This window comes from Cupressus sempervirens, chromosome 5 (genome assembly GCF_028749045.1).
Source record: "Cupressus sempervirens isolate cs-2001-9-10 chromosome 5, ASM2874904v1, whole genome shotgun sequence".
NCBI lineage: Eukaryota > Viridiplantae > Streptophyta > Pinopsida > Cupressales > Cupressaceae > Cupressus > Cupressus sempervirens.
In genome coordinates, this window is record NC_143122.1 from 96,617,109 (window position 1) to 96,689,197 (window position 72,089).

Consider the following 72,089-nt stretch of genomic DNA (forward strand, 5'->3'; position numbering starts at 1 on the left):
AAAACAATGAATGAAAACAACAATATTCTTTCTTTTATCTTCAACAATGAGCTTTTCAATTAGATTTCCAACAAATAATACATAATTACCCTCCTTGCTGAAATGGTCAACATTCCTTATAATAAAACATCATTTTGTAACTAATATTTCAAGTTCTACATATAACTAGGTTTAAAATGATTAGTGTACTTGTGACATCATTTTTCTTAGTTCATAATGGTTATAGATCAAAGTTTTGATATCTTAGTTCTATTTTTTTGTGGTCCATCGAGTCATGTCAAGTAATCTATGAAAATAAAAAAATAGCTAGACACTTTCTAGATTCTGGTCTAGCTTCAAATGAAGAGGTGATGGAAAATGTTAAGACTTTCTAGATTGCGGTCTAACTTGCAAACATTTCAAGGGCCTTAAGACTACAAGAGTTGACATCAAAACAACTAAGAGACATTGTAATGATCATGGCCACTTTGTAGTATACATATTGTATAATTTTTAGCTAACATAAGTGTTGAAAATAATTATTCAATTATATATTGTCATTGATGTTACACAAAATATCAAGTCTTTACTAGTCAATGTTTGTCAAGTTCACTTGGGTGATGAAGACAATTTCCAAAGTTTGCAAAGCATTCTAGAGTTAATCAAGTTTAGATTCAATGTCTGCAAAGTTCACTTGGGCACCAAAGGGAGTTTGTAGTAAGATAGTGTCTACCAAGTTCACTCAGGCACCAAAGAGAAGTTGGCACAAAACTAGTGTTAACTGAGCTGACCTGGTTGCCAAAGGGAATTCAGTTCAAGATGCATTATTAACCAAGTTCACTTAGTTACCAAAGGAAGTCTGAAGAAAGTCTTTTCTAAGTTAGTGTTGACCAAACTAGGTTAGCTAATGAAGGATTTTCTTAAGTCAGCATATTAAGTTTCATGAATTTGTTAGAAATAGTAGACCACCAATATAACTGGCAGGGGCGGGGGGTTAAATTAGTTATATATTAATGTTGAACAATTCTTAAATATTCAACCAAGTAAACAACAATCATAAAGAAATGTGCATACACAATAACACTAGATATGTTGACTAGGGAGACCCATGATCAGAGGGAAAACTTCAATGGGAATGATGCCCACAAAATAATGTACTAATATGAATATTCCTTGTTAGAGGATGGACCTTGTTAGGAGTCTATTACAACACTTAGTACAAAGAGTCCCTATTAGGAGACTTTGAATCCCTATTAGGAGATTCCAACCCTATTAGGAGTTGTAGAAGGTAGCTAAACCCACTATCCAAAAAGCTTCAGGATTAGATCAATGAACCCACTATCCAATTGATCTCAGTATTGTTCCTTTTAAAATAATAGATGTACAATAATATTCCACTTCTTCCTCTATCCAATATCTCAGAATTCTTCACCTTTAGATCATGCAATTAGATCTGGAACTCTAAACAAATCAATAGTAACCCTTGAGGTCACACATTAGTAGATTACTCTACACCTCTACTTTGCAATTCATAATACTTCTCTACTTCTTTATCTCCAAAATGATGTCTAAAACTCGAAAAACATCTTTCCTTTAAACCAAACTCAATATCAATTCCTTGAGTTAGCTCCATACTTTATTATAAGTTAATTAAATGAAATACAGATTTAATTAATTTTGTCGGTTCATACTTATACACAACCTTTCACATGTATGAATTTCACACCTATGCACTTTCTGATGTCATTAGTGGTTAGTGTACTACCTCTAGTTAATCGTGCAACCATCCATTCCAAATAAAATGTGCTATATTGATCATACGATAGAAAATGTTTTCCCAATGCTCTATTTCCCTATGGTTCTCTATAAATCACTAATAACTTTTGTATGTAGTTGTTTCATGTTCTATGCACTTTTCCACATGTCACATACATGCTATAGTATATGCTAGTAATTGCACATGAGTAGATACACAATGTATTGTCCTTAATACAAAAATCATAGTCTGCTACTGTGCCAAAATTTTAATAACTTATTACTATGTTGTCATCAATGAAAAAAATAGTTATACATCATATCAATGTTTTGTAATACTCCCTTATAGCATTAGCATACATGCTAACAATCTCCCCTTTGGCATTGATGGAAACATAGATGAAAACCATCTAGTTCCAAGAATACCAACAAGTTTCTTCATCAATCAAATTTCTCCATGCAAATATTTTATTACAAAACTTATCCCCCATAGTACAAGCTTTCTCTAATTTTTTTCATGTCACTCTCTCTCCAATTGAAATCGATGTCAAAGATTATACATACAACATTCTATCATTATAACCACAAACCAGTTTGTTGCTTTACAACTTTATCATATAGTTCTATAAACAAAATAAGTGTCTAAAGATAATGTTGCACACTAATTACCTATTTCTAAGAGTCCTTGACTGACTTTGTTCATCATAGATACTCTCCCATTGAGGAAACATCAGCATACAATCTAGTCTAACAATGGTGCTATATACCCTAGATTGATGCACTTTTGCATCTTCTATTTTGAGCTAGGTAGGGGCATGACCCCAAGCATACATCTTAGGTATTCAAATGTATCCTTTGGTAAGGTCTTTGTGAAAATGTCTACAATCTATTCCTTAGTATTAATGTAGTCTAGTATAATTTCTTTCTTAGAAACTTTCTCTCTCAACACGTGATATTTTATGGCAATGTGTTTAATCTTAGAATGAAAAACAAGATTCTTATACATGTTAATAGTATTGTGTTATAACAATAAATGATAACAGGTTTTGTGAATATGATTCCAATATCTTTCATCATTTGTTTCATCCATATGACTTGATTACAGTTGTTTGTTGCTGCAACATACTCTGCCTCTGTAGTACTTTGTGAGGTACAATTTTTCTTCTTGTTGAGCCAAGATTCTAGTCTTCTTCCAAGGAAAAATCCTCCTCTACTAGTGTTTTTTGTGTCATCCCTATCTCCAACCCAATCAGCATCTATATAAATACAAAGAGTAAAGTCATTTCTTTTTTCATACCAAATTCCATAATCTGATGTTCCCTTCATATATCTGAATAACCTTTTTATTTCTACATAGTGATATTCTTTAGGATCAACTTGAAATTTGGCCACAATTCTAACTGCATTAGCTGTATCTAGTCTACTATGAGTTAGATACTACAATCCTCAAATCATAGATATATACTTCTTTTGTTCAATAGTAGGTGTCTCATCCTTGATAACTTATGACCAGTTACCATAGGAGTTCTAGCAAGTTTACAATTTTCTAGACCAAATATTTTCAGCAAATCCTTTAAGTACTTGGTCTGAGAGATAAAGATACCTTCTTTGTTATGAACAATCTACAATCCTAAGAAGAATTTTATTTCTCCTATCATGCTCATCTCAAACTCATTCTTCATTTCTTCTAGGAATTTGTTATTGGCTTCATCATTTCCACCAAAAATGATGTCATCAACAAATACAATGATTATTAGCGAATCATCTCCTATTTTCTTCAAGTATAAGTTATTGTCTACTATTCCTTTAGCAAATCCAAACTTTTCTAAGTATTTGTCCAACCTTGCATACTAGGTTCTTGGTGTTTGCTTTAATCCATACAAGTCTTTCTTTAGTTTGCAAACCATATCCTTCTCTTCTATTAAAGGAAAATTCTCTGGTTGTTAAATGTAAACCTCTTCTTCAAGTTCTCCATTCAAGAATGTTGATTTAACATCCATCTGATATATCTTAAAATTCTTGTTTTCTACATATGCTAGGAACATTATGACTACTTCCATCCTTGCTACAGGTGCATATGTTTCCTCATAATCAATTTCTTCTTGTTGAGAGTAGCCTTTCCATACAAGTCTTACATTATTCCTTATTACTTCTCCTTCTTCATTCATTTTATTTTTGAATACCCATTTTATGCCAATCAAATTTTTGTCCTTAGGTCTAGGAACTAATTCCCATGTGTCATTTATTATTATTTTTTGGAGTTCTTCCTCCATTGCTCTTATCTAATGATCATTTTGATTTCTTTATCTATGCTTCTTGGTTCTACTTGAGATATCAGACATAGTTCTTCACTAATTTTTCTCCTTGTCATGGCTCCTTTTTATTTACTTCATATTATTTGGTCAGTAGGATGATGTCTTATCATGTTCCTATTTGGAGTAGGAGTTGCTACTTCAACTCTTATTTCAGGCACTATGCTCTGTTCTTCTCTTACATCTTCAATTTGCACATTATTCTGCAAGTTGTTTTTAGTCTTGAGAAATAATTCATTACTTTTGTTAGTCATTCCAAAATAATCATCTCCATCAAAGTTATAATCAATTATCCTTTCATTGCTGCAAAAAATTTCATCAATTTTGACATTTGCGCACTCTACTATAGTTGATTGATAGTGAGTGACCAAACCATAATTTACCAAATTTGCCAATATCAAATTTACCAATATCATCATCTCTTCTAATGTAAAATTTTCTTCCAAATATGTTTAAGTAATTGATTGATGGTGAGTGACCAAACCATAATTCATAAAGTGTTTTGTCCATACCTTTCCTTATATACACTCTATTTAGTGTGTATACTGTTGTATTGACTGCTTCTCTGTAGAGGGTCTTTGGTACATCATTCTCAAATAACATAGCCTTTGCTACTTTAGCAATTGATTTGTTTCTCCTTTCAGCAATCCCATTCTGCTTAGGTGTACAGGGTGCAGATAGTTGTCTCCTGATACCATGTTCTTCACAATAGATATTGAATTCTCTAGAGGTGAATTCTCCTTCTCTATCTGACCTTAAGCTCTTGATTTTGACTCTAGATTCATTCTCAAATTTTTTCTTAAATATCTTGAATTTATCAAATGCTTATGATTTTTCTTTAAGAAAATCTACCCACATCATTCTAGTGAAATTATCAACAAAAATCATAAAGTACCTTTCTTCATAGTATCCTCTTGTTCTTGTAGACCACTTAGATCGGTATGAATCTATTCCAACTTTTGTGTGGTACAAAACTGCTTGCTAGAAAATGAGACTCTCTTGTGCTTAGCAAAAATACATTCCTTACAAATAGTATCAGTGGGCTTAGTGATATTAGGTAAATCTCTGACAAGTGTATTACTGGCTTTTACAATGTTATCAAAGTTCATGTGACAAAATCTTCTATGCCATAGCCAACTATTGTCAATCTTAGCTACCAAACATGTTATTTTAGTGGAGTTTAATATTACCTCTAGTTCTTGTGCTAGTACCAAGTAGTTTTCTTCTTTGTTTTTGATAATGCATGTGTTATTACCAAACTACAATTGGTAACCTTTGTCCATAAGCTATCAAACACTCAACAAGTTATGCTTTAGTCCATCAACAAAGTAAACATCATTAGTATATATTTTACCATCAAGTGTGATAGATCCAATTCTTGTAATATGATAAGTTGCATTGTTCCCTACTTTGACAATTCCTTCATCATGACTTCTAAATTTCACAAACTTGCTCATATCACCAGTCATGTGATGTGAACAATCACTATCAATGATCCAATCTTTCTTTTCAACTTGTGAGATCAGTGCACTTTCTTCTCTGATCTCTTTGTCAATATCATCCTCCTTTATAGCTACAAACTCTAATTCATCTTCACTCATGTTTTGATCAGATTCCTCTTCTTCTTCTTTATTAGCATATAAAAAATTTATGTGTCTTCTACACTTGAACCTTCCCTTATACTTTCTTTCTCTTTTAGGACACTTACATGCATAATGACCATATTCATTACATGTCCAACATTTGAAGATATTCTTACCATCTTTTTCTCTTTCCACAAGAAGAACTACTCCTTCTTGGATCTTTTCTTCAATGGACTTGCTACTATTGACAATGTCTCCTTGTAATTTTATGCTCCTTGCTAAACCATGTTTGATATTTAATGCATTGAATTCTATCTCAACTTTTTCCAATTCTCTAGACTATTTTAGATAAAATTCTATAGCTTCCAATCTACCAAGCAATGTATCTTGAAAAGTGCAATGCAAATTTTGCAATCTAACCCTTTTTGCATGTGTATCACCCTTATAATTAGCCTCTAAAATTTTCCAAATTTTATGAGATGTTTTAAGTAGTTTTACCTTACTGTACTCACTTTAAGGTAACATTCATAATATTACTTCTCGTGCCCTTATGTTGCACATAAATACTTCTCTTTGTTCCTTGGTATTGTAGGAGTTGAGAATCCAACTCTGATAATGCACCAAGATCACCTGTAGTGCAAATAACTTGCTGAAGAGAAACCTAGGGAGCAAAGAGCTTGAAGCAAAAATTGCACAAGAGTGTTTCACAATAGGAAATTAGAATTGCTATGTGAAAAATGGAATGAATTTACAAAGAGTGAGAGATCGCTTATAAAGGCCTCATAGAAGCTTGTAGAAAAAGCTAGAAGGAGGTAGAAGATAAAGATGACAACTCAGCACATATCCACAAAAAAGGTGGAACATGCTAGAAGGGAACAAACTCCCATGTTGTCAACAACTAACCTCAACATGCATTAAATTTATCAGTATTAAATAAATGCATGACTCTAAGTAAGCTTAAGTAAATAGAATAAATAATTAACAATTAATTAATTATTTACTCTAACACCCCCCTTAAGTGCAACTTAGGGGAATGCCTTAAGCTCACAAAATAAAGGAAAAAATACAAAATGGGTCGTGGCAACTAGGCCATTTTAGGTACCCAAGTACAATGCAACTAAATACAACCTCTATAAAATGGAGAAAGAGGGAAAACCCTATGGGAAAAAGCCTCCTCCAAAAAGAGGTAAAAACAACATGCTGAAAAAAAACATGAAGTGAAGGAAGGAAGGCCTCAACCAATCCCCCCAAGGACAACTTCCGTAACCCCAAGCATTGACCATAGTTGAAGAAAGCATGGTGATGCAAAAGGCTTAGTGAAGATGTCTGCAACCTGACCGGCAGTAGGAATGTACTCCAATGCAATAACAACATCCTAGATCAACTGATGAATGAAATGCATATGCAACTCAATGTTCTTGGTATGCTGATGTTCCACCAGGTTGCGAGAAATGTGGATGGCACTCTGATTATCACACCACAAAAGAGTAGGGTGATCAGGAAGAAATCCAAACTCAGTCATCAACTAACGAAGCCATAAAACCTCCTGACTAGCAAGAACTGTGGCCCTATACTCAGCCTCTGTAGATGAAAGTTCTTGAGCATGTTGCTTCTTGCACGACCATGTGATGGGACTAGAGCCAAGGCAAAACACAAAGCCAGAAGTAGACTTCCGATCATCAACATCACCAGCCTAGTTTGAGTTAGTGTAGCCAACAATGTGTGAAGTCCTCGTAGTGTAGTGAATGCCATACATAAGGGTGCCCTGAATGTAGCATAGAATATGCCTGGCAGCTTGCCAATGACTCTCATGAGGGTCCTGAGAAAATCGAGAGACTAGGCCAACCACAAAAGAAAGATCAAGGTGGGTGTGTGTCAGGTACAAAAGGCTGCCAACCAACTACCTATACAAAGTAGCATCCATTGTAGGTGAAGAGCAGGAGGTAGACAAAGTGACACCCAACTGAAATGGTGTAGGAGCAGCCTTACAATCAAACATGTGAAAGCGACGAAGCATGTCAAGAGAATACTTCAGCTGATACACAAAAATGCCAGTAGGAGACTGATGAATCTGAAGACCAAGAAAGTAGTGTAGCAAACCAAGATCGGTCATCTCGAACTAGTCCATCAGTGCACGCTTAACATCCTGGAGCATGGATGACGAACTACCTGTAAGGATAAGATCATCAACATACAAAAAAAGTATCAGAATCTCATCAGCAAGACGCTGAATGTACACTGTGGGATCAGAATGGCAGTGTGTAAAGCCTGTAGATAGTAGAAATGAGTCCATCTTCTCATACCAAGCCCTGGGGGCTTTTTTGAGACCATACAATGAATGTCGAAGCTTGAAAACCAAGGTGGGATCCTGCAAAAAACCTGGAGGCTGCTCCATATAAATCTCCTCTATGATATCACCGTGCAAGAAGGTACTCTTCACATCCATCTGATAAAATTACCATCCCTGTGAAGCTATGAGGGATAATACAAGGCAAATAGAATTCATCTTGGTGATAGGGGAAAATGTCTCAGAGTAATCAACACCCTTGACTTGCAAAAAAACCTTCGCAACAAGACGAGCCTTATACTTATCAATGGAACCATCAACAGCATACTCAGTGTGATAAATCCACTTACAACACACTAGCTTTCTCCCCTTGGGAAGAGAACAAAGATCCCATGTGTGGTTCTTCATCAAAGAAGAATATTCCTCCTCCATTGCACTATCCCATTCTGAATGTCCTGTCGCCTCTGCAAAAGTCTGACAATCAGTACTAATAGCATGACTGAGTAGACTAGAGCCTGCAGTGTGAGAACGAGTGTGACGAGATGTGGATGGGTCACCAGCTAGAGATCCTGCAGCATCAATAGTAGCTCGAGCCCATTTAGGTAACTAGGGAGGATCCTGTGGTGGAGGGATATCGAGATCACCATGATCATCATCCTCATCATCTGTGAAATAAAGTGGAGATGAAGAGGGAGTAGTGGGAGTTGGAGGAGGCACTGGAGGTGAGGAATGAACTACAGGAGGGCTCTCATCAAACTGGACATCCCATCGAAATAGGACCTCTCTGGAATCCGGATCAAATAACCTGTAAGCCTTAACATCCTCGTAGTAGCCAACAAAAATCAATGGTCGACTCTTCAGTTCCATTGCTTTCCTCTAAGCAACACGTACAAATGCATATGTTGTACTCCCAAAAACTCTGAATGATGACACATCAGGCTTGACACGGGACCAAGCCTCCTCAGGAGTCATATGTCAAAGTGCCTTGTGAGGCATCAGATTCTGAATGTAGTTGGCACAATTGACTGCCTCTGCCCAAAAACATGAATCCATGGACCTAGACTAGATCATACAATTTGCCATCTCCTGAAGGGTTCTATTCTTCCTCTCAGCCACACCATTCTACTAAGGAGTGTAGGGCACTGAAAGCTGATGCTGAAGACCATGCTCAGAATAGAAATATCTAAAAGCCTGGTTCATATACTCCCCCCCATTATTCGTGCATATGCACCAAATAGAAAGTCCAGACTACTTCTCTACAAATGCCTTAAAAAGTCGAAATGAGTTGAAGGCATCAGACTTGTACTTAGGAAAGTACACCCATGTGCGTTTGGAGAAGTCATCAATGAATGTAAGCACGTATCTAGCACCTGAAAAAGAAGGAGTAGGAAATGACATAAGGTCACTATGAATCAGCTCCAAAGGTGTTAAAGCACGAGTGGCTCATCCATGTGGAAAGGAATCCCTATGTTGCTTGCCAAGTGCACATCCTTGACAAACACCATCTGGACAGGAAATCTGGGGAAGCCCAAGAACAAGTGCCTGTGTGCTCATCTGCTGTAGATATCTGTAATTGACATGTCCAAAATGTTCATGCCAAAGTCTGCTTACTGAATCTACATGTGCAACTAAACATAAACCTATGTCATCAGAAGACTCAAATCTATCAAATCTATAGAGGCGTGATGCAGAGTCAACACTCCCAGTGGCCACAATCATGTCCGAATCATGCAAGTCCCAAATAACCACATCATGTGGTGAGAACTCGACTGTCTTCCCAGAGCCAGAGTGGCAAATCTGATAGACAGACAGAAGGTTCATCAAAATATCAAGAATACAAAGTACATCCTATAGAGAACCCCCAGCCAAAGCAACAGTGCCAGAACCCAAAACTGAAAGTTTTGAAGAGTTCCCAACTACAATCTATGTGGTGGCACAAGGAGCAAGTGAAGTAAGCAACTTAGGAGTGTTTTTTAAGTGGTGAGAAGCCCCAGAATCAAGAATCCATAAAGGCACTAAAGGTGTAGCTCGTGTAGAAAGAGCACGACCTTTCCCTACAGATGGAGATGAAGACTGAGGAGTAGAAATGTTATGCTCCTTCATGGCTTCCTCTAAAGCCTCTAATCATTTCCAACACCTAGAAACTGAATGTCCATCTTTCCCACAAAAGCTGCAGTTCTCACTAGATTTCTTATTGGTCTTGGAGGTAGACTCACCCGACTTTGAAGAATCTTTACCCTTGGGAGGGTTTTCTGGAGGATTAGCTAGAGGATTAGGTTTCGACGTGTCTTTCTTCTTGGATTTCCCCTTAGAATTTTGAGCAACCAAGGTTTGGCTAGAAGAGCCAGAGCCATCCACCTGCTGGATCTTTGCCTATTCCCTAGTCAACCTATCACAGAATGTCTCAAATGTAGGCATCCTATGTCGGTCTCCAAGGGCATCCATGGTGGAGTAGAAAGTAGAAGAAAAGACCTAATACTTCCCCTTCAACTTTGAGAGTATCAAAAATATGCACTCATTATTCGTTTTGTTCTTCCCACATCCCTGTAAAACTACACATAGGGATTTGAACTTCATCAGAAAGTTTTCAATGGTGGGAAAGTTGCTTGGTGACAAAGAAGTCAATTCTGCATCCAATTGAAGTGATCAAAACTCATTCACCTGTCCAAACAAAGTCTGAAATCTCTGCCAATAAGCCCGTGGAGTAGTCAAACCATCAAGGTGAAACAATAGACTATCTGAAATGTTGATTACAATCAGCCCCATGCCTTCATCCATATTGTTCTTGTGCTATAGAACCTCATAAGGTCATGTGAGATTAGGCTAATTCTCATCCAGACAAGACCATAGACCTCTTGACATTAGAAGCCTAGTCATTTGTGCTTTCCAGGTGTGGTAGTTGTGTGGTGTGAGACAGGATATAGATGGATCCACCATTGAAAGAAAGAAGAAGATGAAAGTAGAAGGGTCTTAAATGAAGTAAATTATAGAAAAGAAAGACACCCTACCCACAAACATACAAGAATATCTCCCAAATACTACAAAAAAAACTACGGAAAGCAAAAAATTGGAAAAGAACCTGGATTTGTTAATGCAGAATAGGAGGAAACAGAAGCCTCTACTTTGACACCAAAAATGGAAGCTTAAAAAAACTCAAAATCTGAAAAAACCAGCACCAATGTCTCCATCTCTAAGTCATCTTTTTGACACTTCTTTCGGATCGAAAAAAGACCTTCGTATGCTCAAGTTATAGCCAAAAAACAAACTGCTACTCCAAAAAAGCACCTTGCTGGAAAATTACAGACACCGGCTTAAATTTGATGGCCATATGCTCATCACGAGACCATCACCAGAAAAAAATTGGTTGCCAAAAAAGTGACGTTAGGTCACCGAAAAGTGACATCAGCACATCAAAATATGACGTCAGTAGGATGCCACGTGTCAATAGGTGAATGGTCCAACTGTGTAGGTTAGATCGCTGATAGAGCAGCTGACTGGGTCCATGTGGAGGCTGAGCTATTTAGGGGAGGCAAATAACCAATTTCCACCTGTCAGAGGAGTGGAGCAGAGAGGCCGCTGCTAGTGGTCTACCGAACAAGCGACGCAGAGGAGGCCCGACCGGGAGGAGTAGCGGGTGTCGTCGGCGGTGCGGCACGTCGAAGGCGTACGAGTGGCCCCGCAATGGCGCGTGAGTGCTACTATGGTGGTGCCCAAATTTATATATATATTTTAATTTTTTTGACTGTCACGCATCTGTACGACGGTACGGTAAGACCCTGGAAATTTTTTTTTTTGCCTCCTAGAGCTCTATCTCCAAAAATGAAAAGTTTTATATGAATTCTGACTGTAAACAGGCTTTTGGATCCAATGGCGGTGTCTGTTTGGGCTGAAAATGCTCCAAAAAATTTCTCTACCCCTAATTTGAAGAAAAATTGCACAAACAAACTAGGGTTTATGACTTAAAATCACGGCTTCAAAAATCCTTCGAACAAAAAGTAGCAGGGAGGCTCTGATACCATGTAGGAGTTGAGAATTTGACTCCGATAATGCACCAAGATCACCTGTAGTGCAAATAACTTGCTGAAGAGAAACCTAGGGAGCAAAGAGCTTGAAGTAAAAACCGCACAAGAGTGTTTCACAATAGGAAATTAGAATTGCTATGTGAAAAATGGAATGAATTTACAATGAGTGAGAGACTGCTTATAAAGGCCTCATAGAAGCTTGTAGAACAAGCTGGAAGGAGGTAGAAGATAAAGATGACAACTCAACAGATATCTACAAAAAAGGTGGAACATGCTAGAAGGGAGCAAACTCCTGTGTTGTCAACAACTAGCCTCAACATGCATTAAATACAAAGTATTAAATAAATGCATGACCCTAAGTAAGCTTAAGTAAATAGAATAAATAATTAACAATTAATTAATTATTTACTCTAACAGGTACAAGTTTCAAGATTGTCTTCTTTTGCAATATTTTTAGATGTCTTGGTTACAAGCCAATATCCTGAACCCATGCAAAAGAGATGAGTCTTCATTTATTCTTCTAGCTGTCATAGTTTGTGCCATCGAATCTAGGACTTTCTTTTATGAATAGATTCACCATGGACCTCTCGAAGTTGTTAAACTTCCCTTCAAGGACTTGATGCTTTGATATCAATTGTTAGAAATAGTAGACCACTAATATAATTGAGAGGTTGGGGGGGGGAGGGGCTGAATTAGTTATATATTAATCTTGAGAAATTCTCAAATATTCAACCAAGTAAACAACAATCATAAAGAGATGCACATACACAATAACACTAGATACGTTGACTAGGGAAACCCTTGATCAGAGGGAAAACCCCGGTGGGGATGATGCCCACAAAATAATGTACTAATCTAAATATTCCTTGTTAGAGGATGGACCTTGATATGAGTCTATTACAACACTTATTACAAAGAGTCCCTGTTAGGAGACTTTGAATCCCTGTTAGGAGATTCCAACCCTATTAGGAGTTGTAAAAAGTAGTTGAACCCACTGTCCAAACAAATTCAGGATCAAATCAATGAACCCACTATCCAATTGATCTTGGTACTATTTCTTTCAAAATAATAGATGTGTAATAATCTTCCACTTCTTCCTCTATCCAGTACATTAAACTTCTTCACCTTCAGATCATGCAATCAGATTTGGAACTCTAAACTCATCAATAATAACCCTTGAGGTCACACATTAGTAGATTACTCTACTCCTCTACTTCACAATTCATAATTCTTCTCTACTTGATCTCCAAAAATGATGTCTAAAACTAAAAAATATCTTTCCTTTATACCAAAATCAATATTAATTCCTTGAGTTGGATCCATACTTTATTATAAGTTAATTAAATGAAATACACATTTAATTAATGTTGTCGGCTCATAGTTATACACAATCTTTGACATGTGTGACTTCTATACCTACACACTTTTTGATGTCATCAATGGTTAGTGTACTACCTCTGGTTAACTGCATAATCCTTCATTCCAAATATAATGTGCTCTATTGATCATACAATAGAAATCATTTTCCCAATGCTCTATTTACTTGCGATTCTCTATAAATCATTAATAACTTCCATATGCAGTTGTTTTAGGTTCTATGCACTTTCCCACATGTCACATACATGTTGTAGTATATGCTAGTAACTACACATGAGCAGATATGTAATGTAGTCTCCTTAATACAAAAATTAGTCTACTACTCTGCCAATTTTTTACTAACTCACTACTACGTTGTCATCAATGAAAAACATAGTTATACATCATATCAATGTTTTGCAATACTCCCCCATAGCATCAACATATATGCTAACAAAATTTATTTGTTAAGTCTAGCTGACTTAAGGGATGAATATTGAATATTTGAAAGTGTATTCAAGCTGACTTGACAAGGTAAATGATATAAGTATAAGGTCAAGTTGTGGGATTGAAAGAGGATCAAGGAGGATCAAGTATTCAAGCTAGAATCAAGGACTAAAAGAGGACCAAGCTACAAAGTTTTATCTAATCAAGGAGGATCAATTATTCAAGCTAGAATAGAGATCTAAAATAAAAAAATATAGTTGCATCAACAATAAGTTCATATCATTGTTACTCTATAATAATTGTAGCAATGAATCAAATCTCTTAACAGAGTTATCTTAACAACTATTTTCTAAATCCTCTAATAAAGAGGCATTTCTAGATTAAAGTGTCTAAAGACCTCTAATAAGGTCACTCTTAATAGTGTTATTTAAATATTTTAATTGGGTCACACCTAATAGTGTGTTTTGTAACCTTTAACAAGGTTGGCTCCTAACAGGGCTCAGTTCAGAAGAGTTAAAAATAGTAACTAGTTACAATTGGTGGTTTTTTCCCAAATTGTGTTTCCATGTTAAATCTTAGTGTAACACATGTTTATTATATTTTATTTATATTTATATAACTAAGTTAATTAATTTTAATCACATTTAATATCATAAGATCTGCATGTTTAGTGTTAACCAAGTAACAATGCATATATTCAGTACTGATCGAGTTGCAACAGTATTTTAGTTTTAGTAGAGTTTGATTTTGAATTATATTGACATCTTTCTTATCTTGGATTTTTTTGTGGTAACTAATTCACCCCTCCCCTCTTAGTTACTCCTCTTATGTTTCCAACAATTGGTATCAGAGCTTTTGGTGCTTGTAGAGAAGGTTTGAAGGACCTAAGTTAAAGATCAAGATGTCTTACAGAAGGGAGATTCCTAAGTTGAATAGAGGTAACTCCAAGACTTGGTGGGAAATCATGAGACTACATTTGGCAACCATTGGAGACTCAAGCCTAAAGTACCTAGACACCAAGTATGTGGTACCTACTAGAACTATGACTATTGAAGAAATTATAGAAAAGAAAAATCATAACATTATGATGATTGATATTACCTCAACCCTCAATTATGCTATATTTGATGAAGTCAAAGACCGTGGTAGTGCTTATGAGACGTGGAGCAAGCTGAAAGCTATCTATGGAGGAGATGACAATGTAAGGAGAGCTAACATAGAAAGTCACAAAGGTCAATTTGATCAAATGAAGATGAGAGAAAATGAAAACATTTAAAAATACAATAAACGAATCAAAACTAGTGTGTGTGCAATTAGAGCCTTAGAAGGAAAGATAGATGATGAGATAGTGGTAAGAAAGGTACTCAAATCCCTTCTTCCTATATATACAATTAGAGTTTCAACAATTCAAGAGATGAGATGCAATCCCAAAAATGATATAACATTGGATGCACTAGTGGAAAGGTTGATAGCCTTTGAGTTAGATAACTATGATAATGATGTTCCTAACTCTTGCAACATTGAGTCTACATTTCAAGCCATGCTATCACTCAAGAAGAAAGATGCAAAATATAAAAGGTAATATGATAGTAATGATGAAGATGGTTATGATTATGATCTTGAAGCATAACTTGCAAGAAGATTTTCCAAAGGCAAAGGAAAGTACAAAGGAAGAATTTAGTCACATTGCTACAAGGGGTCTAAACAAAGAAGGAAAAGAAGAAAAGAAGAATGACAAGTACAAAGGCAAGAAGGATTTCAAAAGATGCAAAGACTGTAAGGAAAAAGCTAATAAATCTTGTTATATTGCTAAAAATTTTGATAGTAGTGAAGAAGATGAAATGGTCTACATTGCTGTCAAGGATGAATCAGATGATGAGAATGATAAAAGGGCCCTCATTTCACATGTCAGTAAGAATAAAACATGGATCATAGATAGTGATTGTTCTCACCATATGACTAGTGATAATCTAAATTTGAGAACTTGGTACACTATGATGGTGGAAGTGTTAGATTTGGGAATGACGAACCATGTATGTGAAAGGAAAAAGGTTGTATGACACTAACCAATGATCTTAGATGTGATAATTCTTATTGGGTTAAAGGACTAAAGCGTAATATACTTAGTGTGTCTTAATTGAACAAAATTAGATTCAAGGTAGAATTCATGAATGGAAAGGCCAATTTGTTGGATGGGAAATTAAATCTGGTTGGGATTGGTAATAAAAAAAGGTAATCTATTCTACCTAGATCTAACTAAAATTTCATGTTTCATAGCTCAAGTAGAAGAAAGCTAGTTAAGGCATAAAAGGTTATGTCATGTGAATTTTGATAACTTGGTCAAGATAAGCAAAAATATAAGAATGAGAGGCACTTCAAGCCTCAAGAAACCTGACATGGGCATGTGCAAGAATTGTCAAATTAGTAAAATGGGAAAGAAAAGTTTTAAAAGAAAAAACTATCATTTTGAAGAAGTGATGGAGCTAGTTCATAAAGACCTTTGTGGACCTATTGGCCCATAGAAAGCTACTATGGAGATAAGTATTTTATTTTATTTGTTGATGATTATTCTAGAATGATGATAGTAATATACTTGAAGGATAAATTAGAAGATTTTCAAAAGTTCAAGTGGTATCTGGTTAGAGTGGAGAAAGAAACAAAAAAGAAACTAAAATGTTTAAGATTAGATAGAGGAGGATAATTAATTTCTAATGAATTCAATAAATTATGCAATAAGAGAGGAATGAAAAGGAAAGTGTCTGCACCTAGTACACCTCATCAGAATGACATAGCTGAGAGAAGGAATAGATCAATCATGGATTGTGCAAGGACCTTGATGATAGAAAAGAATGTTGCTATCAAATATTATAAGGAAGCAATCAACACTATAGTTCATACCTTGAATTGAGTTTAGTTGAAGAAAGATTTAGAGAAAACACTTTATGAATTTTGGTATGGCTATAAACCTAATGTTTATTATTTCAAAGTATTTGGAAGCAAATGTTATATTCTAAAGGAGTCAAGAAAATGAAATTTTGATGTGAAAAGTGATGAAGGCATATTTTTGGGATACTCCAATAAGAGAAAAGCGTACAAATGTCTAAATCCATCTACTCATAAAGTTATAGAAAGTAGACATGTTAAGATTGACGAGTTTGCAAAAAAGTGTGAAGAACAAAGTAGTAAGGAACCTAAAAACTATAGAAACCTTTTTTACTATGAGCCTAACAATTTATCTAATGCAATTGGGAATTAGCAGTCTTCACCACCCAAGTCCCCAAAATCCCCAGTTCAACTTGAGTTGTAGCTAGTGAAACCCAAGTCATAGTCTGAAAGACTCGAGTCAAAGTCAGATGGACTTGAGTTTTAGCTAGTGGAAACTGAGTCATAGTCTGAAAAAATTGAGTCATAGTTAGTGGGACTTGAGTCATGATTTAGAAGATCATGGTGAACTTAGTGATTTTAGAAAGAAGGAACCCATACTTGCTAGATATGTCAAAAGGCATCATACACCTGAGAAAATCATTAGAGATTAGTCAAATGGTACAATGACAAGGAACAAATTAAAAGGTACATGTTCTTGTACTGAATTTGAACCTAGAACTATAAAATATGCATGAGAAAATGAAAGTTGGATTGAAGCAATGAATGAAGAGATTGATTAGATTGATAGGAAAAAAAATTGGACTCTTGTTCCTAGACCCAAGGATAAAAATGTAATTGGCACAAAATGGGTATTTAGAAATAAGTTGAATGAGAATGGAGAAATTTCAAGAAACAAGGTTTGCAAGGGTTATGTTCAAGAGGAAGGTATTGACTATGGAGAAACTTTTTCTCCTCTTGTGTCAGATCTACTTTTGAAATTTTTATTTTCCCATATTTTTTTTCCAAATCCCAAAGCCATTTAAAAATATTTCCCTCTGTAGGGTGGCGGCTCAGTAAAAAAGTTTTGTAGCTAGTGCAATTTATTTCAAATAATTCTAACAAAAATGGAAGATAAAAGGAAAGGTATACAAGAATTTAAAAAGGCTAATCCAAAAGTGCCATTGTACATAGATTTACCTCATGGAGGTAGGAAAAGCTAAGCAAAAAAAAGGCAGATCCTAAGCCTACCTAGAAGCCTAGAGGTAGTGTGTCAATCCATTCTCAATACCAACCTATGGTAGAGAGAGAATCCTCTTCCTTAAATTCAAAATTAGAAATCACTAGATTTTTGGGAGGGATGTTTACCACCCCATTACAAGAAGAAAGGGCTTATCTGTTGGATACAATTATCCAATTGTGTGTTGTCTTTGATGTTACACAAATGTCATACAAGTCATTTTTTAGCTCTTACCAAGCTCAATTGGTTTGTAAGAAGATTTACAGTTTCTACCAAGCGTTCTCAGACTTTACCTTGTGCAAATAGTTGTTACCAAGATTTCAAGGTTAGCAAAGAAAATTTAGTTCTTACTGAGCTGTCATGGTCAGTGAAGGAAATTCAGTTCTTACTGAGCTCTCATGGTCAGTGAAGGAAATTTAGTTCATACTGAATTTATTTGGTAGCCAAAGGATTTCATAGAATTTGTAGTGTTAACCGAGTTGAGATGGTTAACTTAGGAATTTTTTTATGAAGTAGTGTTCACCGAGCAGGGCCAGTCAGTAAAGGAATTTGTTAATTTGTGATTTAATGCTTAATTGTTTTAAGTATTATTTCTAGCAGACTATGGTAATGATTATAGGTGATTGTAACTTGTAATTGAGCCAACTTGATAATCTGAATGGTATATATGAGAGGTCAAGTTGTGAATTTTAAGTATGATGAATTTGATGTGATATGAATGTGGAGGAAGACTGATTATTGAGAGAGTGAATTTTGAAGGATGATCAAAGATCATTAAGGAGTAGCAAAGCTATATTTGATCAAGGAGGATCTAATGATGCAAAATAGAGATCTGTAATTAGCAAATACAGTTGCATCTTATTCATGTCATTTCATTGTTACTTTCTAACCATTGTAACATAAATTCCTAAATCTCTTAAGAGTGTTGGTTTAATAGCCATTTGTAAATCCTCTAACAAGGTGGACAATTCCATTGAATTTTTCTAAATACCTCTAGCAAGGCCACTCCTAGCAGGGTGAATAAATCCTCTAATAGGGTCACACCTAATAGTGTGTTTTGTAACCTTTAATAGGGTTGACTCCTAACAGGGCTCACTTCATAAGAGTGAAAATTGGTAGCTAGTTACTTGGTGGTTTTTCCCATATTCGGTTTCCACGTTAAATCTAGTGTCTCTTGTGTTCATGTTATTTAATTTTGCATGCATGTTAATAATGGTGAATGCTTAAAGATCAGTAACAAGTTAATCTACTGAGTTACAACATTTTTGTGAATGTTTATTGAGAGACAATAGTAAGTAACTTGTTTGACATCTAAGGGATCTATGGATTTGTTTCTATGGTAATTGATTCAAGCGCCCCGCCCCCCCCCCCCACCTTTGGTTACTTCATCTACAACATTATCATGATAAGAATGTCTCTTCTATAGGGGATGTTCCTTTTAGACTAGATATGGTAAAATAAATGAACCATAGGTTAGGATATAGGAATGCTAGTTTTAATCCTAGACAAATTCCATATGTCGAAAGGAACCTTATAGATTTAGATGACCCAGTTGATTCAAAGGCCACTTCTATAGACCCAAAATTATTATTCTCAAAAATTGAAGTCCTTAAGAAAAGGGTTGCTAAGGAAGAAGCCAAACACATATGTTTGGAGAAAGAGAAAGAACAATTTACTATGTATACTCTCATTGAAAGAGATAAACTTCTTAGGAGAATGGCTAGCTTGCATGAGCAAAATCAAAAGCTAGAAGAGAAATCTTCTAAATTACATCTAGATGTGTTTGGGGTTTTAGAAGTATTGGGGTCCAAAGTGAAAGATCAAGAGCATCTGCTACAAGAGAAGGAAGGACCTATTATTTCCCAAATCCAACCTTACAAGCTTATTGAGGTAGAAGTCATAGATCTAACTATGAAAAATCTTGATAGAGGAAAGCAAAAAGTTGTAGGGATTTAAATAAATGGGCCCCAAGTTCTTTCTAACAAATCTAAAAGTCTTGTTATGTCTAAACTTGACTTAGATTTAGAGAAAGCCAAGAAAGAAAGACAAGATTTGGCCAAAGAACTTGAAAAGGTTGAAAATGAAGCTCAAGTTGCAAAAATAAGAAAGAAAATACATTTCATTAAATCCAATTTTTCCTTAGCATCTTGGCCTAACCTATCCTCATAGGCCATTCCATCTATTCCTACTTGTGGACTTGTAGTAATTGACCAAAGATTATCTTAGTCAACACTTACCACTTCATCCACAAAAAGTACTCAAGTACCTACTACTCTGCAACCCCAAAAAACTCAAATCCTAATACAAACACAAAGGGATGGACCAAGCACATAAAATTTGTAGGTTTTAAGAGAATACATATATACATGGAGAAATATAAGAAGATTTCATTCATAGGTATCCCTTGTTTCCCTAATCCTAGTTGAAATGATTTAAGAGACAAGGTTATTAAATTTCCATTCAATAATTCTATGATAGGTGAAGAGCATGTAATAAAATTTATAGACATGCTTAATGACTATGAAGAAGATCATGAAGATGTGGTAATAAAATTGTTTGTTCCTTCTCTTATTAAAGATGCTAGGGACTAGTTTAGAAGACTGCCTGGTGATAGTATTGGCTCATGGAATGACTTAGAGAAGCTTTTTAAGGAGCAATATGGTGACAACACCAATGCTAGTTTTATGCTGAATGGATTTAACATAAAGAAGAACCCAAATGAGTTTACATTTGATTTTAATGTGAGATTCCAAAAGGGTATATATAAGTTGTTTCAAATGATGAGATTAGGGTAAGATGTGTGTCTCACAACTTACTTTAATGCTTTTGATAGTAAGATGACATATAATCCAAGGGACAAGGATCCTAAAACATTGAGGGATGCCTACAAGATGGCTATGAATATTGTTAATAATAGAAAAGCATCTAGTAAGATGGGGAGAAGGATTGTTGACATATCAATCAAGTTTGTTATTAGTGACACACACTTGTTCAGATTATGTATAGTTACCGAGCTCATTAAATAGTCTATAATGTTTGCCATGTAATTTAGTAGCCACCAAGCTCTATAGTTTCTACAGAGTCTTTTGGACTAATCCCAATGGTTACCAAACAAATTCAGTGAATGTGAAGTCCAACAGTTCAAATTGTACATTTTAGTATATACCAAGTTTATTAGTGGTTACTGAGTTCATAGTTCATGTGATGTGAAGCCAATATTTATTGAGTATTGTAGTATCTACTAAGTTCATAGTTCAAGTGATCTGAAGCTAGTGTTAACCAAGCTACTTCATGATAACCAAATGATTAAGTATTTTCCAAGTTGCATAATATCTACCAAGTCACCAGTGCATACCGAGTTCAAGACTACTTGAAAGTGATCAGTATGGACTGAGCTTCTACATTAACCAAGAGCATGATGATGTTGAGTACTAATAGTGGATGCCAAGTATTAGAACCTCACTGAGTAAATCTTTAGCACCCTAGTATGTTCATGTGGGCTGACTTTGTAATATTTGTGTTAACTTGTGTCATGGATGACTTTGTAATTATATATATGTAATGTATTGTATCATATCCAATGTAAGAGAATAAAAATAGGTATGAGAATGCAAATGTATGAGCATATGTAATGTAATGTGGATACAAAACGTTCAAGTTATGATAGTAGTAGATAAAGAATTATGAAGGCCATAACAATATAAGGAGCAATAGAGACATATCTATCACAAAAAGGTGATTAGTACATTAAGGAATCTCTCTTAGCAAACTTAGTTGCAAATCAGAGATCTACAACTTCATCCTAATAGGTGAACCAGTCAAAATCCTTTAACAAGGTAGAATTAATAGTCTTTTATAAATCTCTTTACCAAGTGCATACTTCATTATGTGTTTGTAAAATCCTTTCACAAGGTGGACCTAGTAGTCCTATTTGCTCTTAATAGGGAAGATCATTAGAAGTGATCAATGCAAGCCTTAACAAGAAAAATTTATGCTATAGTACTAAAGTTTATGGGTATCATCCCCACCTTAGTTTTACTTTCTATTTGGAAGGTTTCTAGCTCACCAAATCTTTGTGTTCAAGTGTTGTGGATGCTTTCATGGTTTTAGTTTCACATGCATGCAATTAGATTAGATGTGATGAATTAAGTGTTAACTAATTCATTGGATTAAGAATTGAAATTGCTAAAGTTTTAGAATTTATTGATTCACCCCTCCCCTCTCAGTAACTTAGCATAGTCTTGAATATTTCCAATAATTGGTATCAAAGCTTTGTGGTTCTTAGGAGAAATTTTAATAGCTTGAGCAAAGATCAAGGATATGGAGATATTCAGGCTTGAAAAAGCTATTGAAAATGAAAAGTTGGATCTAGGAATGGCCATTTCCCAACTCAAGAAAGCTATGGAGAAACTTTGCCAGTCCTTAAAAAGAAGAAAGGAACATGTAAACCAAATGAATGATCATCCTTACACTGAAGAAGGAATTGAAGACTTTCACCCTTCAAGAAGCTTAGATGAAGCAAATGATGTAATCAAAGAACTCCTAAAGAAGGATGGTTCCCTGCAAGAAGAAGTAAGAAAGCTAAAAAGAGAACAAGAAATTTAGTTAGTAAGGTTATGCATCTTGGAATAGAGAAACACGATAAAAGAAGAGATGGATGGAAGGAAAAATGAAATCCAAAATCAATCCCTTTAGCAAGCAGACCTTTTTGATCAACTCTCCAATGTAAATGAGGAAATTGTGAGCCTAAGATTTGAAAATGAAAGAATGAGGAATAATCTAAAATTTGAAAGGCAAATCAATGAAAGAATAAAAAATGATCTGTGATCTTAAAGAAAAATGAATGAAAGATTGAGGAATGACCTAAACTTTAAAAATAAAATCAATGAGAGAATGATGAAATCTCAAGCAGACATGGATCAACTGAATGAGAAAAACCTCTATAGGAAAAAAGGAAAAGCAGGAATTGGATAAAAAGAGGAAGGTGAATCCTCCAAAAAAGGTGCTCAAAAGAATCAAAAATCTATTTGCAATCATTGTGATAAGATAGGTCATACATCAAACAAATGATGGAGTAATGGAAAAGAAAAATTCAATGAAAAATACTACAATTGCAATCAACATGGTCACAGGGCTAATGAATGCAAAGGGAAACCAAGATTTGACGACAACTTTCATAAATGTAAGAAACATGGACACAAGGAATTAAAATGCAAAACAAAGACATTGAATCCTACAGAACAGATTGTGAAAGCAATATTTAGTTGGGACTACAATACCTAGTGTAGATGTCATTACTGTGGACAATTTGGACACATTGGTATAAATTTTTTTAAACATCATATGAGGAAAAGAGATACCACTAAAAGATGTTTCATTTGTAGAAAACTTTGCCATCTTGCCAAGAATTGCATCAATATTGGTAAAATTAAAGATGAAAAGAAAGCAAAGGCTAATAACATCCGAAAGTAGATGGGACAACAATGGATTCCTAAGTCTATTGAGGATACTGGTATGCGCAATAATGGTCAAGTCACTCAAGAACTGGGTGACTCTACCATTTCTAATTCAGTTCCCTAGGAAGAACTAGAACTAGGCTATCAAAGAAGACATCTAAATCAATTCCAGTTGAAAGGTGACAAAGATTCAAACCTATATACAAGATACAAAGGGATCATTAAGCAAGATTGGTATCAGTTATTACCAAGTTACCTTCTCTACCAAGTAAAGTTGGGTCATAGACTCTACCGAGAAAGGTCAGGAGTAACAAAGGAACTTATGGTTACCAAATCATGGAGATGTCATCGAGTGATCAATGGAAAGTAGTGGATGAAAAAATATCAACATAATATCAACTTATCTACCTCTATACCAAGCATTAATGGAAAATTTTTAACAAAAGGCATGGAATCAAATTCATTTCTTACCATGAATTTTTTGAGTGCTATTGCGAAGAGCTATTTTTAGTACAATCAAGTGACCAGGGTGAATTTCCTACAAGATTTTTTCAAAGTTCTCTCAAGCTACCAAGCAAAAATGGCATCCAACAGTAGCAAGGTCAAGAAAGGGTTAGATATGTTAGTTCTAGGAGTTGAATGGAAAGCATTAGATTTCAAGCTCACACCTGTAGTTGCTGAAACCCTAGACCCAAGAAGAGCTCAATCCAAAATCCCTCCCAAGGTAATTCTTGTTGACAACATTCATACTCATTTTAAATGTGAAGTTCAAGAAATTAGTAATCTGGAGATGGATGATGCCCTAGGTCAGTTATGTGTTGATGGAACCCTAAAACTTGAGCATCAACATTTGGAAGCAAAAGAATTAACATATATTCCACATATGACTCGAGAATGTAAAATTAAATGGATTAGGTATATCCTTAGCTAGGTGCATAACGAACAACTGTGGTTAGAGTAGCCAATTCTGATAACAAAGAAGATGATTCATTGAATCACTAGCCTTCCCATGCTTGCCAAAGCTAAAACAACAAAAACCCTAGGTTGGGCAGAGTTGGAGAAGAAAACCCTAGCCAAGTGGGATGGAAGAGGTATGAAAATAAGTAGTGTTATAGATGTAGAGTTGAAATTTGGAATTCATGTTATTACGCATAAGATATACAGTTCAAGCCATCTTAACAACATGTCACGTGAAGCCATGGATTTGGCATATAAAGTGGTTAGAAAAAACCTGTCACATGACCTTTCTAACCTATTGTTGAGGCAATTCAACAAGAATATGGAAAGTAATAGAACTTCAAAGAATAACTCGTGCAAATTTGGTTCACTGTTAACTTGTCTATTCTTTTATGTCCAGAAGTTCTTCCCTTCCAAAAGTACTATAGTCTGGAGAAAAGATGTGCCTCTACTTTACCAAATAAATGAATATATTGTAAAAATGGGTGAGAACTATGGAAGCATCATGGACAACTACTTTGATGTGTTCAAAGAGAAAATGAACAATAGGTTCAGAATTCTAAAGAAATTAGTTGAAGACTACAAGGATGATGTGTGCTTCAAGGTGGATTGTGACAAGGTATATATCTAGGCAGTTAAGCCTAGAGTTGCGTGGGTCAAACCTCTTGGCTATGAAGTGAACATTGATGAGACAAAAGATATCATTTAAGCCCTTCTCAATAAACCTGTTGATCCCAAGGCCCCTTATTTTGGAACTTATGAAGAAGCTAAGGCCATAATTGAGCTAGAGATAAAACTCCCTTAGGTGGTTAACAAAGGGAAGAGAAGGATAGCCAAAGTAAAATCAAGTGCACTTCTCTTGTTAACTAAAGGAAAAGGTGAGGATGGGGAACAATTAGAGGACAAGGAAGAATTTGGGAAAGAAGAAGAACCTTTGAAGAAAAAGGGAAATGTGATCATCACCAAGCCTACAAAATCATCCACTACAATCTTCACAAGGAGGTCACAAAAGAAAGGAAGTGACATTGTATTCAGCAAACCTCCACCCACCTTCTAGGATAGATTGAAGCAATTGGAAGAAGGAGCTGGAATAACAAACTTTAAATATTTGAAATATGAAACTAGGACTGAGGTAGAGTAGAAGCAAGTTAAAGAATTGGTGCTAAGAAAAATGGATAAGTGGAAGTACTCACAAGAGTAGATTTCTTCTCAAATCTCCAATGAATTACTAAAGAAAATAAAGCCAAGATGGGATTTTTCCATGCAAACTGTGAAAGACATATATGCACAAACCCTGAGGTAGTTACTATTGAGCATATCAGATGTTGAGGTGAAAGAGTCTTTAAAGAAAAATGAAGAAAAATTGACTCTAAGGTTTAATACTTGTTTGGTGTTGATTAAGGACATAGAGCATGTTGTTAAAAATGCTACAAACACTTGGAAAAATATTTATCATCTTCATAAACTATGTAAATTTCCAATTGAAGTAAAGGATGTTGATGAAGAAGAATATAAGGAGAAAGATGTAGAAGAAAATGTTGAAGAAGTGACTCATTTTGATAATGAGGAAGATGAAGAGGATCAAGGTACATAAGCTACCAAGGAAGAAAAGCAAGATGATGAGGAGAATAACCCAGTCAATATAGCTATAGTAGTCATTGCCTCACTTCCTCACTCCTTGAGAAAACCATTGACTACATCAAGTATGGAGACAACTTCAACAAGTTTGGTTGTGACTACTACTGATACATCAAATGCCCAATTACTCTTTGCACCAACTTAGCTTAGCATATCATTGACAGAAGTGACTTCCACTTTATCCACCAAGTTGCAAATTCCTTCTTCATCTACCAAGTTGAGTTCTTTAGTCTTCACTTCTCAAATTTTGACTTCTACAATTTTGAGTACATCCATGGTAAGCTATCCAGTTTTGTGTACTTCAGTTTTGGATTCTAAAATTTTGAATTCTTCAAGTATTTCTATAAGTATTCCATCAATTAGTATTGTATCAATTTTTACTACAAGTCCAAGTATGTCTACTATTGTTTCCATTCTGGGTATAAAAGAAATAAGTGCAAGGATAGTTGAGCCTAAGGTTCAACCAAGTACAAAATTTTTGGGGAAAGGAAAGGAGATAGAGAACGATATAGATTTGGATGAGGAAATAGTAATTCCAAAATGAGATGTTTACAACCTTTCTACAGACCAAATGCACACATTTGGTGAACTCCACCAGAAAAAGGCCAAATAACAAAGAATAAGAGAGCAAAGAGACAGAGAGTATAAGATAATAGATCATGCCAAGAATATATTGACCGAAGCAATTGGAATTGAGGTTAATTCTTCTCTACCTATTTTATTTTAGCTTGAAGAGGGAGTCCAAAAATTCAATGAGGATGCCGAAGGTCAAGAAAAGTTGGTTGAAAAGGCTGAAAAGAAATTCAATAATAAAGTGCTAGAGCACATTGCTCAACAAAGAGCCATTTATCAAGTTGAGCTTTCAACAATTTTGGTCAATCTTGAGGCATCCTATTCAAATGTGTCATTACTCTTTGGAAAACTATGTGATGTCACTAAGTATACAAAGGAAGTAAAGGACAAATTTTCCAAAATTGATATAGATCTTAAGGCAAGTGCTCATCAGCTACAACTTGACCCTAGTTCAAGCTCTGCACATTTCAAGAAGATCAAATTTTTGTTAGATTTGCAAGCTAAACTGTTAAGAAAAGAAGCAAGGATCCTCTCAACAATGATTGACATACAAAATATGATCCTTCCAATCATGGATGCTATGTAGAAACATATTGTATATTCAAAAACTCTGATCCATGATAACAACTTCTCTATTGCAGATCACATGATTGAACTATTAGCAGAAGTGCAAATTGCAATTCATACATGCAAGGTCTTGCAAGAAAAGTAGGATAAAGCCTTGGCAATCACTGTCAGGGTACATTCTAAATTCTTATCTCATTTTGGTGTCTCTATGTAAATATGTTAGAATAAATCTTTGGAATTATTGTCAAAAAGGGGGAAAAAAGTTATAAGGGGAGATATGTTATTATATGGGAGAAAAAGTTACATTGAAGAAAAGAAAGACATGTACATAGAGGAACACATAGTATGGGGTAGAAATATGCTATAGTGGAGAACTACTCTATATATACGTTACAAAGATCAATTTTGAAAAATCACAAAAATATATTGAGCTAGTATCACATGGTGATGAATACAAGGTATTCAGTTTTGGGCTAATAAGTGTTTTTGTCACTAATGCCAAAGGGGAAGATTGTTGAGATATCAGTCAAGTTTTTTATTAGTGACACACTTATTCAGATTCTATATAGTTACCGAGCTCATTAAATAGTCTATAGTGTTTTCCATGTAATTCAATAGCCACCAAGCTCTACAATTGCTATCGAGTGTTTTGGACTAATCCCAATGGTTACCAAGTAGATTTAGTTAGTGTGAAGTCTAGTAGTTAAAACCATGCATTTTAGTGTATACTAAGTTATCATTGGTTACTGAGTTCATAGTTAATGTGATGTGAAACCAATGTTTATTGAGCATTGTAGTATCTACCAAGTTTGCAATTTAGGTGATGTGAAGCTAGAGTTAACTGAGCAACTTCATGATAACCAAGTGATTTAGTGTTTTCCAAGTTGCACGATATCTATCAAGTCACCAGTGTAGACCAAGTTCAAGACTACTTGAAAGTGAACAGTATGGACTATGCTTCTACATCTACCAAGAGCATGATGATACTAAGCTATGATAGTGGATGTTGAGTATTAGAACCTCACTGAGTTAGTCTTCAGAAGCTGAGTATCTTCACATGGGATGACTTTGTAATATTTGTGTTAACTTGTGTCATGGCCGACTTTGTAATTTTTTAATTTGGATTGGTATATATATGTAATGTATTGCGTCATATCCAATTTAAGAGAATAAGAGTAGGAATGAGAATGCAAATGTATGAGCATATATAATGTAATGTGGATGTGAAAAGTTCAAGTTATTATAGCAATAGATAAAGAATTATAAAGGTCATAATAGTATAAGGAGCAATAGAGATATCTATCATAGAAAGGTGATTAATACATTAAGGAATCTCTATTAGCAAACTCAGTTGCAAATTAGACATCTACTGCTTCATCCTAATAGGTAAACTAGTCAAAATTCTTTAACAAGGTACACCTAATAGTATTTTATAAATCTCTTTATTGAGTGCATACTTCATTGAGTGTTTGTAAATCCTCTCACAAGGTGGACCTAGAAGTCCTATTTTCTCCTAACAGGGTAGATCATCAAAAGTGATCAATGCAAGCCTAAACAGGCCAACTTTATGTTGCAATACTAAAGTTTGTGGATATCATCCCCACCCTAGTTTTACTTTCTATTTGGAAGGTTTCTAGGTCACCTAATCTTTCTGTTCAAGTGTTTTGGATGCTTTCATGTTTTCAGTTTCACATGCATGCAATTAGATCAAATGTGATGAATTAAGTGCTAATTGATTCATTGGATTAAAAATATAAATTGTTAAAGTTTTAGAAGTTACTAATTCTCCCCTCCCCTCTGAGTAACTTAGTATAGTCTTGAATATTTCCAACAGGGATGACCCAAAACTATTCAATCCAAGAGGAAAGAAGAAAGAAGGCAAAAAATCTTTTACAACTAAGAAGCCTGGGGATGATATAGTGGGCCAAGTCTTGAATATAATTAAGAATTTGAATCCACTAGCAAATAATGCAAATAAGAAAGGTACTAGTGATAAGCCTCAATTTAATACCCATTAAAATATGTAGCCTAGGATGAAAAATTATCCATATACCACACAATGGAAAGATAGAAAACCTATTTCAAATTTGGCTTGAGGCACTAAAGATAAAAGTACACCAGATCCACTACAAAGAAACTCTATGAACATGATGGATGATGTGCCTTGGTGCAATGTATGCTAGTCTCCTCATTCCCCTAACTATTGTACAATTGCTCTGTCCTTTTTTGAAAATTAGCAAGCACAAAATGAAGAAGGAGAGGAAGAAAATAATCATGAAGATGTAGAATGCAACACGATAAATCTGAGTGAATGGTGAGTAATCTAATTTAGAGGATTCTAAAAATGATGTTGTAAATTAGTGAAGGTTATATCAGTTGCACCATCAATAGGTGTTCTTAGATAGTGAATATCAAGACGAAGACATAATTTTCAATATGATATCGGGTGTGGATCACATGAATTTGAGAAAACCATCAAAGGAAGAGATTGATACAATCATTGTAGAAATTATAGCCCAAGTGCATAGTACTTACAATCTAAGAAATAGGATTGTTAACAATGCTTCCGCTAAGCCATATGGTATTTTCACTAAAGATAGTACTCATAAAATGAATGATGAAAATAAAAAGGATAATTCAATGACAATTAATATCAAAGATAGTAAGAACAAAAAGTGGGAACCTAAAAAGAAAGTGCAGTTTCAAGGAGTTGAAATAGTCAAGGTAAATATACAAGAAAAGAAAAGAAATTATGATGTTACCAAGAAAGTGGAGAAACCTATTGTTCGAGCACTAGCAGCTAGAGGTAATTCTATTAAGCCCACTATTTATGATCCTTTATCTAAAATGTTTAGGATAGAGGAACACAAAAATAAGGCCTTATCTTGGTTAGGTGGGATAGGGGATAGTAATATTATTGAACAAGAATCATCAGTCATGCAATAGACACCATTTATAATAAAATACAAAGAAGACATTGGAGTTATGTTCCAAATACCTCACATATATTTGGATAATTCATTTTCAGCCTATATAGAAAATATTGACACTTTATTTTTGAGTCTGATTATAAATGAAAAAAATATTAAAGAATTGTATGATTGACTTAGAGGTTTCAAATACTATCACGCCTTTTAGGATTATGGAAGCCTTAAGTTTGCAATTGGGTGTTGGAATATGTTTAGAATAACTAAGGATGGGTGAATTAGTTATCCAAGGTCTAGATGTATAAATAATACTTTTCACAACTTAGTGAACCCATAAAACATTATTCATCATGCATGCATCCATAAGATTATGCAAGCACTTAAAACTTGTAGGTTACTATCAAATCAACTTGAAGAAATATAAACATGAAACATAATAGATTCATCAACACATTTGACATAATTAATTACATGAAAACCCAATTTGGGAAAAACCACTAGTAATATGCTACCCTTTTTCACTCTTCTGAAGTGATGCCTTGTGAAAATCCAAGCCTATTAAAGGTTACAATATATACTATTAAATGTGACCCTATTATAGGATTTCAATTACTCTTTTAGGAGTGAGCTTAGTTAGAGGACTTTAGACCATTCACTTGGAATGTCACTTGGTTAAAAGATTTACAAATGACTATAAGGTCAACCTTAATCCAAAGGATTGACCCTAGATTGATACAATTATTAGAGAGTAATAGTAAGGCTTGATCTAATAATAACTTAAAACCCCATTTGTAGATTATATATCACTATTTAGTCCTCCATTCTACTTGGCTTTCACTCATTGTAGCTCTGATAGCTTGTTCACCCTTCAAGCATTCATATCATTAAGCCTTCTTGCTTAACATGTCATTGTAGACTTTTCTCTTAGGTCACTTGATGAAGGAAAACCCTTATCTCCTTGTCTTCTTTATGTTCTTGCACATGACAACATTGTTTCATGACCAACCATTCCCATAAATAAGAAATTAAGATCAATTGCCACTCATTCTCCATCATCCAATTTAGGGTTATGATGGATTAGGTAGGATACAATGAATCTACCCCACATTCCATATCTCTTCTAGAAACTTCTCCTTTAATCCTCGTTGAAGTCAAGTAAAAATGGTTTACCTTGAATTTTGTGCCACTAGCTCATCAATCTTATCTTCCACTTGGTTCACATAATCCAAGAAAACATACTTGTTAGCTCAGATCCATCGAATTCATGGTCTTGTTAATAATGTAGTACCTCAACATTAACTAGCTTTTGATGGTTGACACATACTGTGTTGCTCAACATCCTCTATGAAATCACTTGCAACAAGCTAAAGTTTACCGATGGTCGGTATCAATTAGACTTTACTCAACATCCACTATTCACTTGGCATATACTAGAATAAGCATTTACTCAGCTCCAACTAGTTTTATGCTCGGCTTGCACTAATTTTTCTCGACACCTACTATCCACTTGATCAAGATTTGTAGACAAAATTTGTGTAACTTGTTCTTCTAAAATTTCTTAGTATAACTAGCCTTTGTAACCTCAAGTAGATTATCAATACATCATGTTATCACTATCTTAACTGATTCTTGTACTCCTTTACATAATCATAACTCAACCTTTCCTCTAGGTACTATTGTTACATCTTTTGATCAAATCCTCTTCATCAGTCAAATAAGTGATAGTACTTAAATTTTATAAGAAAATGTCTTACCGAAAAATAGTAGGTTTGACATCAATGAAAAAACAATAATTAAAACATGTAATCTCCCTCTTTGACAATCTCTTTTCAATCTATTATCAACAATCTCCCTCTTTGGAATTGATGGGAAACCAAAGTGATCAATGAAATGGAAAACACCTTGTTCAACCAAACTGACTAGGTAAAAATAGTAAGACCAACGAAATACCAAAAAGAAAATTATTATTTGTATTGAAATATCCCCCTCTATCAACAACATCCATCTTCTGAATAGGTTACAAAATTATTCCTTATAACTCCCTCAGAATTTCTTCTTGTATCTCCCTCTTACTAGGTAGATGTTAGTATTTAACTCAACAATTAAAAATTAATTTTTCTTTTGATATATTTCTCCCCCTAATTAGTATAACTCTCCCTTTATGATTAGTAAAACTCTCCCTCTTTGACAACAATGCCAAAGACTCATCATCTTAACATACAGATATAGGCCTTTTAATGTTATCCCTCTATCCCCTTGCTTGTGACTGATTTTTAATTTAAGCTCTTTGATTACTTTAGGCAGCTCCTAAAGTAAGATCTATTGCATCAATGTGTAACGTATGACCATCAACTTGCTTGATGTAGGGCACTCCTCTTGTTATTTAGATAGCCTTGGATAGGGGTATCACCCCTAGTTTACCTATTAGATACTCATTAACATCCTTAGGTAATGCTTTTGCGAAGATATCAGCAATTTGTTCTTTTGTGTTAACATATTTCATCTTCACCTCTTTATCTTGAACTAACTCTCTCAAGTAATGATACTAGATTGCAATATGCTTAGTCTTAGTGTGCATTATAGGATTCTTTAATATGTTTATAGCACTTTTATTATAACAATAAAGTGTTACTGGGTCTATTATCTCTTCCTTCATTCCTTTGAGTAGCTATTTAATCTATTCAATATTTGTGCAATTTATAGCAGCAAAAACATATTTAGTTTCAGCAGTAGATTGTGAAGTGTAGTTTTGTTTCTTGCTAGTCCATGTAACAAGCCTCTTCCCTAAGAAAAATGCTCCTCTGCTGGTGCTCTTTCTATCATCAATGTTTCCAACCCAATCAAGATCAGTGTAGGCTCTTAATTCAAATTTCTCATTTTTCTTATAGTATAGATCAAAATTTTCTATTCCTTTTAGATATCTCATTATTCTCTTTAGAGTCATCAAATGATTCTCACTAGGATTAGCAGAGAATCTTAAAACTATTCCTACAAATAATGCAATGTCAACTCTGCCTTGTACTATATATTGTGATTTTCCAATCATAGACCTGTACAATGTTTGATTCACCTCAACTGAATCATCATTCTTTGACAACTTGTGTCCTATCACCATACATGTACTTACTAGTTTGGAATCCTCCAATCCAAAACTTTTCAATATTTCTTTGACATACTTTGATTGAGTGATGTATATACCATATTTCATCTGATATACTTGCAAACCCACAAAGAATTTAATCTCTCCAAATATATTCATCTCAAATTCTTGCTTCATCTAATTTGAAAAATCCTTACATAAAGCATCTTGACCTCCAAATATGATATCATCAGTCCTTTCAAATCGAATCTTCATAAGATAATTATGAAGTCTCTCATACCATGCTCTTGGTGCTTGTTTCAAACCATATAGAGCTTTGTGTAATCTACATACCATGTTATTATTGTTAATGTAAATTTTTTTTTTGGCTATTCTATGTAAATTTTTTCCTCTAATATACCATTCAAAAATGTAGATTTAACATCCATTTGATAAAATTTGAAATCTTTATATGTAGAATAAGAAAGTAAAGTTCTTACTCCTTCCAACCTAGTTACAAGAGAAAATGTCTCTTCATAGTTAATTCCTTCCTCTTGTGCATATCCCTTGTAGATTAATCTTTCTTTGTTCCTTGTGACTTCACCATTTTCATCTAACTTGTTTTTGAATACCCATTCGGTGTCAATCACATTTTTGCCTTCTCTAGGAACTAGACTTCATGTTTTATTTTTCTCTATTTGTTCAATCTCTTTTTCCATGGCTTTACTCCAGCCCACATCTTCTAATGCATCTCTCACTAATTTGGGTTCCTTCATGCTTAGTAAACATGTATCATTTTTCAATATGTTTCTTGTCATAGGTCTATCATCTTCATCTCCAATGATTTGAGTAGCAAGATGATGTCTCTTGACATATTTTGACAATCTTGGTTTAGCTCTTATTTCTTCATTTTGTCTTCCAACTTTAGAGTCATTGTGTACATCTTTGTTAGGTAGTTCAACATCTCTTTCATGTACACTAATCTTGAAATTAGAATGTGCTCCCTCTTCATTCTATAACTTAGCATCTAAATGTAGCTCGATTCCTAAATGCAACTCGATATTCATAGTATGTCATTTGGCAGTCACTGAAACTTGTTGTTGGTTTGTATCTTGATTTGTAGCATCTCCTTTAGTAGGCATACCTTGATAAAAGTATACAAATGATTTGTATTCTTCTAGTTCTTTTATAGGTTCAGCCTCATATACTTCTGTATATTCATGAAAATTTACACTTGCACTTTCCACAACTTTGATAGTGTTAGTATTTAAATGCTTATAAGCTTTGCTTCTTGTGGAATATCCTAGGAATATACCTTCCTTACTTTTTACATCAAGTTTACCATTCCTAAAATATTTAAGAATGTAACATTTTCTTCCAAATACCTTAAAATGTTTTACATTGGGTGAGTAAGCGTACCATAGTTCAAAAGGTGTTGAATGAGTACCTTTCTTGACTTGTACATGATTCAAGTTATAGACAGGTGTACTTATAGCTTGTCCCTAGTATTTCAAAGCAACATTCTTCTTCATCATGAGTGTTCTAGCATAGTCCATTATAGATCTATTCCTCCTTTCAGCTATTCCATTTTGTGGAGGTGTCCTAGGGGTAGATGTATATCTTTTGATTCCTCTATCATTAAAGAACATCTCAAACTCATTTGATGTGAATTCTCCTCCTCTATCAAATCTTAAACACTTCAAACTTTTACTTGTTTCCTTCTGAACTTTTTCTAAGTACCACTTAAACATTTGGAAAGCATCATATTTCTATTTTAGAAACATAACTATCATCATTCTAGAATAATCATCAACAAGTAGCATAATGTACTTATCTCCTTTGTAGCTTTGCACATCAATTAGACCACACTAGTCAGTACGAACAATCTCTAGTATTCCTTTAGAGGTATGAGCTTTACTCTTAAAATATGACTTTGTCATTTTGCTTAACTGACATTGTTTTCACATTATATTATCAGGTTTCTTCAACTTAGCCAAACCTCTAATTTTTCTTATGTGACTGATACTGACTAGGTTATCAAAATTGACATGACATAAACTTTTGTGCCATAGCCATACATCATCAAATTTTACAACTAGACTAGTAGCATCCTCTATATCAAGATAGAATAGATTACTCCTAGTTTGATCAAAATTTCCAATTAGTTTCCCATCAATTTCATATATCTTAGCAATCTTATTTTCAAATTCAACCTTACATCCCAAATTAGTCAGTTGTGACACACTGAAGAGATTATAGTTGAGGCCTTCAACATAGTAAGCAGTGTCACATAAAATCTTATTTGTGAGCTTGATAGAACCTTTTCCTTTTATCAAACATGGTGCATCATTGCCAAATCTTACACTATTTCCATCATAACAATTGATGAACTTACTTTTGTCTCCAGTCATGTGATGTGAACATCCACTATCAATAATCCATCTATCATTCTTGTTCACACAAGTCACAAGTGTAGTTGCCTCATCTTCATTAGATTCATCCTTCATTGCAACATACACCACTTCATCATCATGTTCATCAGAATCATCCATTGTTTTCTCTTCACCAATATAGCAAGACTTCTGGCCTTTGTATTTATAGTCCTTGCTGTCTTCATCTCTTCTACTTTTGTATTTGTCACCACCTCTATAATTCTTCTTGTTTAGACATCTAGTAGGAATATGACCAACCTCATTACAATTAAAACAAATGATAGATAATTTACCTTATAATTTTCCTTTACCTTTGTGGAATTTTCTTTCTAGTTTTTCTTCGATTCATTCTACATCCTCCTCATCTATATTAGTCATTGGACATATACTTCTTCTTTTTCTTTTTCTTTTTCTTATCAAGTTCCTTTAATGACACTTTAGCATTAAAAAAAGATTCAATCTTTTTAGGTTTGTAATTATCAGAGTTAGATAGCTCAAAATTAGTAAATCTATCTATGAAACCTTCAAGTGATAGTTTATTCTCTAGTGTACATCTCAGTTATTGAATTACAAAAACTCTAATAGCATATACAGGTAATAGTGTTCTTAGAACTTTTTTTAGTACAATATCATCATCTATATTAATAGTAGCTCCTTTTATTGCATTAACAACTTCTTTTATCCTTTCAACATATTGAACAATATTTTCACCTTCTTCCATTCTCATATCATAAAAATTACCTTTGAGATTCTCAGCTTTGGTTCTTAGAACATTTGCATCTCTACCATAGATAGTGGTTAGGGCATCCCACATTTTCTTTGTATTGTCAAGACCTTTGATATCATCAACTTTAGCATAACTTTGGGTGGAGGCAATCTCTAGAATTGTCTAGTTATGTTCTTTCTTCTTTTTCATATCCACAATAGTTGGGGCACCAGTAGAATTAACATTCTCAATGGTACTGGTAGATTGTGTATGATCTCCAAGTCCTCCAAGGTGTAGATTCATCAAAATTTTCCATGAAAGAAAGTTATCTCTATTAAGCTTGTGCACTTCTCTTTTTGACATTTTGATCTTTATGTTTCTAGTACCTTCAAACTAGTTCTCTTAAGCGGATGGCTATGATACCAATTTTTGGAATACTTTTAAAATAACTAAGAGTGAGTGTGAATTAGTTATCCAAGGTCCAAATGTATAAATAAAACTTTTCATAGCTTAGTGAACCCATAAAACATTATTCACCATGCATGCATCCATAAGATTATGGAAACACTTAAAACTTGTAGGTTACTGTTAAATCAACTTGCAAAAATGTAAAGATGAAACATAACAGATTCATCAACATATTTGACATAATGATTTATGCAAAAATTCAATTTGGGAAAAACCACCAGTAACATGCTACCTTTTTTCACTCTTTTGAAGTGATGCCCTATGAAAGGCCAACCCTGTTAAAGGTTACAATGCACACTGTTAAATGTGACTATGTTAAAGGATTTCAATCACCCTATTAGGAGTGAGCCTATTTAGAGGACTTTAGATCATTCACTTGCAATGTCATCTGGTTAAAGAATTTATAAATGATTGTTAGGTCAACCTTAATCCAAAGGATTTACCCTAGACTGATACACTTATTAGAGAGTAATAGTAAGGTTTGATCTGATAACAACTTACTACTCCATTTACAAATTACAGATCATTGTTCAGTCCTCCATTCTTCTTGGCTTTCACTCATTTCAACTCTAATAGATTGTTCACCCTTCAAGCATTCTTTCTTAACATGCCAATACAAACTCTTCTCTTAGGTCACTTGATGAAGCAAAACCCTTGTCTCCTTGTCTTCTTCAGGTTCTCACACATAACAACCTTGCTTCATGACCAACCATTCCCATAAATAGGAAATTAAGATCTTTTTCTGCTCATTCTTCATCATCCAATTTAGGGTTAGGATGGATAAGGTAGGATACAATGAATCTACCCCACATTCCATATCTCTTCTAGAAACTTATACTTGAATCCTCTTTGAAGTCATCTAAAAATGGCTTACCTTGAATTTGGTGCCAATATCTCATCAATATTATCTTCCACCTGATTCACATAATCCAAGAAAAAAAAATTATCAGCTCAGATCCATTGAATTCACGAGTTTTAAAATATTGCAGTAGCTTAGCATTAACTAGCTTCTGTGCTTAGCACATACCATGTTGCTCGACATCCTCTATGAAATCACTTGGCTTGAATTAAAGTTTAGTGGTGCTTGGCATCAACTAAAATTTACTCAGCATCCAATGTTCACTTGGAATACACTAGAATAAATATTTACTCAGCTCTAACTAATTTTCTACTCAGTTTGCACTAACTTTGCTTGGCACCTACTATCCACTTGGTCAAGCTTGGCAGACAAAATTTTTGTAACTTGTTCTTCTAAACTTTATTAGTGTAACCAAACTTTGTAACCTCAAGTATATTATCTATATATCATGTTATCACTATCTTAACTAATTCTTGTACTCCTTTACATAATCATAACTCAACCTTTTCTCTAGGTGCTATTGTTACATTTTTTGATCAAATCCTCTTCATCAATCAAATAAGTGATAGTACTTAAATCTTATAAGCAATTGTCTTAATAGAAAATATCGAGTTTGACATCAGTGACAAAACAATGATTGAAACATGTAATGTCCCTCTTTGACAATCTCTTTTCAATTTATTATTAATAGTGGATACCAAGAAGGGTAGATGTAGAGCAATGGATGCAAGCGATGTGCCTGTCATAGGTACAATTAATTCTTTTCCTTTCAATTTTGTTTCTTACCCTGATGTTGACTTGACTATGCCTATCCTAGTAGTTGATATTCCTCCTTAGTACAGAATGTTTCTCTCAAGAAAATGGAGTGTTGCAATTGGCATATACTACATTCCACATAGGGGACAAGGTCATCAAAATTGATAGAGAACCAAGGGTCACTCATATGTTAGAGGACAACATTGACAAAGATGCTATGTGTTTTCTAGATATTGAGGTTAATGCTTTCAAAGCTAAGCTTATTATTTAGGAAATTGAAAAACCAGCCCCATTGATTATACAAGAGGTAACAATATGTATATGTTTCCAAAGTCTTTGGACCATGTATTTTCATGGGGAAAATTCTAAAGATGGTTTAGAAGTTGGAGTTGTTTTCATATCTCCAGATAAGAATATTTTTAGGTATTCATTTACTTTTAATTTGTTTGTAATAATTATAATATAGAGTATGAGGCACTTTTATTGGGATTAAAAGTGGAAGAAACTCAAGGGATAAAAAAGTTGCATGTTATTGGTGATTTAGAGCTAATTGTATCTCAAATTAAGGAGACATATGCTTCCAAGAAAAAGAGGATCAAACACTATAGGAGTTCTGTTTGGAACCAAATTCAAATTTTTTATGCTTTTGGCATTTATTGAATGGATAGAAGCAATAATAAGATGGTTGACTTGTTGGCAAATGTAGCAATCAAACCTGATGATATATCATTTTCTAGTGTGTTTATATTGAGATGTAGAATAGGCCATATATCCCTAACAATGTAGAAAATTGGCAAGTGTTTGAAGATGATAGAGATATCATAAAATTTCTTTTGAATGAGAACAAGTACCATGGATAGGAGATTGATTGTGCAACACTTGTACAAACCATTGATGGTAAGTGTTGGTGTAAATAAGTATTTACTTATTACATTTTACTTAAGTTTACTTAGGTTAATGCATTATTTTATTATTTCTTAGGTGAGACACTTAGGAGTTTGTGAACTCATATGAGTTGCCAAGTTGACAACACTAGAGTAAGAAACTCTAATTTAGTACATGGTGTCTACAACACTGGAGTTTTCATAATTAACTGAGTTGTCATGTAGAAAACATAGTTATTTGCACTCCTAATTTAGCATATGGTTTCTACAACATCATTTTTTATGCTACACCTTTTTAGGCTTATCCTCTCATCATCACACTTGCTCTTGTGCTTAGTGGAGGATAATCTGTGTCTGGTGGACATGTGCCTGGTTGTATGACTTATCATGTTGTAGATTCCTATGCATTCTAGAGGCCTTTAAATATAGCCACTCCTAGTGTACTTTCACATTAAATGAATATCATATCATCATTCTAACCATACTCTTTTCATCTACTATTGTGCTTGTGCTTGAGTTCCTTAGTCTTGGGTAATTTTTCCCTAAGGAAAATTCTTACATGGTATTAGAGCTTAGCGAGATTCTCTTCAAATAGCTATTTGAGATAATTTTTACTTCAACACCTCAACCTAGATCTTGAGAATCCATAGAAATTGGAAGTATCTAGAGAAAAAATAGACCTCATCATTGCATTTGAAATGTCAATTTGGTGAAAATTGGCTATAAATTCACCTATGCTGGGTCATAGTGAATTTTGAGATTTTTTTTTTTTTGAAAATCGGCACATGAAGGCCTAATTTCCAACTGGGCTATGGTCATTTATTTCATCTACAAATTATATTTTTAGATCTAATTTTATTATTCTTTGCATTATTTTCAAATTTTTGGCTATTTTTGGAATATTTTTGAAATTTTTTAGGCCAGGTGGCCTTGCAAAGAATTTTTTATTCATTTATTTGGTGATAACATTCAACTTTTAATCTAGTGGCAAGTCTGCATATTCTGACAGTTCAAATACCAACACCGAGCTCAATACACCATGGTCTGGCTAGCACATAACCGACAAACAAACCTCTACACTTGGGTGCTTTGTTATTTGGATTTCATGGGCTATTCATTTTAAACACTTGTGAATGCATATTACCCAATATTGTGGGATTAAACACTAACTTTGCAGTGTGCAAAATTTGGCCTGCAAAGCTCAATCTCGGGTAGTGGCTTCAGTTTTGTGCAATGATGAAGAATCTAGTGCCTGTGAATCTTTCTTGGCCTAGTACTTTAATACTCTGACATATGTAGTTCTCCCCCATCAAATTTTTTTAGAAAACTCTAGTAGACTAGCCACGTGACCCAAAGTCGCTACACTAATGTGGCATTTTTCAAGGCCTCATCACTTTAGTGAACTGTTGTCAAATCCTTGCCTGACATGTGGATAGATCTACCACATCACCCTTCTATACAATTAGTGATCCATGTAGTAGCCACATAGGTGAACATGCAGGCTAGACACATCAGATCTGTGCAATGTCCATACATCCATGCCAAAAAATTATATACAATTGTATAAGGTAATGTCATCATCCGTATAGTATATGTCATCACTACTATCATCTAGAGGGCTGAATACGCTAACATCAACATTTTGATACACTAAAATTGACGACCATTTGACTGTTATCAAGAGGCAAATTAGAATTGCTGCAACGACCTTTTGACCATCAAATTTAACCCCATATTTTGTTAATCCAACCCCTCTCTACATTCATTTTTGATTTGGTAGTCCAACTTTGGGAGGCCATATCTTAGTCATCTAGACTCCAAATTAGGTGCATTTTTTAAAATTTTGGCTAAAATTTGCTAAAGTTTTCACTGGTGCAGCTCTTTTCTAGTTTTGGTGCATGGATTTGTCAAAAATTGCATCTTTTGGCGACTATACTTGTCTAATCCTACATTTTGCAACTTCAAATGCTCCGTACGGGCTCATTTGGACTTGAAAACAGGTTCTACTTTTTTTTAAAAGTGTGTTTTTTTTCATCTGCTCTCCAGATTTGCAATCAAATTATAGGGTTGTGTAGACAAAAGTATCACTTTCAAAATTAGGTCTTTTTCTGCATTGTATTGCTTTGATATATCTTCAAAATTGTTGTGTATCTGAGATGCATTGTAATGTTTTACTTTTGAACTCTATAAGGAAGTCATAAAAATTAAAATCAGAAGTACATTAAGGCCAAAATTGGCAAGTGGCCATTATAAACGCACTACATATAAAGTGCCAAAAGAATCTTTTTGGGTGGGCACGGGGGGGGGAAGTTATTTTGATTGAGTAAAAAGGGGGGGTGTTTCCAGTGTTGTGTTCCTCTTTTCCTACTATTTTCTTTCATTTCTTGCATCATGGGCAACTTCAAGTCTCCAAAATTAACACCTCATAACTATGCTACATTGACACAATGAAATACAACCACGCAGCGGAAACACAATAATAGGAAGCAATAATACAAGATCTGATACCAAATCATAATAATATATTCATAAAATATAACTGATTACATGCAATGTGCCAGGCTATAAGGCCTTCCCAGTTATGACCAAATACAAAGCAAGTAATAGTTCTGCAAGATCCCTCAAGATCCAATCCCAAAACCTTGGCTACTAGCCCTTCTCAAAATTTTCTCTTCCAAGCTCCTCTACTTCTCCTTGCTGAATGATCATCCCTAAAGACTTCCCCACAACCCCTACTTATACCAATCTAAGCCATAGGTCGGCCCAGAACACAAATTAAATAGAAATACATAAATTAAATTCCAAAGTCTGCCTCCTGCAACAATTAAATTCCCAAAATTGATGTCTTAGTAAAATTGTGATATCTCCTAGCTCTAGATGAATTAGAACTCGAGCTTTGAACCGTGGACAAAAATCTAGGCCCTCTTCCATCTCTAAAAGTTTCATCCTCTAATTATTTGTAAAAACTTAGGTACATGGCCTAAAATAGGAACCAAATTCCTAAGCAAAGCCGAGCTCCTCCTAGACCATGACGAGTAACCAAAGACCATGCTGAGTGACCAGAGACCATGCTGAGTCCCAAGACCATGCCAAGAAACCATAGAACATGCCAAAAAACCAAGGACCATGCCAAGCTCCCAGACCATGCCGAGAAATAGTATTCACCAAGCTCCATAACCCTTAACCAAAATCCCACTCAAACATGCAGTATTGCAAGCGAACCCAAGACCCCAAGTTCGAAAATATGTTCTAGTAACTAGAAGAAAATCTTCTAGGATTCAACACATAAATCCAAAATTCGTTCTTCACATACATATCCTCTAATTCTTTAACTTGTACACTCTTTCCCTTATTTTTCTTCTGCACATCCACCACAGGTGTTCCATAGGTCTGATTTCCATGCTGATCCCTGACTTTCTCAAAATTTTCCAATTCAACTTGACTGCCAATACTCAGGTTCATCCTACTAAGCTCTTCATTGTACAAAAGAATCAAGTAAAACTTCCTACCACCTTTTTCAATTGTAAACACATTCTTGACACAATCATGCACAAACCTGCAATCATATTGCCGAGGTCTACCAAGCAACACATGACAACTGTTCATATCCACAATATCACACAACACTTGATCCTTATACTACCTAATCTGGAAATCAATAAGGCATTGCTCCCTCACTTCCAAAGCATGCTCACCTTGAAACTAACCAACTTCCTATAAGGATAAGGATGCCTCATTCTCTTCAAACCAAGTTTCTGAACCATCTCTTTAGCAACAAGGTTATCATTACTACCACCATCCACAACCACTTTGAAGACTTTACTACTAGACTTACAACATGTCTTGAACAAACTAGTCTTCTGACAAGAATCCAATGCCCTCTCACCAACTAGTACTTGTCAAGCCAACAAACTTTCTCCTTGCCCAGGCTGATTGTTTTGTACTTCAACCTCGTTCACAATAGCAGCTATCTTACCAATTGGACATTCAAAAGATCTATGCCCTTCTTGACCACACTTGAAACAATTACCTCCGAATCCACCTCCACCTGCCCTTCTTTTTGTTCAATAGGTTTTGGTTCACCTTTTTCTTTTGGTTTAGCTTGTGCTGAACTATCCTGCTTCTCCTTCCCTTAGAAACCACCTTGATTCTTCCTCTTTAGCTTCTCCTTTGCTCTCAAATCATATTGATAAGCATCCTCAACTAAAAAAATATTTAGCATACCAACCTCATCTTTAATATTGAATCTCAAACCATTAATATACCCAACTACTTTCTCTTTTGACAATTCTCTACGACTAGACCGAATAGTCAACTTGTAGAACTCCTCTGTATAATCCTTCACAGACATATCTTTCTACTTTAGATTCTACAATCTTTTAAACAACTCAAGTTCATAATCAGAAGGAATGAATTTAGCCTTCAACTTAGTCACCATTAACCTCCATCTAGTGATCTTCATTTCACCTTCCTCTTCTCTATCTTTTTGTAGTTCCTTCCACCAAAGAGCAACATGTCCCTTCAACTTTGTTTGTGTCAACCTCACCCTGAGTGGATCCTCAATATCCTTAGGCTCAAAGTAGTCTTCCAATTCACCAATCCTATCAATCAAGTCTTTAGGATTCAAAATACCTGAGAAATTAGAAACCTCCATCTTATACTTTAGCTTCAACTGAGATCTAGGTCTAACAAATTGACCAACCCTAGTTCTAATAGGTCTCTCCACATGATCAGTTCTATCCTCACCACTAGATCTAGCAACTTCAAAGTCTTCTACAACTTCCTCATAACTACCTTTAGTAACCACATGTCTAGGTACACCACCTAAAGCACTCACAATTTCAGCAATCATGTCACTCTTTATCAATGCTATCTGAGATCTAAACTCTGCCCTAACCTCCTCTATTTCAGATCTAAAATCTTCTTTAATCTTCTCTAAGAGCTTTTCTTCCACAACATCATCAATTTCCTTATGGTTTGATCTTTTTGGAGGCATCTTCCAAATTATTAGAAAACCCTAAGCAACAAATCCATAGCCAAAATCTACCTCTTCAACCCAAGTCTTGGTGCAAACTACCTCAACTTCGATAGTCTGTCCACACACTCAGGAACAACCTTCGCTCTGATACCACCTGACGCAGTGCAATACAACCACGTAGCAAAAACACAATAACAGGAAGCAATAATATAAGATCTGATACCAAATAATAATAATATATTCATAAAATATAACTAATTACATGAAATATGCTAGGCTATAAGGCCTTCCCAGTTACGGCCAAATACAAAGCAAGTAATAGTTCTGCAAGATCCCTCAAGATCCAATCCCAAAACTCTGACTACTAGCCCTTCTCAAAATTTGCTCTTCCAAGCTCCTCTACTTCTCCTTGCTGAATGATCATCCCTAAAGACTTCCCCACAACCCCTACTTATACCAATCTAAGCCACAAGTTGGCCCAGAACAAAAATTAAATTGAAATACATAAATTAAATGCCAAAGTTAGCCTCCTACAACAATTAAATTCCCAAAATTGATGTCTTAGTAAAATTGCAACATCTCTTAGCTCTAAATGAATTAGAACTCGAGCTTTAAATCGTAGTTAGAAATCTAGGCCCTCTTCCATCCCTTAAATTGGAATCCTCTAACTCATTGTAGAAAATTAGATACATGGCCTACAATAGGCACCAAATTCCTAAGCAAAGTCAAGCCCCTCCTAGACCATGCCAAGTAACCAAAGAGCATGCCGAGTGACTAGAGACCATGCCAAGTCCCAAGACCATGCCAAGAAACCATAGAACATGCCAAGAAACCAAGTACCATGTAGAGCTCCCAAACCATGCCGAGCAACCATAGACCATGTTGAGCTGCTAGACCATGTCGAGAAACAGTATTCACCAAGCTCCATAACCCTTAACCAAAATCCCTCTAAAACATGTAGGATTGCAAGCAAACCCAAGATGCTCTTGCATCATACATGGTCTATTAAAATGTGGTGTCACTTAATGCATAATGGAGTTTCTCAATATGTAGATAGTAACCTTCCTAAACCAATGAGAGATCAAATATTTACAAGTGAAATCACTCCTTGGAAAATAATGGATAGGAAAGCCCTAGGTGATATTTGTTTGGGGGTTGAAGACAAGATCATATATCATACATCCAAGGAATCTTGGGATACCCTCAAAAACCTCTATGGTAAAGTATCTGAGGAGGATGTTTACAAAATTGAAGATGAACTTGTCTCCTTAGATCCAAAGACATTTGATTCTATACAGGACTTTATCATAAAGGTGAATGAATTAAGAACAAAGCTTGATGATTGTGGGAGTCCTATTAAAGATGATAGGTTAATATATCTCATTCATAATAAGCTACCATCTAAGTACTCCACATTTGTTTCTTCTTATAACACCTCAAAGATTACATTAGGGTCTACCTATTAGAAAGTCTCTTTTGATTGCTATGTTATACTATTGGATGAAGAAGAAAAGAAGTTGTAATCAATGGGGATTCTCAAGTCATCCAAGTCTAAGGCATTTGTGGCCAATAATGAGGGTTCTCAAACTTCAACTAAAGGAAAGGGAAAGAAAAAGAAGTGAAAAAATAACACACAAGAGGATACAAAATGGACAACACCATCATCAAATCAACAAGGCAAGTCTTCCTCAAATTTAAATAAGAAGGGGGACAATAATAAGGAGAAGACAAAGTGTGTTTATTGCAAGAAGTTAGGTCATGATGAACATTGGTGTTATCATATAAAGATTAATGATTTAACAAACATCATAAAGAAAAACAATGTTCCATATCCTAATGCTTATAACAAGAAATGACCCTTTTCTTCAGATTCAAAGGGAAAAGGGAAAGTACTCATGAAAATTCAAGTTCTTCAATGGAATGGATTCTTGACTTAGTTGCCTCATATCATATGGGTTCTTCAAAAGAAATTTTTTCTTCATTGAAGCAATCTAAGGTACCACACATCTTTGTAGGAGATGATAAAAAAATGGAAGTTGAAGGGAAAGGAAATGTGGAAATGGAAAATGGAGAGTTCAAATATGTTCTCTATGTTCCTAACCTAAGTTCTAATCTCCTCTCAATTTACCAAATCAATCACCTTGGATATGGAAATAAAGTTGATTTCCTTCCTAACTCAGTAAAGGTGCACACTCTAAAAGATGATTCAGTGGTTACAGTGGGGATAGTTAATCATGACACAATGTTCTATACTTTCTCCCACTTTTTGCCTAAGTCTCCTTCACATGCCTTGTTGACTCAATCCAATTATGGCATGAGCGTTATGGACATCTTGCCTTCTACTATCTTCACCAACTTTTCTCAAACAACATGGTCAAAGGTCTACCTACAATCAACTTTTCCAAAGGTGAATGTTCAACATGTTTAGTGGATATGCATCTAGAGGAGAAGTTTAATAAAGGGAAGTCTTTAAGAGTGCTAGTTGTTCTTCAGTTGGTTCACATGGTACTAGCAGGTCTTTTTGCAACGACATTAGTCAGCCAAGGTCACTACATACTTACTTTTATTAATGACTTTTCACACTACACATGGGTCTATTTTCTTCATCACAAGAATGAAGCATTGAACAAGTTTCTAGCCTTCAAGAGTCATGTTGAATAGCAATCAAGGAAAGCCATCAAAGTTATAAGGATGGATAATGAAAGTATATATATGAACACAAGACTTAAATAATTTTTCAAACCTGAGGGTATTGATCTTTAGAATCCACCAGCATTCAGTCTGCACAAGATAGATGTTGCAACACTAAGAATATGAACTCTTAAGTCCATGTAAAGTTGCATGATACAAGCCAAGTATCTTGATCCTACACTTGAAGTTAAATCTATTAACAGTGCCAATCACATACTTAATAGGTCTCCTCATAATGCCTTAGATGGAAAGACTCCTTTTGACGCATGGTGTGGTAGAAAACTAGTTGTGACACACTTTAGAGTCTTTGGTTGTCCAACATGGGATAACATATCTTCCAAGGGATGCAAGGCACCACCACCTAGGCTTTGTACTTTCATCGGATATGCAGATAATGTTAAGGCATATAGACTTATGGATCCTGATACACATGAGATTTTTGTGGAGAAAGATGTACACTTTGAAAAAAGTTCACCAAGCTTGTCCTCTAATTCTCTCTTCACTTCATACATTGTGGAAATTGATAGTGACGCCGGTGATAGTGCTTCAAAATATTTAGATATGTGGGGTTCTATTGACAGTTGCAGTGAGAAGTCACAATATCAACATACTCTGCATGCATATATTGACATAGTGATAGGTCCATCACAACAAGGTACACCTAGTCTTCTAGCTCCAGTGGATGACTTCCTCATAGATATTACAAGTTTACTTGTGGAGCCACACATAGAAAATTTGGGAGACATCATTGATGATATACATCTTCTCTTTGATGAAGAAGATCCTTCTTTAGTTGTTGCAAGGGCTCACTCTAACCCTCATGTCCATTCTCTACATAATCGATCTTCACAAGTTGATGTTATTGTGGATCCTTATGTCTAGCAGCTGCAGGAGGTCTCTTTATCAGTTGCAAAGATAGTGGGCTCTTTGGGATAGGGTCTACATCCATCCTTGCTAGATCTGACATTGTTCTTTTCAGCAACATTAGATGGGGTGACAGTCAGTATTGACATAGGGATAGTTAAGCAAGTTTCAGAGGCATCATTGATCATTAGGATTCTTTCTACACACACAAGAAACATCTCTTATGTACCTGTGATGTTGTTTCTTCCAAAAGGGGGGAACATTATTTAATAGTCCTGGATCAGCTTCTACATTGGAGTGGCTATCACTGATTGAAACTCTTCATTGTGGGGGAGACTACCTTGTCTCTCTTCTTCTTCTCTTTTATGGGGGGGACCTTTTCCTCTTTTGGGATTGTGTTCTTGATTACTCCATCCATCCATGCATCTTGTCTTTCCATCTCTCTTTTTGGGGGAGGGATTTTGCCATGAGGTTTTCCCTCTTTCTTCACTTTATTAGAGATTGCATTTCATTATGTACATGGGTACCTAACATGGCCTAGTAGTCAGGACCCATCATGCATTTCATCCTAGATTTTTTGAGCTTAAGTGCATTCCCCTATGTTTCACTTAAGCAAGGGTGTTGGTGTAAATATGTATTTACTTGTAACACTTTACTTATGTTTACTTAGATTAATGCATTATTTTATTATTTCTTAGGTGAGACACTTAGGAGTTTGCATACTCTTATGATTTTTCATGTTGATGACACTAGAGTAAGCAACTCTAATTCCACACATGATGTCTACAACACTAGAGTTTGCATAATTAACTGAGTTTTCATGTAGAAAACATAGTTATTCATACTCCTAATTTAGCACATGGTGTCTACAACATAATTTTTTGTGCTACACCTTTGTAGGCTTATCCTCTCATCATCGCGCTTACTCCTATGCTTAATGGAGGATAATCCATATTTGGTGGACATGTGCCTGGTTGTATAACTTATCATGTTGCTAATTCCTATGCATTCTAGAAGCATTCCAAAGGCCTTTATATATAGGCACTCCTAGTGTACTTTCACATTGAATGAATATCATATCATCATTCTAATCATACTCTTTTGGTCTACTATTGTGTTTGTGCTTGAGTTCCTTGGTGTTGGGTGATTTTTCCCTAAGGAAAATTCTTACAGTAAGTATACTATTTTTGATGAGGAAGTTGTTCAATTGAAACCAAATAAAATTCCTAAGGGTTTGGTGGTGTTAGAAACTATTTTTGATAACCATGATAGATTCATGACAAAAGAAAAAGAACATAATGTAAAGGACTTAGAGGAGATTAATCTTGGAAACAAAGAAGCACCTAAAAAGGTGTATATAGGAGAGAAATTGTCTCCCAAAATTAGGAAGAGTTTGATTAATTTTTTGAGAAAGTACAAACATGATTTTTCTTGGTTCTATGATGATTTGAAGGCTTATAGAGAAGATCTTTTTAAGCATGAAGTACCATTGAAGGAGGGATCTAATCCTTTCAGACAAAATTAGAGACCTATCTATCCAACACTAGCTCCAAAGATGTAGGAGGACTTAACAAAATTAAGGGATGCAAGGATCATCAAACAAATTAGGCACTCTTCTTGAGTATCAATTTAGTCCCTGTTAGGAAAAAATAATGGTGACATAAGATTGTGTGTTGATTTCTGAAATCTAAACATTTATTCACCAAAAGACAATTAAGGTTTGCCAAACATGGAAGCCATGTTGCAAAGAGTAACTGGATTTGAGTTGATGTCTATGATGGATGATTTATCTTGATACAATCAACTAGTTGTAAATGAATCAGAGCAGTACAAGACAACATTTACAACACCTTGGGGGACATATGTCTACAATAGAATGCCATTTGGTTTGACTAATGCTGGTGCCACTTTTCAAAGAGCCATGGATGTGTCCTTTGCAGATATAATTGAAATTTTTTTAGTGGTATATCAAGATGACTTGAAAACATATTCAAAAAATGAAAATGACCACTATATGCATCTTGAAAAGGTATTTTTCATAGCCCTTAAATATGGTATTTATTTGAATCCTAGGAAATGTGCCTTTGTTGTTATTGAAGGTGAATTGTAGGCTATTTGATGGGGAAAGAAGGAGTTAGGATAGACCTTGAGAAGGTAGAGGTTATAGACAAGATTCAAAATCCTAAAAATGTGAAGGGGATTCAATCTTTCTTAGGGAAAATAAACTTCAATAGAAGATTTGTTACAAACTTTTCTAAAATTAGTAGAACAACCTCTAAGATGTTGAAGAGAAGTTCTGAGATCAAATGGCATGAAGAACCAAGCATGGCTTTTCAAAAAATGAAACAAGAAATAAAAGATACCCCTATTTTAAGAGCCCCTAACTATTCTAAACCAATGCAAATGTTTTCCTTTCCCTCATTCCATACTATTGCAACAATTTTATTACAAAAGAATGAGGATGGATATGAGTAGCCAATAGCATTCTTTAGTAAATCATTGCAAGCTACAGAATTAAAATATGACATAAATGAAAAAAAAGCTTATGCATTGGTAAAAGTAGTTAAGAAATTTAGGTGTTATCTAATGGGTGCTACAATAATTTCATTTGTTCTAAGTGTAGTAGTCAAGAACATCTTCTCACAACAAGAAGTCTTAGGGAGAAGATGTAGGTGGATGAATAGGATCCAAGAATTCAATATAGATATTCAGATTACCAAGTTGATGAGAGGTCAAGGATTTGCTAAGCTGATGGCATAAGTAAACCTTGAAGAAAATCAAATAAATCAACTTGATGGTGATGGTATAAATGGACCATGTGATATGGATACCTATGATTAGGTATAAAGATATAGCTTTTTAATTGCAATACATGAAAGCTCCATTAGGCTTAAGTGATAAGAAGAGAAGGGCCTTAAAGTTACAATTTATCAAGTATGTCATTGTGAGTGAACATATATGGTTGAGAAGTATGGAAGGTGTATTACTCAAATGTGTTGGTAAATACTCATCAATGATAATACTTAATAAAATGCATAATGAAGCATGTGGGAGACATTATATGGCACAGAAAATAGCTCACAAAGCTATCAGAGCAAGATTTTGGTGGCCTACTTTTTTCAAAGATGCATATGAACTTGTGAGAAAGTGTGATCCCTATCAAATATTCAGTGGAAAGTTGGAATTTTCTAGAAACATGCCATTGAAACTAGTAGAAGCACAAGCACCTTTCCTACAATGGGGATTAGACTTCATAGGAAAAATTTCAACCAAATCTAGTACTAGTTACTCATGGATACTAGTGGCAACAAACTATTTTACAAAGTGGGTGGAAACTATTCCTACTAGGAATGCTACTAGTAAGGTGATGAATAGCTTTTTGTTGAATAAAATTGTAATTAGACTTGGATGCCCTCAAAGGATTATAATTGATAATGCTATGTGCTTTAGATTTGAAGAATTTATAAAATTTTGTGACAAGTATGGCATTACAAGATCAACATCTTCCCCATACCATTTGCAAGGAAATGAGTAGGCATAATCAAGAAACAAGACCCTGCTGAAGATTATTAAGAGGATCCTAGAAGAAAAAAAGGGCTTGGGATTCTAAATTGCCATTGGCACTCTGGGCTGACAAAGTAACAATAGAAAAAGCTATAGGATGTTCACCGTTTGATTTGGTATATGGAATACAAGCTAGACTACCTTAGAATAATTAAAGTGGTATATACACATTTTTTCAACATTATGATGATGATCTCATTGATGAGATGTAGATTAGAATGGATGCCATTATGCATTTCGATGAAACAATAAGGGATGCTTTTGTCAGAAATGCAAAATTGCAAAACCAAGTTAAGAACTTATTTGACAAGAGGACAACATCAAGAAAGTTTCAGCCTGAAGATATGGAATTTCTATGAAATACCAAATTAGAAGACAAATGGAAAACATGGAAAGTTTGATTCTATCTAGTTAGGTCAATATCTAGTTGATGAAAATTGGGGAGAAGACTCTTATTTCATAAAGTAATTTTTAGTTAACATTCTGGAATTGCTAGTTCATGGACAATTCTTGAGGAAATATTTTTGTTTAAGGTATTTTATCTCCATGGATAGTAGTTAGGTCTATATATTTTGTAAATCCTTGTATATATGTGTGTCCCTTTTTTTTTTTTTTTTTTTGTGTGTGTGTGTGTGTGTGTGTGTGTGTGTGTGTATTTCCTAGTGTGTGTGTGTTGCTCTCTCAGATTTGTCAATGTTATTGCCATGTATGTGGTCTACTCTAACTAGAAATTATGATTTCTTGCATGGATACAAGTTATCCATCATCCCCAGATAGAGCCACTAATAGCCCTTATTTTCACTATACAAAATTTTGAAATTTTTTGATGTGAAATTATCTTGAAAATATTGTATAGATGGGGTTTGTTATGCATTTGTTGTCAATTTCTAATAGAAACCCTAACTTGATAGGTTTTTCCCTAGCCATCTTTGAAAATTTTACCTATCATTGAGAAATTTCCTTAATGTATGATCAATTCCAACCTTTACCCTAGGTTTTATGTTCAAGCAAGAGATTCATATGTTTTCTTTTCTCATATATTACTATATCTTATTATGACCATCGACAACCACAATGTCATGGATTTGGCTATGGCAATAACTGATGAGGCTATTGATAAAAGTTATGGCAATGAAGCATCAGATATCAAGGTATCTTATAGGGAATGCAACAATGTCAACTTGATATCGGGTATGATATTGCTATAGCATATAGTGATCAGATTAATCATTCTACAAAGAGGGCTCATTATTGATATGGTGACAAGTGATAAAGGAAGGTATATCACTATAGCTTATGGAAATCATTGGTAGCTGTACTATCATGGATTTGGCTCTGGTGATGACTAATGAGGCTATCAATAATAGTTATGGTGATGAGTAAAGGAATCTATATATGAAGTTTTCACTATATGTCATAGTGAAATGAATCATCAGAGATCAATGAAATGACTTTCTATTACAGCAAATGGCAATGAGAAATCTTACATCACTATAGGTTTTGGTGATGAAGGGTCTTGGAGATGTCGGATTGCTATTGCAATAGTGATAAGGAGTTCAGTGATCAAAGAAACAATATTTTTTTCTTACAATAAAACAAAAGTTATGAAGGAGGTGAAACCCAATGATTGCTATACCCTCAAATGATGGTGCCTGTCAGAGTTTGCAAAAGAAAATTTGTTGTATAGTGATCAGTGATAGTGCCATCATCATTTCTATGAAGATAAAGGTGAAAGTTAGTGCAAGGGAAAGTGACATGTTTGCAATTGATATCTAATTTGATTATGGAGGATAGGAGGATAGTCTCACTTAGAGCGAATAAACAGAATGAGTACCTCATGTTGTGCATGTCATGAAGAAAATATTTCAAATCATGGGTCTAGGTTATTTTTAGAGGTATAAAGACATCATTATAAACTAATATCTCATATTAGGAAAGAAAGGATTTTTCAAGATATTTATATGCCCAAAGACATAAGCCATAGTTGTCTCAAAGGCATGAACCTTTTGAGACATAAGGCTCACGCATGGGGCCCACACTCACTTGGATGGAAAATTGGCAAAAATGCAAGAAATTTTGAACCAAAGTGTAGGTGATAGATGGTGATATCAATAGTGATAAGGAAGACAAGACAACTAACTAGGAGGTGCCACGTGACATGTAATTCGAGGTAGGCCTAGCTAATCACAACATCACACGAAGTTAAGTGTAGTTAGTATGGAGGGTTATGAAGTTGCACGTGGTTAGTATGGGTGCAACTTCACAATACTTAATGTGTGGTTAGCGTAAGTGGTTATGAAGGTGTGATCAAGGAAATCACAACATCGTGGGATAGACTAGATGGTTAGAGGATGAAGTTGCGAAGTTAAAAAATGGTGGTTAGCATAGCTTCGCATGTAGAAAGAGTAATTAGCATTAAATAGTTTCAACATTGTACCTAAACCACTAGTGGTTAGACACAACATTGCAAGGATAACTGCACCATCAGTCCAAACTACTATGAGGTCTTGAAAATGGTTGTGTGCCATTTCACAAGGTTATGGTGATTCCTAAGAAAAGAGGGTGTGAAGTTGCATAGTTTAGCCATAATGGGTCTAGATGGTAGATTAGTAGATGTGACATGGATCTAAGGACCAATCTAGATGTGACACTTGGTGCTCATTGGCAGTTAACTAGAGATTTGACTAAGGTGAATGTTGAAGGTAAAATGAGAATTTGAAATAAAAAAATGAAATGTTTTCAAAAGTTTGTGCACTCTCAGGTTAGAAAAGTTTGAAAATAAAGTTGAAAGATAGTATAAAGTTCAAACTATATGAAATATTAAATTTATCATCACTTAAATGGTCTATTAATGGACAAGGGCAAAATTTCTCAAACAAACACCAAAGGCCTCATTTTTTGCCAAAATGTGAAGTGTAATATACCATTGGAAAGGGGAGAAGATTAGTTTTCTAATTCTATAGTCAGAATATGTGTAAGTCTTCAGTGGTAAAAGATAGAGGTAGATTTGTGAAAACTGTGGTATTCTTAGTAGAATAGGTGTTTTTCATGATGGAGTTTTAGAATTAGTTAAGAAGGATATAGATAAGTTTCTTAGCTCTAGATTTGGGGAAAATATCCATAGAATGTTGTTTTTCCTTTCCACACACTTTGGTAGATGTTTTGGTTTTTATTTTAGCATCTAATTCAACATCTTTTGTAGTTGGTTACGTTTTCATCATTTGGGAAGTTTCAAGCATTTTTCAAATAAAATGATGGGATTTGATTTTTAGTGTAAGGAAGAGAGAAAAGAGGCTTTGAAACAACATGAGATGAAGATTCAAGTGGACATGTGTCACTTCTAGATCAGATATGGATTCTTCTTCTTTCTCTATATCTTTTTTTTTCTTCTCTCATTGTAAGCATTGGTTCCCAAAAATTTTGAGCAAGTTCTTAGCTAGGTTTCTAACATTCGCAATTTTTCTCTCTTGTATGAACAATAGTAATGAAATTATAGAGATAGTTCTAGTTTATTTAGTTGTTTTACAAGTCATTTTCATGCATCCTCATGTATTTGTCTCAAGGAAATGAATAGAATAAAATAAGTTTATCTCTAGTCTAATTTGTGTCTCCTATTTATGTTGTTTATAATCTTCTATGGTTTGTGAACAAAGAGCAAAATTCAGTTGCAATCTATTTTAGGTTGTATGTTTGGTATATTTTGCTTATGATTTAAGGATTCATGTAAATGCTTGATTTACCATAATGGGGTTATAGATTTCATGAAGGGATAGGCTAAGTATGAGATTTATTTTTGATGCAAATGTTTGATTCACAAGGTGAATGGATAGATTTGGAGTCTTGGTCTATGAGATGTGTCAATGATTTCCAATAACAGGTGTTAGTAATTTATGGAATTGCCCAATAGATAAAGAATTGATCAAATATAGGATCTATATGTTTTGTTTCTCATGTCTTGGTTATGCTAAAATCAACTTATGAATGAAAGGATTTGCACTCACTTAGCTTGTCAAGTTCATAGGTCATATTATTGGACATTTCATGTCTATGTTGTTTGCATAAGCAATAGAAGAATTGAGTTTCAATCTGCATTATCTAGATTTAGATGCATATTTTGACAAGGTACCATATGAATGAATCGAAGGCCCACCTAGGTGTTGTGGACCCTGAAGAAGGAGTATAGCCTTATAGTTGGCCCTAATGTTTGAATAGGTATGTTTAACATGGGAATTAACTACCCCTAGATGTATTTTTTCCTATCATTGGGTTATTGAAAAGCTATTAATTTAGGAGCCAACAAATTACATAAAACTTTTTATGGTCTCAAACAAGCTCCCATAGCTTGGTATGAAAGGTTACATAATAATCTCATAAATATTAGTTTTCAAAGAACTAATGATAACAACAACCTATACATCAAAGAAGGACCAGATAAGAAGATTTTGTTTGTAGAAATCTTTGTGGATAATACATTATTTACCAGACATGATGATTTGTGCAAATCTTTTGATGATGAAATAAGTAAGGAATTTGAAATTTCAGTGTTTAGAGAGATCAATTTCTTTGTTGTCCTATAGATTCAAAAGAAGAAGGATGGTATCTACATCACTCAATCAAAGTAGATTAAGGAGATATTGAAGAAGTTTGGAATGGAGGATTCTAGACTAGTTGGAACACCTATTTCTATTTGACATAAGCTTTCCAAAGATGATTTTCAAAAGAGGTAAATTAGACTACATATAGATCAATGATTGGAAAAGTTCAATATGTAGTGCACACAAGACCTGATATAGCATTAGCAGTTGATATGGCAGCTAGATTTTCTACTAATCTAAAAGAATCATGAGGTATCTAAAGGGTACTAAAGATTTTGTTTTGTGGTATAAGAAAGGAGGAAATTTTGAATTGAAGGCATTCACTGATATTGATTGGGCAAGAAGTATTGATGATAGAAAGAGCACTAGTGGTGGAGCATTATTTCTTGGAAAGAGGTTAGTATCTTGGACAAGAAAGAAGCAAAATTGTATCTCTTAGTCTATAACAAAAAGTAGAATATGTTGTTACAATAGTAAATTGTTGAAATATTGTTTGGTTCAAAAAACTGTTGATAGGTATAAAGGAAGAAATCAAGGATCCAATTGTTATTTTCTATGATAACACTAGTGCAATTAATATTCCCAAGAATCCTATGATGTCTACTAAAAATAAGCACATTGCAATAAAGTATCATTTCTTGGGAGAATTGGTGCAAGACAAGGAGGTAAGATTGGAATATGTGAATACAAAAGAACAGATTGTAGACATATTCAGCAAGCCATTACCTAAGGATGTATTTTTGTATCTAAGAGGTAAGATAGGGGTCATTCACCTATCTGTAGCTCACTAAACAAATTTTAGTGATGTATCAACTGAGCATATGAAAATCAATCAAGTTGATGTAGTATTGTAAAGAAAAGATTGCATATGAATCAATACATCAAGTATGTGAGAAGTCCATTGAATGTTGTCTTTGGCATGAGATGTCAAAGAGGGAGATTTTTCTATCAATATCAAGAAATTTTGTTATTGTTTATCTTTTTGGCATGATTTTTCTAAAAGGGAGAGTTTTTTGTCAAGTTAGATGAAGAGTAAAGATGGAAAGTTTGTTGAAAGAGGGAGAAACTACAATCAGAGTAATCAGAGAATCATTCTAGAGGGAGAGATTGATGTCAGAGGGAGTTCACATTGATAGAGGGAGTTCTCATAGATGAGAATCATAATGAAACTAAGGATATTATCCTTACTTTTATTTTTCTTTAAATTTTATTATATTATGACATGTTGTGTTTCCATCAATGCCAAAGAGGGAGATGAAAACAATTTTTCAATTGTATGTTATCTTTGATGTTACACAAAATGTCAAGTTTTTACCTATTAATGTCTTCCAAGCTCACTCAAGCAATGAAGATAGTTTTTAGTGTCTTCCAAGTGTTTGAGAGTTAATAAAGTTTAGAGTCAGTTTCTACTAGGTTTAGTTGGGAACCAAAGGGAGTTTTCAAGAAGACAGTGTTTACTGAGTTCACTCAGGCACTAGAGAGAAGTTGGCACAAAACTAGTGCTAACAAAGTTCAGTTAGTTACCAAAGGGAATTCATTTTAGGATGAAATGTTAATCAAGGTTACTTGGTTACTAAAGGAAGTATGAAGAAAGTCTTTTCTGAGTTAGTTTTGACTGAGCTAGGTTAGCTAACGAAGGATTTTCTTGAGTCAGTATATTTAGTTTGATGAATTTATTTGTTAAGTCTAACCAACTTAAGGGATGAATATTGAATATTTGAAAGTGTATTCAAGCCAACTTGACAAGGTAAAAGATATAAATATAAGGTCAAGTTGTGGGATTGAAAGAGAGAAGCATGGAATTGATAAGATAAATCAAGAAAGTGAACTGGAAGGATATCTGAGTATCCTAAGTTGACTAAGTTGCAAAGTTTTATTTGATCAAGGAGGATCAAGTATTCAAGCTAGAACATAGATCTAAAATAAGCAAATATAGTTGAATTAGTAGTCAGGTTGTATCATTGTTACTCTCTAATAATTGTAGTAGTGAATCAAATCTCTTAATAGAGTTAACAACTATTTTCCATTACCTCTAACAAGGTGGCATTTCTAGAGTATCTAAAGACCTCTAACAATGCCACTCCTAGTAGAGAAATTTAAATCCTTTAACAAGGTCACACCCAATAGTATATTTTGTAACCTTTAATAGGTTTAGCTCCTAACAGGGCTCACTTTAGAAGAGTGAATAATAGTAACTAGTTGCAATTGTTGGTTTTTCCCAAATTTGGTTTCCACGTTAAACCCTGGTGTCACCCGTGTTTATGGTATTTTCTTTATGTTTTTGCAATAAAGTTAATTAAGGTTAATAACATTTAATATCACAAGATTTGAATGTTCAATGTTAACTGAGTAACAACACATATATTAATTATTAATCAAGTTACTATGTTAACCAAGTAATTGAGTGCTAACTGAGTTACAACAATATTTCAATTTTAGCAGAGTTTGATTTTGAATTGTATTGACATATTAAGGGATCTTGGATTTTTTTTTGGTAACTTATTCATCCCTCCTCTCTTTATTACTCCTCTTATATTTAAAACAATAAGATACTTGTGTTACATATGTAGGAACTTGGTCCCCTTTCTCAAGCATCCCTCATAGTCTCGTGGATCGATAGGTATAAGTCAATACACTCTATAGAGATAGTTTGTTTAATACAATTACAAACACTAAGATTAATTTCTTGTAAGATATCTCTCTCATTTGATATATCTCCCTCTCTACAGGACATATCTCTTCTTCAATGGAGTATAGGTACCAACAAATAGTTATTTATTAGATGTATCTTCCTCAAGTGAGGAAAATATAGGAATAGAAGATTAAAGTGAGACATTTCGTGGGTCTGTAATCAAGAGATCAACTAAAGGTCAAAAGAAAAGAAGGAAATTCAATAAATACATGAAATTTTTCCTTTCTCAAGGGAGGTCATGTTATTATGATGATAAGACCAAATGTTACTTCAAGGTTCCCTTAAGGTACCAACATCTACACAAGAAATGGTTACCCAAGGAAATTCCTCAAATAAACATGAATTCTTGTGTTAACGAGAGGATATATCACATAGAACCATCATCATTGCATGTTTTGGGCCCACTTTCCATGGATGGAATAAATGTGTCTTACAAAAAAGTTGTCAAATTGAAGGAGTATGTTGGATATTGCTACAATTATAAAAGTTGGATGTAGATTGTTCGATCTAAAAAGCATATGCATAAGTATGCACTCTTTGAAAATTATATACAAAAAAAAGCTAATAATCAAAGTAAAATATTGGCTAAATACATTTATGGAAGGCTAAAATCAATAGGAAATATCGTAGGTTTTGTAAATAGTACATGACTTGGGTCAATTCTTAAATAACCCATTTTCATATTTGAGGTACATGAGGGAAATCATGTATTTGTATGCGCGATAAAATCAATATGTGTAGGGGAAGAGTTTTTCATCGATTACAATTTGAATTGCATAAATACAAATAAACCTATTATCATGGGATTGGTACGTACTATGCACCATTTAAACCAATCTCCAAACAATGACTCCAACATGAAATCTTATTATTAAGTTTTTTTATTAATGTTTTTATATTTGATATTTGTCTCATGGCTACATGGCTCAAAATAGCATAGTCAAGGATATTAATACTCCCAACTCTTCTTTCGATTAGGTAAACCTCATTGTAATTATTAAAATTAGATAGAATCAAAATGTTATTTTCTTGAGTGTATTGGAGTAAGTTTGATAGTGTTAATAATATTATTAAGATTGGTAGTGGTACGTACTATTCACCATTTAAACCAACCTCCAAAAAATGACTCCAACACAAAATCTTATTATTAAGTTTTTTATTAATGTTTTTATATTTGATATTTGTCTTAGGACCACATGGCTCAAAATAGCACAGTCAAGGATATTAATACTCCTGACTCTTCTTCTTATCAGGTAAACCTAATGGTAATTATTTAAATTATATAGAATCAAAATGTTATGTTATTGAGTGCATTGGAGTAAGTTTGATAATTTTAAAAATATTATTGTCATAGTTAGATGATTAGTGAAAAGGATTAGCATCAATGCTTGTTATGGAGTAAAGTTTTGATGAGAAAAAATATGAAACTTTTATTGTGGAATCCATTGATCTAGTTGTTGCAATTAATAAAATAATCAAGGGTATTACATCCAAAGTTATTAAGTTTTCAACAATACGCCCTCTAAATCCTCAGATAAATGAGAGGGAAAAGAAATTGTTGGACCAAGAAAATTCCTTAAGAGTAAGTAGTAATGAAATATATAATTATAAGAAAATTTCAATAATGTTTTATTTTTAATACTCTTTTATGTCATTAACTAAAATATAGACGTGTTGGTTTTACATAGGTTTTTGCATATTTATGAGCTTTCTTGCCTTGATGAGGGTACTTCAGGTGGTATAGGTGATACCCATGTTCTATGTCCCAGTTGGACATTCTATTCATAGTATCCTCATGTTGTTCCATCCATTTCTCCTAGTTGATGTTGATGATACTGTGCAAATTATGTCTTCAACAAGGCCACACACATCTAGACATTGCATTGCATTGTTAGTAACACAGAGCACATAATCATCCTCTATTGTATAAGATATTAGTATGTACATCTCTATTTTTCTCTTAATTTTTTTATGTGTTTATTTACACTAAATTATTATTTCTTGGGGGTATTTCATAATGCATTCATTTTTATACAATGGGAGATGCAACACCTGAGGAGGGTGCAGAATAATTTCTTGGATGTTCCCATGATTTTAGTACGAGATTGGTCTAGGGATGCAAATTGCTTATAAGAAATGCATAAATGATTCCCTTAAAGATAACAAAGATTCTATGTACTTAAATTTATTAGTATATAATCCAATTATAATTTTCTTATTGATCACTCTATTTTGACTAATGATCCCCTAATTTTTTGGTAAGGAATGATCATTTTTTATAAATATCTTCATGACATTACATTGGAGATATTTGGGCCCACCGTATGTCATAGGCGGAACATCATATGTGAACTAATCCTAAACCACTATTTTGATTTCATATCATTGCTAGGATAGTTTTCCTTGGATCCATTTCTTGAACTATATTAAAGGTAGCTTCCCTTCATTTTTTAAGCTAATAGGTTTATTTTTTCTTAAGAGGTGGAATAAGAAATGTATGAACAAAAATCTCAATCTCATGGATCATATGAGAAAGATTTTTGGGGATAGCTCATTTGATGAAACCAAAGTCCTTGAGAGAGTTGGGAAATATATTAATCATATGATGGACCAATATAGGTTCAATTTGATAGATAACCTTAAGTGTGAGCACCCCCCTAGATTATAGTTGATGAGTGGAAGAACTTGAATTTCTACAAGGAAGGAGAAAAAACTAAGGAGAAGAGGACACATACCACCAAAAGGAAGATAAAGGTATATGATACTATAAAGAATATAATTATTTACTAATTGATCATTATATTTATATAATCTAACATATTTCAATTTTTTTCATAGATTGACTGACACTTCCTAAGAAACAAAGGTAAGAGTAGAAAAGTATGGGCAACACAAGCTCAGGTCTAGTTGTTATTTGAAGCCTGTCACCCAAATTATAAGTATTAGTAAATGAAATATTGTATCAAAATATTTTAAAATTTTTTTAAAATTATTTTGATGAAACAATGTAAGAAAAATTCATGATGTTGGTAATAATATAGGGCTCCGAGTTCTAGCAACTGCTTACATATGAGGTCAAGAAAAATACCTACAAGGAAGGCTATGAAGTTGTGGTTCAACAAATTTGAGAAGCGAGTGGGAAAGTTGGTTCTATTATTGGATCTATTATATGGGTAAAAATTCTAATTTTTTTTTAAAAAAAAAGAATAATATGCTAATAGTTTATTTGATAATATTGTTCATGATATTAGAATGTATAATGCTAATTCAAGAGAACAATCCTCAAGCTGTGATGGCTCCAATCTAGAATCTAGGACTACAGGTAATCATTTTCTATTAATTTTTCAATGTAATTATTAAAACAATTAATAATCTTTAATTGAAATTGGTATAGTAATTAAGTTAACCCTTTTTGTTACTATTTTAGAGCATGTAGCATGTGTTGAACAAGTGGAGCATGGCTCATGTACAAATGAAGGTCCTCCATCAAGTAAAGAGAACAAATAGTACTATTCCTTTAAAAAAAATTAATTTAATTTGGTTTTTTTATTAACACAACCTTTTGTATTTCAGTTGCATAGGATTTTCACCAAGATGAGGTTGAGGGGAGAGAAAGTAATGTGGAAGATGTTGTTGCTCCCTTAAGTAAAGAGAAGAAAAGTTATGTTCCTTAAATTATTCACACTTGTAACAATAATAATTTTTTCTCACAATTTGAACTCATTCCTTTTTTATTGTAGTGAACCCCCCTTTGCAAGAGTGACCTCAACCTTGCACTAGGCTTACAATGAGGACAATAGAAGCAGAACATGATGAAGATAGGGATGAATCAATTGTTTCTTAAAAGATGATTAAAAATAATAAAACAAAAAATATTTTTTTTAATGTGCTTTATTTGACAATGACTGAATCTCTTATGTGTTAATGAATGTTCATGAATGATATGTGTTAATAAATATTAGTGACTATTGCATGTTGGTGAATGTTAATGAATGTTATGTGTTAATGAGTGTCATGTGTTAATGAATGAATGTTATAACTGATTTATGAAGAAAGAAAGAAATAAAGTTAGATGCTAGCATTGGATATTACGAGATTATTTCATGGATGCTCATAATTTTTTTACGTTATGTGATAATGAAAAAATGTTGTATTTTATTAATGTATGAAAGAATGAATGAATGTTAGATGTTAATGGAGAATTTAGAGTTATGTTGTAGGGTGGGAAGTTGAGCTTCCACCTTCACCTAGTTTTCCTTGTTAAGTAGAGAATAGTAAATTATTCTCAAAATAACGTGAAGTTTGATACCTAATCACCTTCTCAAAGTATTATTGTACCAAATTTCCTTCACATTAAAGGGACCTATCAATGGTCAAATGCTCACTCACTATACCCAATATCAGACCCTAGAATGGATCCGTACCTACTGTAGGAGCATCCTAGGGAAGTCAAAAATCCTGTATGCAGGGGCTTCATGCTTATATTTGTTGAGTTATGGTTTGTGTGGTTGGAGATGTCTTTAGGATATATTGGGAAACCTTGTACTAAGTGCACATAGAGTTTCGAGTTATCATCTTGGAGCTAGAACCATTTTGGTGACTGTTGGTCACGTGTTCTTGATTTATTGGTAGACTTTGGAGATTGTATTTGTGAGCTTCTATTTGAGGTAGTTAGTGTATGTGTTCTGGAATTTGGATTTTTGGATGGTGCAAGGACCTATGCTCTAAGTGCATGAACTCTTATGTGGTCTTTTGAGTTAGTTATACATTGTAAACTTGGGGCCTATCCTAAGTATTTAATTATGTTCATGTATTTAATATTTGTTTCAAGTTGACTTATAGTTTGGTGGGTATATTTAATTTGTGAGTATTTAATTAATGTAATTGAATAGGCCAACCTATGGCTTGGTTTAGTATAATTAGAGGGTCTTTCAAAGTCTATATTCATTATCATCCATCATGGAGAAGATGAGTAGTTGAGAGGAGTGAATTTGGAGTAGAGCTAGTAGCTGGGACGTGGGAAACAAGAAGGTTTCTTGGTGGCTTTTGATCACAAGTTTAGATTCTTCTTGGAGTTGTCTATCAGATTGTGGATCTAGGCTATCTAGTGTTTGGATCTTGTGAGGTTTTGCATAATTACTATTGAAATTGCTTATGTCTTTGGTTGTAACTAGGAAGGCCTTATAGCCAGGGATGTTGGATGTAAATATTATGATTGTATTATGAGAATTGGTGTTATTTTTTATCTAATTATATATGTTATTATTTATATTCTACTATATGGTTAATTATTTGAGGTTAGGACATCTCTGGGGATTATCCTTCCTTGCACTGCATCAATACCTAATACCTTGATTCTCCAATACACTTCCACATGGAGAACCTCTTGAACTTTACATTGAATCACAAAACACTTAATAGTGCCCAAATTTATTCACAAACAACTTGACATCACAATCCTTGTCTTTATGATAGTTACTCATACCCCTATTTATGACAATCATAACCAACCCTCTAAACTCATGTCATTCACCCCTAGTCTTAGGAATATCTATTAGGTTCCTTTATACTCTTATGTGATGGAGGAAGGTCGATCCAATCAATGGTCCCACTCAATAAGGAAATTTTTTTTGAATTTTTCATGAGATACAACTTCTCACATCAAAAGTATCACTTCAAGACATTACTCAACTTATCCCAACAAGGAACAACTCCAAGTTCCCCCAAACACTTTACTATTTCAACACAAACCTCCAATAGTCTCTCCAATAGTCACAAGATCCTTAAAAGGATCATTCCACATCACAGATCCAACACTTATGATTCTTGTCCATTATTTACTATATTTACCTTAAATTTAGAAATTAGAGAGTTCTATCAGGCTCCAAATACTCCAAAACCACCTTTTATCTAGTCACTTTCCTTCTTTTGTTGATTTCTAGGAGGGTTTTAGACCTATTAATACCAAAACACCTACAAATCTCTTCTAAAATCACCAAATTAAGTAAGACCAACTACATTAGAAAGTAACTCATAACATTATCCAACCATGTTACCTGACCTAGTCCTCCAATCTATAAAAGGATGTACAACTTTAGAAAGTAGAAAAATTTAGACTAAAATTAATGCTTATTTAATCATCAAATTTTCATCCATACAATATTCATCCAATGCCTTGGGGGGGGATGTTTGAATTAGAATCTTAAACACTTATAACTTTTCACCAATTCATTCACATCTATCAATATCCTTGTGCATGTATAACTTATAATGTAAATTTGTTGTAACATATAAATATAATCAATCACATGCATAAAATAAACCCATAACATAATATTTGTAACCCAATGACCCTCCAAGATGAAGATAAAACTAGGGTGGGGATGATACCCACAAATATTCACTACTGTTGTAATAAATTTAACTAGTTAAGGTTATAATGTTTGATCATAAGATATGATCTACCATGTGAGGAGTCTACCCTATTAAAGGCTTGAGGGACTATCAAGTCTCTCCTTGTTAGATGATTCAACACTTACAAAAAAGTAAGGACTATGTTAGGATATTTAATAAGATCTATTAAGACCACTCTCTTAAGATATTTATCTTGATTCAAGTCAGTTAAAATTGATTCAGTACCTAACTCTCAATTTTTTCTACAAGCTAACTTTGAGTCTTCTCCTTGCTAACTAATCCTCTCATTTGATATGATATGCTTGAATTTCCCTTTCACTTCACTACCATGACCAAGTCACTTGCTCTGTTAGATGATAACAGAACCCTTCACTAACTTTTGATCTATTCTCAATCCTTCTCTTGCATATTACTTCTTGTTCACATGCATATACCTCTCTTCCTTTACTCTTACTGTACTTTCTTATGATCTAGGTTAAGATCATTACTATTTAAAGAGTTTTCTAGATTCTTCCATAATAGCCTCTTATTCTTGATGATCGAACACACAACATAGGGATCTGTGATCTACATCATGTAAATATTTTGTAACAACCTCTTCAAAATTTAAATATTTCTTTCAAGTAAGCCTGATAATTTTTTTTCCTTAAACGGTATTCCATTAATAAGTTTTATGTAAACTCTTCATTGCCCAGTCTTTACTATTCCCTGATGCTTAGCACTATTTTTTGTCAGCATGTATTATTCTTTTGATGCTCGACATGTATTGTGCCCAACACACACAATATAACTCAACACTTGTATACTTGGAATTTTCTTGGTTGTTGATTAACTCAACTGATATAGAAATTACTCTATGACCGTATACTTACTCAGCTCCTATAGAGCTCGATACATACTTTCTTTGGTACATGACTCATCCTATATAAAGTAGCTTGGTTGTAGTGATGATCGTGTGAATCTACCTTGTAAATGACTAAGTGGTTAACACTAATAGACATCAATGGTTAGAGATACCAACAATTTCCCCCTTTGACATTAGTGGAAAAAATACTTTTTCATATTTACATCATTACAATACAATCTAATAAATGAGCTCTCCTCCTATGTCTTATAACTTATGCCAATGAATAGTGAATAAAATATGCAAAAATGAATAACAAATCCTTTTCACCTTTATTCAATTCTCTTTCTCCCTTTGACATCTAATTTACATCACATTCTCCTTATCAACTCTATTTCCCCCTTGTTTTTTAACATTATATGTCATTGTTGCTAGGGTTGAATGGTAGAAGTAATCCATATGTTTCAATGAATTCCTTATGAACTCTGGTAATCATGCTCAATGCATGATCCCATGTGGTTCTTGCTACTTCCAAAATATTATTTTGCAACTATAGTCTTGTAACAAAATCAATTAAACTATCCCACTCAAATATTACAATTTTTAGGATAAGATCTTGGGTTATTTTTAGTTCTCCCTACATGACCTCCAAATGAGTTATCATCATCACCTTAATAGAGATCAATTTTTATTCCATATTGCTATCAACTAATGTGCCTTAAGCATTGAATGGATTATTGTAGTGATCAATGCTTGATCCTGCTGACTCTAAAATAATGTTGTTGGATCTCTTTATCTTAGCCTGAATTTTATTTATTTGTGCTTGAATATTATTAGTGAATCTTGGCACATCTGACAAAATTATGTACAAATGTTGTACCTTTTAAATTATCCCAATCATAACTTGTCCTTTCTCCTGTACTTGTACTTTCTGCTTAGCAATGGTTATGGAGACTTCGTCCACAACCTTAGTTTCAAATCTTCTAGTAGACCAATCCATTAGCTTCTCATTTGATTCCATACTTCTAACATTCGCTTGATCAATTATATTTACAAAAATATGCTTGACATCATGTAGTACCTATTTCTACTTATGCTCTCTCTTGAGCTTTTCTTGTCTCTTCTTCTTCACCAAAACTTCTTGCAACAAAATAGTTTCCTCCAAGGTGAGATTTTACATTTCCAATTGTGGCATCTTAATGATTTCATCTAGACTAACCTCAATATTTGGTGAAAAATCTTTTATTGCTTTCCTCTTTTTGCTAGGTGAAGAAGTGTTGTTGCTTGGCATTGCCTTGAGAGTTAGTGAAGGGGTGTTACCACTAGGTCTTGCTTGTACATCTTTTCTTGAGACAATAATAGTTGCACTTTGTAAGAATTTGGCTTAGGCTAGAATTCACCCAAGAACTAGAGAACTCAACACAAGCACACAGTAGACCAAAATAGATAGAGTATGATTAAAATGATGATATTCATTCAATAACTAGTTGAGAGTACACTAGGAGTGGCTGAATATAAAGGCCTCAGGAGAGCTTCTAGAATGCATAGAAGTCAGCATCATGATATGTTATACAACCAGGCACATGTCCACCAGATATGGGTTATCCTCCATTAAGCACAAGATTAAGTGTGATGATGTGAGGATAAGCCTACAATGGTGTAGCACACAAATCAGTGGTGTAGACAACATGTGCTAAATGAGGAGTACAGATAACTATGTTGTCAACATGACAACTCAGTGAATGATGCATACTCCTTTGTTTTAGACACCATGTACATAATTAGAGTTACATAACTCAATGAGAGTACACAAAATCCTAAGTGTCTCACCTAAAATAATAATTAAATAATGCATTAACCTAAGTAAAACTTAAGTAAGTGTAATAAGTAAATACTTATTTACACCAACACCCCCCCTTAAGTGCAACTTAGGGGAATGCCCTTAAGCTTACGAAATCTAAGATGAAATGCAATATGGGTCTCGACAACTAGGCCATGTTAGGTACCCATGTATATAATGATATGCAATCTCCCATAAAGCAGTGAAAGAGGGAAAACCTCATGGGAAAAACCCTCCCCCAAAAAGAGAGATAAAGAAGGATGCATGGATGGATGGAGTAATCATGACCCCCCATTATGAAATACATACAATATATACATAAGAGAATGATAAGAAGAGGAAGAGAGACAGGATGGGCTCCCTCCCCCCAAATAAGAATGTCGAACAGTGACTACTCTGATGAAGAATCTAATCCAAGACTACAAAATGGTGTTCCTCCCCTTAGGAAGAAACAATGCCAAAGGCACAAATGAGATGCTTCCATTGTGTGTGGAAAGAATCCCATGGATAAGTGATGTCTCTGAAACCTGTTCAACTGGCTAAAGAACCTATCCCAAAGAACTATCTTTCTCTAAAACTGATGAAGAATCCTCCTACAACTGTTGATCATAAGTATCCACAATCACTTCAACCTATAAGGATCGATCATGTAGAGAATGAACAAGAGAGTCTAATGGAACCCTCATGACAAATGAAGAAGGTACTTCTTCATCAAGAAGAAGAGGCAGATCATGAATACTATCTGCCAAATCTGTCACTGAACCTATATCTAGAAGACTGGATGTACCCTGCTATTATGGACCTATCACTATGGCGACGTATGCATGCAGATTGAACTAATGAAGTGACCTCTCACTGTAATTGTCGATAGATCTCCACGTATCTGAATCTGTTGAAGTACTATTGCTGAAATCACTATTAGTATCCACACTATATGATGTTTGAAGAGGAGTAGAGGACAAGCTGGGTGAACTTTCCTCCAAATGTACATCCTTCTCCACAAATATCTAATGTGTCTTAAGATCTAGACATCTATATGCCTTCACACTGTCTTGATAACCAATGAAGGTACAAGGTTGAGATGTTTGTGCCTTGCATCCCATGGAAGATCTCTTTGCCCATGCTGGACAACTAAAGACTCTGAAGTGTGTTACAATAGGTTTTCTGCTGCACCATGCCTCAAAAGGAGTTTTTCATCTAAGGCTAGATGAGGAGAATGATTAAGAATGTGAGTGGCACTTGGGATTGCTTCGACTTCTAATGATGGATCTAGAGACTTTGCATTAATCATGAAACTTGCCATAGACTTAAGAGTTTGGATCCTCAATGCTGCAACATCTGTCTTATGCAGACTGAATGCTGAAGGAGTCTGAAGATCAATGCCCTCATGTCTGCAAAAGTCCTTAAGTCTTCTATTCACATCCATGGTTCCATTGTCCATGCGGAGTACTTTGATGGCCTTTCTAGATTTTCATTCTACATGAGCCTTGAAGTCTAGAAACTTGTCCAACACTTCATTCTTATTATGAAGGAAATAGACCCAAGTGAACCTTGAAAAGTCATCAACTAAGGTGAGTATGTAGTGACCCTGGCTAAATGCAAAAGGACCTACTAATACCATGTGAACCATCTGAAGAACACTCATTTCTCTTGAAGACTTCCCTCTTTGTAACTTCCCCTCTGGATGCATATCCACTGAATCTATTAAACATTCACCCTTAGAAAAGTTGATTTGAGGTAGACCTTTCACCATGTGGTATGTGCAAAGTTGCTAAAGATAGCGATTGTCAAGATGACCATACCACTCATGCCATAATTGCATGTTTGAATTTGATTGAGTTAACAAGGCTTTTGAATAAGACTTGGGTAAAAAATGCGAGCAAGAGTACAAAATCTTGTGATCATTCAGCAACCAAGGAATCATCTCTAAGACTATGCACTTTTACTGAGTCTAGAAGGAACTCAACTCTATGTCCATCTCCAAGGTGAGTGATTTGGTAGATTGATAGGAGATTTGAACTTAGGTTTGGAACATAGAAAACCTCTTCAAAGTCTCTGTTTTCCATTTTCACATTTGCTTTTCTTTCAACTTCTATTTTTCTATCATTTCCCATGAAGATGTGTGGTACCTTTGAGTGATTCATTGAAGAGAAATCCTCCTTTGAAGAACCCATGTGATATGAGGTACCTAAGTCAAATATCCATTCCTTTGAAGAGTTTGCATTTACCATGAATGCTTGACCTTTGCCCTTTGAATCTAAAGATGACCCTTTATCCTTATAAGCATTAGGCAATGGAACATTATGTTTTTACATGATGTTGGTCAATTCATCAATCTTTTTGAGATAACACTCAAGCTCTTCATGACCCAATTTCTTTCAATAAGCACACTTCTTCTTCTCCTTATTTTTGTCCCCCTTCTTATTGGAATTTGAGGACTTGACTTGTTGATTAGATTGTGGTGTTGTCTTTTTTGCATCCTCTAATTTGTCCTTCTTCCATTTCTTCTTACCCTTTCCTTTATTTGAAGACTGTCTAGCTGAATGTTGAGAATGCTCATTGTTGGCCACCGATGCTTTAGAGTAAGGTGATTTGAGAATGCCCATTGTTTTCAACTTCTTTTCTTCATCATCCAAAAGTTTAGCATATTCATCAAAAGTGACTTTCTTGTAGGCAAAACCTAAGGTAGTCTTTGAGGTGTTAAAAGAAGATACAAATGTGGAATATTTTGATGGCAGCTTGTTATGGATGAGATAGACCAGTCTGTCATCTTTGATAGAAATATCACAATTAGTAAGCTTTTTCCTTAACTCATTTACCTTAATGATGAAATCTTGTATTGAGTCATATGACTTAGGATCTAAGGAGACAAGCTCATCTTCAATCTTGAAAACATCCTCTTTAGACACTTTACTGTAAAGGCTTTCGAGGGTATCCCAAGCTTCCTTGGATGTAGTACATTTCTTGATTTGATTCATAATTTTATCATCTACCACCAAACATATATCACCTGGGGCTTTCCTATCCATGGCTACCCAATTTGAAATATCACTTGCAAACACATTATCACCTATTGGTTTAGGAAGAGTACCATCTACATATTGTGAAACTTCATTATGCATTAAGTGATACAACATTTTAATTGACCACAAAGAAAAATTATGAGGAGTTAATTTAGGAAATTTAAAGTTTCCCATAATGTAGAAAATGAAAGAAAAGTGCAGAAAAGAGAAAACACAACACCAAGAATAGCCCCCCATTTCACTAAATCAAGAAAACCCCCCCAAAATAGATGCTTTGGGAACTTTATTAGTAGTGCAATTACAATGGGCCACTAGCCAATTTTGGCCTTCATGAACTTCTAATTTTGCTTGTTACAACTTCTTAATAGAGTACAAATCTGAAACTTTACAATGTGCTACAATTTTGAAGCATTACAAAGCAAAGAAAGGCCCTATTGATGAAAGTGAAAATTTTTCCCACACAACACTATAATCTGATGCTAGATCTAGAAAGTAGATGAAAAAATATGCACTTTCAAAAAAAAAAAAACTTATTTTTTACTCTAGATGTGCCTGTATGGAGCGTTTGAAGTTGCAAAATGTAGGATTATCCAGTACAGTCGCCAAAAAATGCAATTTTTGAACAATCCATGCACCAAAACCAAAAACAAGCTGCACCACTAGAAAATTTAGAAAGTTTTACCCAATTTAAAAACAAATTGCACTTGATTTGGAGTTTGGATGTGTGAGTTATGGCCTCTTGAAGTTGGACTACAAAAATCAAAATTGATTTGGAGAGGGGTTGCATCAGCGAATCATGAGGTTAAATTTTTCGGTCATACGACTGTGGTAGCAGTTGTAATTTTCCTAGAAAGTACGTCCAGATGGGCCTCAATTTTTAGATCAGGAATAGATGATATCAAAGTAAATCAGGCCCACTGGATGACATGGCTGCTAACGTGGATTTTTGTACTGTACAAAATTGTACAGTCAAGATCGATGTGTCAATGCTGACTATGCAAGGCTTGCTGACTGTGTAGTGACAGCGAGTTCAAGGATGACACGTGTCGAGCTGCGGATTGGTAGGTGCGACCATTATTTTCTACCGTTGATTCTAACTATGTGTCTGTGTGGCTGATGACAAGATGCCTGCATGGAGTTATTATTGTGTCAAAACTTCCTCATGTTGCCGAACTTTGAAAATACCATAGCCGGTTCTCCCTTTCACGTCACCAGATTCCATGTAGCAAACATCTAATTTGTAGGTGATACTGGATTATTCACTTCGCGGGTGTCAGATTATGCCTAGCCACTGCTAGAGGAGATTGGTTAATCCCACATTCATGGGGTTAGAGTATGTGGACTTTTTTTATAAAGAATCCTCTGTAGTTTGAAGGTAAATTGTGAATGGTGAGCCTACTGGAACTTGAAAGGTAAGGATGTGCGCTGTGAGGGTTGTT